Source organism: Chanodichthys erythropterus, chromosome 1 (assembly GCF_024489055.1).
Source record: "Chanodichthys erythropterus isolate Z2021 chromosome 1, ASM2448905v1, whole genome shotgun sequence".
Classification (NCBI taxonomy): Eukaryota; Metazoa; Chordata; class Actinopteri; order Cypriniformes; family Xenocyprididae; genus Chanodichthys; species Chanodichthys erythropterus.
This window is the reverse complement of record NC_090221.1, coordinates 35376552-35437499: the sequence shown is the minus strand read 5'-3', so window position 1 is coordinate 35437499 and position 60948 is coordinate 35376552. Positions and strand designations below refer to the sequence as shown.

General features: G+C 36.6%; 2 protein-coding genes across 7 annotated transcripts; one reads left to right on the top strand and one right to left on the bottom strand.

Annotated features, from left to right (window-relative positions):
* Positions 1 to 2055: 2055 nt before the first annotated feature.
* On the top strand, positions 2056 to 53246 carry kcnip1a (Kv channel interacting protein 1 a). Of its 6 annotated transcripts, XM_067383334.1 has the most exons (9): positions 30902 to 31041; positions 38961 to 38987; positions 42850 to 42974; positions 43069 to 43138; positions 45038 to 45108; positions 45248 to 45355; positions 48120 to 48224; positions 50414 to 50476; positions 51736 to 53246. In XM_067383334.1, the coding sequence occupies exons 1-9, from the start codon at positions 30984 to 30986 to the stop codon at positions 51781 to 51783; spliced, it is 675 nt and encodes a 224-aa protein (XP_067239435.1). In that variant the 5' UTR covers positions 30902 to 30983; the 3' UTR covers positions 51784 to 53246. The 6 variants fall into 6 exon arrangements, with proteins under 6 accessions (XP_067239443.1, XP_067239427.1, XP_067239451.1 ...); XM_067383342.1 differs by lacking the exons at positions 30902 to 31041; positions 38961 to 38987 and adding an exon at positions 2056 to 2543 and having other exon boundaries at positions 48123 to 48224; XM_067383326.1 differs by lacking the exons at positions 30902 to 31041; positions 38961 to 38987 and adding an exon at positions 2056 to 2543.
* A 1352-nt stretch (positions 53247 to 54598) lies between these two features.
* LOC137018623 (T-cell leukemia homeobox protein 3) lies at positions 54599 to 57720 on the bottom strand. The gene is made up of 3 exons (XM_067383314.1): positions 57321 to 57720; positions 55980 to 56214; positions 54599 to 54815 (listed from the first exon to the last, which is right to left on the bottom strand). Exons 1-3 carry the CDS (start codon positions 57718 to 57720, stop codon positions 54599 to 54601), a joined length of 852 nt encoding a protein of 283 aa, XP_067239415.1.
* Between the last annotated feature and the right edge of the window lie 3228 nt (positions 57721 to 60948).

Sequence of the window (60948 nt, the reverse complement as noted above, 5' to 3'; positions counted from 1 at the left end):
ACTAACCCAGTTCTTGCCAACCCCCCGAAAAGCCAAGCTAATGTTGATTCTTGTTTTATTACGAGCTCTGTCACATTCTCTTTTTGCAGGTAGAAACTCTTCTGTTTGTTGTTTTTTTTAAACAGGTAATTCCCGGAGGTTGGAGATTTAGCTGCTCATAGTGACAACTAACCTACTCCCACACCAGACACACGTCAAAGCAGCCAGAGGACGAGTGACGTATGTACGCAATTTGATGGGAAAAGCATCCTGCTCGGTCTAAAATATAAAAACTTACCATAAGACAACAACACATTTTTAGAAGAAGGATTGATGATATGTAGTTTTTTTTAATTTTGAACAAAAAATGACTAAAAATGCATCAAAATAAAAATTTGATGTATATTTTATTTGTTAGCTATTCTATTTTTTTTCACTAGGATCACTAGACCTCAAATGCTCCGTAAACAGTGATAGTCTTAGGAGCCACGGAGATGTAAAAAAAACTTTCAGATCATTATAAAATTGTTTCCGGGTTGTTTTGCACAGAAAGCTGTGAAATCTGAGCGTGGATGAGGTGTTTACTTTTTAATTATTCTGTCTATTTGCACCAGTTCGATTAATTCAGTCAGATTTGATGGGCGGGATTTATTGCGTAGACACAGTAATAGGCCAATCACAGTGCGACAGAGGCGTTATCTCCTATCACGTGACTTTTAAGAATTATGCTGCGTTCACACCGAACGTGTCTGGGGCGTCAAATTCACGCCGGACGTGTCTAGTTGGACGCTTGAACATTTTGAAGTCAGACGCTTCAGACACGCGTAAAATTCGCTCAATTCGCGCGTCAAGTCACAGATCCTCTGAATAAACACATAATCTCGTCAGTTGGAAACCTGTAGCGGCAATTTAACTCTGTTATGCCGGCCAACTTTTGCTAGCTAGAAGGTGGGCTAGTATCAATGGCTAAAATCATGCAAAAAGTTTTACAACTAACCAGATTGTCCGATTTCTTCGCTTATTCTCTTCCAGGCAAGGTCCTTTTTTTTCCTGTCTTGATAAAAATATAATGACACATCATAGAGCTCAGGGTGGCTACACACAGCGACATCTTTGTTCTGGTCTCCACCACTGATCACATCATAAACACGTTACTACCAAAGCAGATTCCCTGAGATTTTTCAACTCAGGCGTCAGACGCTCAATTTGCGCGTCAGCCGCGTGAACGCTCAATTCGTGCCGCGTCGTTCGTGCGTCAACGGCCGATTCGCACCGCGCTAGACACTTTATTCGCGCCGCAGGACACCTAGACACGTGTTTACATTGACTTAACATGTAAATTAGACGCCTCAGACGCGTTCGGTGTGAACGCAGCATTAGAATGAGCTTTAAAGCTGCATTAAGTGATTTCTGAGAAATCAGCAGTGAGGGGCGTGTCCACTCATGATGGGGGAGGTGCCTGTGTCTCAAATATCAACAGAGTTTCTCAGAAATTGCTTACTGTGCCTTTAATGGCAAGTATGTTTAAACAGACAAGGAAGTACACACACACACACACACACACACACACACATTATATATATATATAGCTTGAACAATAATGTTTTGATAATTGTCATTTTAGTGAATTTGGGATTTTGAAGGATGACTCAAAATTGCATTCAGTAATTGAGATTAAATTGCACTGAACCAATCATCACATATTTATTTATTTAGCTTCCTCTTACAATACAGGGCAATACATAATTTCAGTGTTTCTCATCACTAACCACAGTAATGTCCTCCATGCATGCAAAACCTTCTTCAAGAAAGAAAAGAAAAGAGAAGGGCAGAGCATGTAAGAGAGAGGGAGGAGATACAGTATAGAGAAAAAGCATGCAGGCACATCCGTAATATTGAACCATCTTGCCTCGGAGGGAATCGTCCACATACAGTGCTGGAAGTGAAACGGTGCTCTGCAGCAGAGAGAGAGAGAGAGGGAGAGAGAGGGTGGGAATAAAAGCAGATGGAACCGAGCTGTGCGTCAGTTTGCAGCTGATCATCACTCTTCATCAGAGGGACTCTGACATTCTTTAATTATTCATTCATTGATTATTCATTCTTCTGTCCTTTCTCATTTTTTTTTTTCTTTGGTGAAGAGAGGACACAAAGTTGAAAGTTGGACTTTATATGGAGTTTATTTTTTTTTATTCATGGTGCTTCATTGATTCGTCCGTTCATTGATTTTTGTGCATCCTTCATCTGAGCGGAAACTGGAGAAAGAACAGTGAAGAGGTGAAGGATTTCACACTGTAGAAGACAATCAAACACTTTTCAGTAGAGTTGGTGTGGATTTAACTTTTGTTTGCCTGCAGTTGATTCTCTGAGCTCCTTCCTGATGGTTCTGTTTTACTCTGTTGGCTGTCCGATCTCATCTTAAGCTGAATATTGAACTAGTTTTGGATTTAACTAGCTCTCACCCCAAGACATTCTGAGGATGCCCGGCTGTGCCAGACGCTGCAAACACGGGTTAGTGAAGTTTGCTCTGTCAGTGAGCAGACTGGTGACTGGAACACTCATTAAAGGTATGAAAATGTGTGCATAATTCATTTAAAGGGTACATAACTCAAATATGGATGATCTACACTCTGAAAATTTTTTTTTGGAAGTTGTAAATGAACCAAAGATTATTGGAGTGCGTTTTTCAAGAAAATACTATCCCAGTCTTTTTTTTACTTCAAAAATTAATGTTTAATGCGTTACTTGCCATTTCTTTGTAATTATTTGTAAAGTTTACTAGCGATTTAGTGTAGGCATATGTATTTAAATCAGAGAATCCGCATTAATTGAAGCAAGTTTTGTGTTTGGTAGTAGTGAGAGCATCACGGTACGGAAACATCAGTGTCAAAGGTTTCAGAGGCACTGTTTGTTCTTCAGATCCTCACACAGCTGGTTTCTTCCGGAGAACCTCTGGACATCTTTAATAAAGGACAGACAGCTGAAGAACATACAAAATGAATCAGTTATTTCAATACACTAGAAATATAATCTGAAGTTCTTTGAGTACACACTAGGATATGCGAGGCCTCTTCACAAGGTGTCTAGAGATTCTCCAGGGCATCGAGGAACCCCGTGTCATTTCCTTTCATATTTACAGTATATTGACTGCTGGGTGGAACAACAGTGATGACTATATTTTATGTGTGAGTCGTGCACGGTGAGCGTCATGTGGGAGAAATAGAGGTAATGGTGTTGTTTACAAGAGGAGACTGTGTGTTTTATGTGTGAGCAAAGACCTATGGGAGTGATCACACATTGGATGTAATCTTGCGTGTGTGTGTGTGTGTGATTGGTTTACTGCTTTGATTTACCATCTGATTTTACTGCCACTTCAAATAGAACTAAAGAAACACACACACACGCACACACACACACACGCACACACACACACACACACACACACACACACACACACACACACACACACACACACACACACTGGGTTTCCATATTTTTGTGGACATTCCATAGTCATAATGATTTTTATACTATACAAACTGTATATTCAATCCCTCTACAATAACCCTACCCCAAACCTACTCATCACAGAAAACTACTGTAAAAACATCACGTAGTATGATTTATAAGCTGTTTTCCTCATGGGGACCAAAAATGTCCCCACAATGTCCCCATCTTGGCAGGGACATTTTGTTCCCATAACATATGGAGCTAGTTAGATAGGCCTACTATAACCCTAGGCTTATAGCATAATGATTTCCGCATTTTTACAATTAAATTTATACTTTTTTTTTTTTTTTTTTTACAAATATAAACATGCCCAAAAGGAGGTTTTGGTAGATTTTGTCAGGTTAAGTTAACTTCTGGATACAAATTTGTCCCCAAAAATGGTTAGGTACACACATGGGTTAAAAAGGAGAGAAAAAAAGAAAAGAAATAAAAAGCATCAAACATTACAAAAATGCCACCGGTTTAAACTAAATAACAGATGTACAGGTTTACAAATACACTAATAAACTATTATTGCTCAGTGTTTGCTCTTTCATAACACATTGAAGCATCAGCTTAAGATGTTTCTCCTAAGATTCCTTCTGAGATAAAATAGATGCAAATAAGTCAATAGTTGTCATACAGTAAGAGTAAGGCTATAAAATGAATGTGGATAGCAGCTTAGATCACTTGATGTTGACTTTTTCTTGGCAAATCTGAGCACAGTTTGAAACACTGTTGAGATCTCTTCTGAAACTCAGGAGACACGTGTGAGATTACCTGGAGAAACATCTGAGGAGCAGAAGACTCATTTAATATCATTCACTTTTAAAATAAAGGTTCTTTATTGGCATCTATGGTAAAAACATTATCATCCCTAGAGGCTTTCCATTATACAAAAGATTCTTTGGCAAAATTTTCTTTAGGCTATTAAAATGTTCTTCACACTAAGAAAAAAATGGTTCTTAGTTTGGTGACAGGATCCTGACACATTTCCGTGTTTGTCTCGTGTTTATGTGAGTGTATTGTGGGCATGGTGTCTGGATCCTGACACAAGACTTTCTAGTCTTGGTTCAGTTTCGGTGTCGGGGTCCTGACATCCATCCTCTGTGCAATTCTGTCTGTCTTGTGTCTTGTTTTCTGTTTGGGCAGATGGTGGATGGGCGTGTTTGTCTGCCATGTGCTCTTCTGTCCTTTGGGTTTGTGTGAGCACATGGCTTCTATCATGTTGTTTTGCCATTTGCATTTTGCACATGACTTTTTGTTTGTTTCTGTGTGCCATGTGCTCTTCTGTCAGTCTTTAGTATCGGCCTCGCCCTCTTGTTACCTGTTTATTGGTTTATTTGCCCCACCTGCTCTTTGTTTTTACCCTCCTGATTTACTTCCCTGTTAATTCTCCTTTTGTTCTCTATCCTGTGCTAGATCTTCATCTATGCCTTGTCTGTTAGTCATGCCTTGCTCCTGTCATGCTATCCTAGACTGTGTTTCCCCCCATTGGTGATGTTTAAGTTGTGTTTTTTTATATATTTTGATAAAATAAAGCCCTTCAATACTTTCTGCACCTGAGTCCTCTCAATTCTTGACAAAGAACTGTTCACTGAAATATTCTTTGTGAAACCAAAAATGGTTCTTCAATGGCATTGCTGCAAAAATCCATTTTTGGAACCTTTATTTTTAAGATTGTTGGTGAGACAACTGAGATGAAAGAGATCTCACGTGATTTTCCTTTACTGTGGATTCTAATACGTATGGGAAAAACAACATATGCATGTGAAAATCTGAAAATGTAAGGATTCCTTTTAATGCTAAAGCTGTTTCTCTCTCTCTCTCTCTCTCACACACACACACACACACACACACACACACACACACACACACACACACACACACACACACACACACACACACACACAAAATATCACTGTGTGTTGCTGTAAACCTGCAGGCAAAGACTTCTGCATCTAAAAGAGACATGTGACCATGTACTGTACATGCACATATTGTATATTGTATATGTTTGTGTGACTTCAGGCCATAAGTGCTGCATTGAACACACACACACACACACACACACACACACACACATACATACACACTTACACTCGATGACTCTAAAGTAATGTGATTTCATCAGATTCAGATGGTACACAGAGCTCCCTGTGGACCCTTGAGCTGAAACAGAGACACAGTCCAGTCCAGTGTGTGTGTGTGTATGTGTTTTATGCCCATCCCCACAGGGAACGCACATCACGCCTCTGGCTTTAACAGCATATGTGTCTGTGTTTGTTGTGTGATTTCACTTCCTGGCATTGAAAATGTGTGAAGTTGTATTTGCATTGTTTCCTTTTAAGTGCAGTAACCTCAGGAGATATTCTGGCATGGCCAGATATCATCCCGACCCAGCCAACACTAAGACTGACAGCTCTGTGTGTGTGTGTCCTATATTTATAGAAAGCAGACATATTGATGTAGATTTACCATGACAAAGGTCGCAGCCACATAAAACACAAAGCTGGTTCACTGCCATTTTCTGTATGTACTGCAATAATTGTACGTGCATGCATGCAATTGTGATAGTAAATACCATGACACTTTTTTTGTGAGTGTCAGTATCTTGAAATCTTTTAAAATATTGTTTTACTAAACTCAATATGACTGGAAGATGAAGAAACATTCACCATTTTCCTCATTTTTTTCTCAACTCTGTCGTTGAATTCAGTTCTCCTGCTGGTTTTAATGACTCTCGAGTCACCATGTTCCTTCCCTGCAGCATGAAGAAACTCATCATCTTCAGCTGCTGCAGGTGAACGTTCTCTTCAGACAGCTACTGTAAACCTCACTGCGGAAACCATTCACTTCTAACACTTGTACTTTTCAATTTCAGCCTCTCTGATGCATGGAATTCATTTTCCACGGTTTTGCACGTATTTTATGTTTGATAAAGTGCTCTGGGCTCTGTCATGAGCAGGTTTAGTAGAACTGATCTGCTTTAAATGTGTGTGTTCAAGCAGTCACTGGGAATGCATGTAATCACACATTACTTCATTACTTCCACTCTATTATCTTACCTTTAAACTCGTAGCTTGAACTCACTTTGGGAGCCTGTAAACGCAGCAGGGGGCTGATTTCTAGTTTATACTGCCACCTACTGGATGCATAGACCAATCATATATATATATATATATATATATATATATATATATATATATATATATATATATATATATATATATATATATATATATATATATATATGCAAATTTCGTATGAGACCATTAATTTATCTGTTGGGTTATCAAGATAGATAGCATTATTTATTTATTTATTTACTTATTTTTAAAAAAGTAGCAGTGATGTATGGCATTGTGTTGTTTAGCGAATGATTTTATAAAAATGAATCTGTAATCACAAGCGACAGTGATTGATGAATTCTGACCAACGCTGAGAAAAGTGTCAGGTATCATGTGACAACGCCGTCTATGTGCTGCCTCGTGAGTGATCTCTGGACAATACATTACACCTGAATAGCAACACCTAGACATTTGACTAGAACTGTAGCCTAACGAAACAATATGAGAATTATTATTTAGGCTCATTAGTGCACCAGCTCCTCCTATGATACTTCAGAGATGAACTATTAGCACATGAGTCAAGGAGACAAGGCCAAAATAAAGATTCCACACTGACTGGGCTACGATATAAATTCACATTTGTATACTGAATCCATCGTGTCTTCCGTAAGTAAATGCTTTATATGTTTTATTGTCAGGTCTGATGATAAGCATGACCAAGAGGACGCCATAGTGCTTGAAAAATGCATTTTTTTTTTTTTTTTTTTTTTTTTTGCAAATGAAAGTTTCATTTGATTGTTGGTAAGGTCTTCTGTAACTGAGATTTACATACAAAGTGCGATTGGATATGCTGTTGTCTAAATGTGTGTTGATTAAAATTCGCTGTTGTCTTGTGTTCTGGCTTTGATATTGCAGCCTGTAATTCCTGAGTCTGCCGCTGGGTGGCAGCTGTGTATTTTGTTCAGCTCTCTGTGTGGTTGACTGTGATGTTCTTTTTTAAACACTAGAGGGCAGAAAGTGCGTCTTTATTTTCAATGACAGGCCAATTAAACCTGACATCTGTTTGACAAGACATGTTAATTAAAAGTGTCTTTTGACATTGCTGTCATCTGTACACCTATCTGGGTATTGGTGGATAGTGCTGTTAAAACAATGCAATTTTTTCATAACAATTCATTAATTTAAGACTTGACACTGAGGTCTCATCGACTAGATTAGAAAAATCATCCAGCAATCATGAACGACTGGAAAAAAATCACAGATATTAATTTGTCATACAACCATAGAGCTGCTTTTGAGTTGGTTAGGATGCAGATTCTGTCAGCTACACTTTCACTGAGATTCTCAATTAAATATTAACACTATTTTTTAATCATTGTTCAAAGGCATTTTTCTGATGAGACAGGAGGATATTTGTATTCACTGAGTCAGATGTACTTTGTTAGGCTATATCTCTGCCTGCAGGGAGTGCTTGTCTTTGAAATTGAAATGGTAATTTGTCATCATTAATGTGATTAATTCAAGTTTGCTGTCAGGGAGGGGTCACATTTTTCTCTCAAGGGATCTAGATCTGTGAGCCATCAAAACACTTCACAGCGGTACTTCCCGTGTGCGTATGTTTTCAATTGAACTTACTCTTTAAAAAACTGACAACCATATTTACATTATGGTCGCTAAATATGTTTCACAAAATAATGATAACTTGCAGTTCAGTAAGTAAGTCGGAATGAGAATGAACCTCATTGGTTCTTGCTGAAGCTCAAACGTGCTGCGTAACGCGAGAATGAACCTCATTGGTTCTTGTTGAAGCTCAAACCTGCTGCGTAACGCGAGAATGAACCTCATTGGTTCTTGTTGAAGCTCAAACCTGCTGCGTAACGTAAGAATGAACCTCATTGGTTCTTGTTGAAGCTCAAACCTGCTGCGTAACGTAAGAATGAACCTCATTGGTTCTTGTTGAAGCTCAAACGTGCTGCGTAACGCGAGAATGAACCTCATTGGTTCTTGTTGAAGCTCAAACGTGCTGCGTAACACACGAGAATGAACCTCATTGGTTCTTGTTGAAGCTCAAACCTGCTGCGTAACGCGAGAATGAACCTCATTGGTTCTTGTTGAAGCTCAAACGTGCTGCGTAACGCGAGAATGAACCTCATTGGTTCTTGTTGAAGCTCAAACGTGCTGCGTAACGCGAGAATGAACCTCATTGGTTCTTGTTGAAGCTCAAACGTGCTGCGTAACGCGAGAATGAACCTCATTGGTTCTTGTTGAAGCTCAAACGTGCTGCATAACACGAGAATGAACCTCATTGGTTCTTGCTGAAGCTCAAACGTGCTGCATAACACAAGAATGAACCTCATTGGTTCTTGTTGAAGCTCAAACGTGCTGCGTAACACACGAGAATGAACCTCATTGGTTCTTGTTGAAGCTCAAACCTGCTGCGTAACGTAAGAATGAACCTCATTGGTTCTTGTTGAAGCTCAAACGTGCTGCGTAACGCGAGAATGAACCTCATTGGTTCTTGTTGAAGCTCAAACGTGCTGCGTAACACACGAGAATGAACCTCATTGGTTCTTGTTGAAGCTCAAACCTGCTGCGTAACGCGAGAATGAACCTCATTGGTTCTTGTTGAAGCTCAAACCTGCTGCGTAACACGAGAATGAACCTCATTGGTTCTTGTTGAAGCTCAAACGTGCTGCGTAACGCGAGAATGAACCTCATTGGTTCTTGTTGAAGCTCAAACGTGCTGCATAACACGAGAATGAACCTCATTGGTTCTTGTTGAAGCTCAAACGTGCTGCGTAACACGAGAATGAACCTCATTGGTTCTTGTTGAAGCTCAAACGTGCTGCGTAACACACGAGAATGAACCTCATTGGTTCTTGTTGAAGCTCAAACCTGCTGCGTAACGTAAGAATGAACCTCATTGGTTCTTGTTGAAGCTCAAACGTGCTGCGTAACGCGAGAATGAACCTCATTGGTTCTTGTTGAAGCTCAAACGTGCTGCGTAACACACGAGAATGAACCTCATTGGTTCTTGTTGAAGCTCAAACCTGCTGCGTAACGCGAGAATGAACCTCATTGGTTCTTGTTGAAGCTCAAACCTGCTGCGTAACGCGAGAATGAACCTCATTGGTTCTTGTTGAAGCTCAAACGTGCTGCGTAACGCGAGAATGAACCTCATTGGTTCTTGTTGAAGCTCAAACGTGCTGCATAACACGAGAATGAACCTCATTGGTTCTTGTTGAAGCTCAAACCTGCTGCGTAACACGAGAATGAACCTCATTGGCTCTTGCTGAAGCTCAAACGTGCTGCGTAACGCGAGAATGAACCTCATTGGTTCTTGCTGAAGCTCAAACCTGCTGCGTAACACGAGAATGAACCTCATTGGTTCTTGTTGAAGCTCAAACGTGCTGCGTAACACACGCGAGGATGAACCTCATTGGTTCTTGTTGAAGCTCAAACGTGCTGCGTAACACACGCGAGGATGAACCTTACTGGTTTTCACACATCAGACGAACATGCTTGAGCTTGTGTTTACCATGATGTGTGCGTTGATGAATGTTTATATGTGAATAAAAGCCTAAATTCAATTTGTTCATCATATAAGGTGAAAATTTGGACTAGATTCACATGGATTAGTCTCGTTGTGAACAGTTTGAAGTGTCATAGTGGTAATTGCATAGATTGTCAATGGGACAGAAATCTCTCAGATTTCATTAAAAATATCTTTGTTTGTGTTCTGAAGATGAATGAAAGTCTTACAGGTTTGGAAAAACATGAAGGTGTGTAAATTGATGACAGAATTTTCATTTTTGGGTAAACTAACCCTTTTAGTATTCATTAAAATAACCAGTTCATAAGAGTAAACTGTTAGGGAATCATGCTGGACTGGTCATGCTAATGCTTTCACTAAGAAGAACCGACTCAAGACTCATTTCTTTGAGTCAGACTACTCTGACCATGCAGTCCACTGCACTGATCACACTGCATGTTTTCCATTCACTAAAAAGAGCTCCTTGTAAAAGTCAAATTTGTTTGTTGAAATGATGCCAACAGAAATATTAAATGTGGTTCATATATCATGCCATTTCTATACATAGCCAATCTGTGCGTGAACAGAACAGGATTTGGCACTGAATTTAGCCTCTGTCTTGTATAGTGCCCTGATTCTCTGTATTCATGTGTATTTCTGTCTTCGCAAACTCATTTGTAGGTGCATTTTGCGTGAGAATGTGTTAGAATGTGAGACATTGTGATGTACATTCATAGCCCATGCAGTGTGACACAAAACCCACATGCAACCCAACAGCCCTCCGGACAAACTGTGTCCCTCTGAAACATTCATTTCTAAAATATCAATATTTCATTTTGAATCAAATATATATTATAGGGTATAAAATAAAGCTCATATCTGCCTCAGTCCAGAAGATGTTTAAAGCATGTGTCCGACAGCTGATCTAGAGTTATAGAGCTTCTCCTCTTCTCTCCTCATTTAAAACTTCTTTGTGTTGTAATGAATTTCAAATGAATATATTGTTTGTGTGTGTTTTTCACTGTACACCTTCATAATAATAGTGCAAGTGTTGAACCTTTAGCTTTACTGGGCCAGCACTCTCAAAGGTAGGCTACACCTTTGTATGTTATCTACCCCTAAAGGGTGCATATTAGTAGTAGTACACTAAAGGTATGAGAAGTTTTTTGAGGGTGCTACTCCAGCGACTCAAGCTGTTGTACCGCTAAAGCACGGCTCTACACAAATATATAATTTTTTAGGGGCACCTTCTGATCAATTAACTTTCCAATTACGAGGAAAATTTTGCCCCCTTAAATTGAATCTTTTGAAAGGGCTTTTTTTTTTTTTTAACCTTATGCTTGTTTGTTTAACCTTACGCTTGTTAAGTTGTGACATAAGGAACGCCGTTTCTGGGTCCAAGCCTTGACTCGTTTTATTTGAGAATGCCGTCTCGATTAGGATTAGGGCCAAGTAATAATAAAAAATTAAAACCATCTCGAGATTAAAGTTGTTAAATTTCGAGAAAAAAATCATTACATTTCGAGAAAAAAGTCTAAATAAAATGTTGAGAATAAAGTCATAATTTAATTACTTTATTCTCAACATTTTATCTCGACTTTGTTCTCGAAATTTCACAAGTTTATTCCCAACATTTTATCTTGACTTTTTTCTCGAAATTTAACGAGTTTTTTTCTCATAATTTAACAAGTTTATTCTCAACATTTTATCTCGACTTTTTTCTCAAAATTTAACGAGTTTTTTCTCGTAATTTATTGAGTTTATTCTCAACATTTTATTTCGACTATTTCTCAAAATTTAACGAGTTTTTTCTCGAAATTTAACAACTTTAATCTTGAGATGGTTTTATTTTTTTTTATTATTGCTTGGCCCTAATCCTCTTCCGTACGTTTATGAGGGCTATTTATTCACATTAAACATTTTAAAAAGTTAAACTTTTAAAATACTTATACTCTACACGACCGTCTCCGTGCTCACAGCGTCACAGACATTAATATTTTAAAGATTTATAAAAGATGAATCACTGTCTGGCCATCTGGGATTTTGGGTTATGATTATAATTTTGTTGTAGTATTACACCACATCGTGTGTGTATATTAGCACCGTTTGTTGTTGTCTTGTGGTATGAGTTAGAGCGTTTGGACCCGGAAGCGCTGCCGCGTGACATCAGACTTAACAACCAAATTAAGTGTAATTTATGTCAAATTCTTAAATTTAAATGTATAAACTTGTTAATGTATAAACAGTTTTTTAAAATGTATTAATTTATTCAACCTGTTTGTTTGAAAACAACTGATTCATTCAGGAACTCAAGTTAAGAAGCAAGTCTTAATGAATGATTCATTGAATCACTGACTCACCTGGTTTGCTGTGTTTTGCTCGATGATCTATTAGGTAATGATGATGCAAGCATGTGTGTGACAGGCATTTGTGTGTCGAATTAACACATTTATTTAGCATTCACAGAGCAGTATATGTTTAGAAATGTTTAAGAATGTGCTTCCATTACATACGGCTCACTGCATGTGCACTACTGCACTACATTTTTACTTTTTCTGTAGACAATCTGAGGGGTGTTTGCAATCTAAAACTCCTCCATGATGTTAGCAGGGTTGCCATGGTGTTACTGTGTGGTTGCTAAGGTGTTCTAATTGTTTTTAGGTTGTTGCTAGGGCATTTGGGATGGTTATTTGCTGATTCGGGTCAAAAGTTTCTGTGTAAGCTTTTGCAGTGTATTTTCTGTAAATTTAAAAAAAAAATTCATCTAGAGGTCATCATTAACATTACATTTTATTTTATTTTAATTAATGAAAACAATTAGGTATGCACAATATATCGGCCACCATATCGGTATCGGATGATATATGTTCATTTTTAATGTTATCATTATCGGCCTGATAAGAAAATCTGGCCGATATATTAAAGCCGATAAAAAATTGATTATTTCCTTCAGCTGAGACACATCAGATGTGAAATGGTCTGCCATTATGGTTTTGAATTGCTTGAAATATGGTTGAAATCACTTCAAAATGGAAAATAAAGTGTAGCATGTGCAGTGCAAGTCTGTCATATAGGCTACATAAAATTATAATGAGATCATCATGATCGTGTTTGGGACATGGCTTTTAATTGTGAAACTTTTGTTTTTGTAATCAGGCTCTTGAAATTTATATAAAAATTTTGATTTAGATTTATCGGCCAATATATCGGTTATCGGCTTTCAAATATAAAGAATTATCGGTTGTCTGTATCGCCCAAAATTGTAATATCGGCACATCTCAAAAAACAATTTTTTAGTAGTTTAGCTTGCAATAAAAACACTGTTACTGTTACAGGTTCTCTCACTATATTTCTGGTGCAGCTTTTTAAGAGTAAGTTCATGCAAATGACATCTCATCTCAGAGTTTTCATCTTCTCAAACCGCATTTTTGTGATTTTTAAAGTGGCTTACGATATTATTCTGGTCCGTTGTAAGTCTGTGGCATTACCTGTCAGGTGGAAATTATTCAATCCCTTAGAAAAGTAATAGCACATCTCCTCTCAAGGCACATGAGGTACATGCTGAAGTTTAATACTTGAAGTTATGGGTTGGTTCAAATCACCATCCTTGCATATAAGCAATAGTTATAGTGATGCTTGACTTCTTAAAGACCACTAATTATAGTCTAAAGGATATACAGAGAACAGAGTTGTGCAAAGCAGAAAAGCTGTTCTTAAGTGTATAATTTAATTTTCATTCATTTCAAACTATTCTTTCACCCGGTTTCATCCACAGTGTCTTTCTTTGGTCTGTGTTAGGGTTTGCTCTAAACAAAACTGAGATCAATGTAAAACCAAAACAACAAACTCAGTGACAAAGTGATATTTGAGTTTTCAAAAAACAATCAAACACAGTCTTTGCTTTCCTGCTTTGCTCATATAGTTTTGTCAGATCATGCACATATTGCTTGATGCATATTGCACAAAATAGCCTTCATCTCGACAGCTACAAATGGCATTTTTGATGAACAAAAAACAGTCGCTGGAACAGAAGTTTGAGAGGTTTTGGTTTTGTTTTCATTTCTGTGAAATAATCTTATTACTTTTGAATCTCTACATATTTTTTTCTTTTCACTTCTAAGTTTTTTGGGTGTTTTTGTTTAATCAATTCATGTTTATTTATATAGTTTTCATGTTAATTTATATAGCTTTATACAATATGCTTTAAAGCAGCTTTACAGTAATAAACAGAAAAAACAATTGTTGTTATGGTTTACTTAAACTATTAAAAAAGGTATTGTTAATTGTAATAAAGCTGAAATAAAATAAAATTATAAATATTAGATGAGAAATTTGAACAAAAAATAGAAATGTTGCTGTCAACTAACTGCAATAAAATGTATTGTCTTGAAATACTGATATTACTAAAACTGAAATAAAAAGTTATAATATATATATATATATATATATATATATATATATATATATATATATATATAATAGTATATATAACACATATAACACTTTAAATAACTTGCTGCCTTAAATTTTTAAGTATGTACAATCAACTTGGCTGTATAAGTCAAGACTTAAATTATATAAAACTGACTAAAAATGAGTTGAATCTTATTTAACTTTTCTAAATAAGTTGAGCAATTTTCAAATTTACTTGAGTTAAAGTAAACATCTGTTGTCATGACTTATTGACCATATTTTTCAGTCACAAAGACTTTTAATTTCAGGAATCAGTCATTTCAATTATAACTACAACTTAAATTTCAACTGTAAAGTGACAGAAAATAATAGTGTCATTAAGTTCAATTAATCAACGACCTCATTCAAGTACAGCTAAATCAATCAATTCTACTGGATGTTTATTTGTGTGCGCAACATTTGTAAAACCAAATATTTTTTGACACGTTTTCAGTTTTCTGACATTTAAAGGCACAATATGTAATTTTCGCCACTAGAGGTTGCTTATTCCAAACAAAGGCGTTTGTTTTGAAAAAGCAACAAAAGACAAAAAAAAATGTTCTGGAAATGTATGCAAATGAGTGCATATTTAATTAGATAATGCATCATTTGCATATTTAAACATACCATTTCAGAAACTAATGCAAAACAGCAGTCGTAATAACTGCTTAATGATTAATGAACTGAGGAAGTATGTTGAAATCTATGTTTTAAATTGTTATATTCACCTTCTGTGTCTTGCCTTAAACCACAGGAGAAGCTGTGGAGCACTGTGAAATGAGCAAATAATAAAAGATGGATTTTCTGAAGTGTTTTTACTTTGGTCTGAAAGGTTGGGTTGTCGTTTCTGCTTTAGGATGACGACACACACGCTGAAACGCACACCAGAATCACTCGTTCACTTCCTCTGTTCTCTATTCCTCTGCCAGAGAGTTTCTGTCTCCCTGAGGTTTTACTCATTCCCTGTTTGTCTTCCTCTTCCTTTTTGGCATTAACTCTCTCTCGCACTCTTTGTCTTTGTCTCCAGGGTGGGAGGAAGAGAGAGAGAGAGAGAGAGAGAGAGAGAGAGAGAGAGAGAGAGATTTGGATGGACAGAAAGAGAGAAAGATTAATATGCATTGATGGAGGTGGATAAAGAAAGGAGGAGTGTGTGTGTGTGTGTGTGTGTGTGAGAGAGAGAGAGAGGGGGGAAGGATCTATGATATGAGAGCAGACACACACACACACACACAAGCTGAACTACCATCAACGAACACACGTTTCGGTCTCCTCTGAGCGAGTTGCTGTCTCATGCTACAGGTGTGTAGCTGCAGATTCAGTTATGGGTCCCGTCATGGGAACGTACTCGATGCAGAGCAAACAGGTGAACTATCACACAGGTAAGCGGACCATGCGTGTTTGTGCGGACAAATAAATTTAAAACTATGCTTTCTAGATTTTCTGAAGAAAATGTGAGGGTTTTTATTTATTTATTTTTTTCCCACATGGAAAACTTGCTGCCATGATGCTATAGGGCTTTGTTTTAGGGTTGCTAAGGAGTTTTTTAGTATGTTGCTATGTGGTTGTTCACTGTCTGCAGTGAAAAGCGTCTCTGTGATCTTCTGGTCTGTATAGATGACTGGTCTGTGTCGGATTTTTTTTTTTTTTACCTCTTTTATAAGTCCAGCTGTTTTTGTTTATAATACGTGAAGTGCATTAACCTTTGAAAACAAACGTGAATGAGAGAGATGCTTTTGTGCTCTTGCTTAGTAGGAGTTTCTTTGTGTGTCTTCAGGGTAAAACAATGGTTATTCATTCATAGACTTCTCTCTCGTGCGCGCGCGCGTACACTGACTGTCTCTATGGGCGATGTTCCCGGACGAGACGTTGTGTAAATACACAATGAGCTGGTGGACTATAAAAGGTTATGGTATTCACTCTAGCATTTAATCATCTGTTCTCTGTGTGTGTGTCTTTATAAAAATCAGAAAATATAAAGACCTTATGTGACAGAAAAACAAGCGCGCCGCCATCTTTAGAAGTTTATCTTTTAACTTCCTTTTTTTGCGGTAACTTAGCTGTCGAAGAGTAATTAATGGATTTACTTATTGAAGAGTTAACGCGAGCATTGTAATGTTTAAAGGGGAGGTCATAACAAAAGTTAGTTAGACCAGGAAGATTTTAAAACGAGAAGTTCATTCATAAATCTGTAATATCTTACCTTCATGCGGTGGAAATACAAACCGGAAGGCAGAAAACATCGAGCGCAGCGCTGAAAAGGGGCGGGGCTATGCATATTATGTGAGGGCCGGATTAAAATAAAAAGTGTATATACATTAAAATAATGTATATTAAACATTAAACATAAAAAAAAGGCTTACTACTATAATGATTATTTTAATGGCTTTGAATGCAAGAATAATACAAATATGTAAATATTCTGAAATGATTCTGTCCACATGTTGTTATAAGTCTGGCTTACAATGTGGCATAATTTTATACACATGGCTCCCTGTCTGTGTTAATCTGAAAAATGCAGGGATAGAAAATAAGTGTAAATATATATAATCATATTAGAAAAATTAATATAATTTATAATAATAATTTTAATGTATAAAAACAACAATCTCATGATGGAAAACCATACCGGTGTGTAAGAGAGTGAACACTGTGTGTGTATGAGTATATGTGTGTGTGTAAATAATGGAACCAAAAAGGTAAAGAAATCATTTTACAAAGGTTAAATGTAATGTTTGTCTTGAAACCTTTATATACAGTAATAGCTTATAGGTTGCACTCACAGTCAGAGATTGAGATTGAAAACTGTAATTAACTGTGACCTTTTAACTGACCAGAGTGGATTGAATGATGTCGGTATGAACAGGTAAATAAAGTCAGCCTTCATCTCTAACTCAGTATTGAATGTAACCATAGCAACAGATTTCCAAAAGAGAATGTTACTGGCATTTTCTTTTGTGAAACCTTTTGCACTGATGCTAGGGTATTCATTTTTTTTTTTTTTTTTGTTTTTTTTTTTGCTGGGGCATTGCTATGTGGTTGTCAGGGTGATGCTATGTGGTTGCTAAGGTGTTCTGGGTAGTTGTTAGGTCATTGCTATGTGGTTTCTATGGTGGTCTGGGTTTTTGCCAGGGTGTTGCTATGTGGTTGCTATAGAGTGCAACAGTGCGCTCTTACAGCCGTGCTGGTTCCGGAATTGTTTATTCTTCTTTTATTTATTCATTTACAAATTATGTATATAAACAATATATTTTATGTTTATTGCAAAACATGTATATATAAAATATACAAACATTTCAGTATTTTTAGAGCGTAGGGAGATTAAGTCATTTGCAGTGCTTCATGGTGGAGCTAAAGAGCTATTTTGCTGCTTTTTTTCTGACTCTCTGATTGCTGTAATTTTCTGTACAGCATCATGGGTAATGTAGTTTTTCACCAGGAATTCCACTGTTAAACATGATTATTTTAAAGGGGTGGTTGATTATGATTACAGTTTTTTAACGTTAGTTAGTGTGTAATGTTGCTGTTTGAGCATAAACAACATCTGCAGAGTTATGATGCTCAAAGTTCAATGCAAAGGAAGATATTTTCTTTTTCTTTTTTTTTATTTTCTTTTGCAGAGTTCGCTGTTTAAGGACTACAACAAATGGCTGGTAGAGACTACAACAAGCTTCTTCCTGGGTTGGTGACATCACAAAACCCCAAATTTACATAAACCCCTCCCCCTTTGTTGTGTGTGTTCTCGGGGGCGGGGTTTATGTTGAGCTGCTTTAGAGAAGAGGAAGAGTTGTTGTAGTAGAGTGTTGTTACCGTCATTTTACACCGGACTGCTTCACAAACGAGGGTCAGTTCAACACTGGATTTGCACAAAAGATGAACATGACGGCACATGCTAGTGGATAAATTGAATCAACTCCACAGCAACTACATCAATTTATCCACTAACCATTCAGAAACGTCCAGTTTCATTCTAAAAGTTGTAACTTCTTCCTGAGTCTCTCCATCAGTGTCGACTCCGGTTTGAACAATGTAAGGCTGAACACCAACACTGACAATCCTCATTTTGGCTGCGTGAGATTCTCCAGCTTTGTTGTTGTTGAGCTGTTAAAGCTCCGCCCTCTTCTGGAAAGGGGGATGGGAGCAGAAGCTCATTTGCATTTAAAGGGACACACACAAAAACTGTGTTTTTAATCACACCCAAATAAAGGGGCAAATATGACAAGCTATAATAAATGATCTGTGGGGGATTTTGAGCTGAAACTTCACAGACACATTCTGGGACACCAGAGACTTATATTACATCTTGTAAAAGGGGCATTATAGGTTCCCTTTAAAAATAAGATGAAATAATTCTTCAACAGAAGCAAATACCAGGGATTAACAAACTCGTACCTCACATTAGATCTGTCTTTAAAGGTTTAAGTTATTGTTCAAAATCAGTATCCTTATGGAGAAAATGGAGTTTTTACTTCCAGAACTGACTGTTGCACTCTATCATGTTCTGGGTGGTTGCTTTTTGGCCCAAGTCGAAAGAGCCCCACCCACTCTCTTTTGACCAGCTCACACTTATACGTCCTGAAAGTTTCAGTCTTTGGTTATAGATTGTGACTGTTGGTCATTGTGTACATTAACTGCCGTCAGATCTGAGAATGTGGGCTGCATTAGCATTCAGATCACTAGCTGCACTGCTTTTGTATTGGTATCCAGACATACAGAGGTCTGTGTTGTAGGATTACAGGTATCCTCCGCTAATAACTAATGGCTGGAATAAATAAATTCTAGATTACTATCTGTCTGTATAAGTCATACTAATGAAGCACTTTTGGCCCAGGGGTCTGTGCTGTGGAAAATTGGCTCCATTTGTTCAGATTCTTTTAAATGAAGCGGAAGCATTTCACTGAGCTGATGTGTGTGTGTGTGTGTGTGTGTGTGTGTGTGTGTGTGTGTGTGTGTGTGTGTGTGTGTGTGTGTGTGTGTGTGTGTATGCGTGTGTATGAGTGTATGCTTGTGCATATGCGCGCATGTGTGTGTGCTGCATCAATTCGCAAAAAGCCACTTAGTTGCTGTTGATTTAACAGTGATGCATCTATAATTAAACCACAAAGGAATATAATATCTTATAATATTTCATTTTACTTGAATAAAAAGAATATAATGCATGCCAATATAGTTTTTTGTTTTTGTTTTGATTTTTTGCAAAGTGATGAATTTTAAGTTATACATCTGTCCATTGCAATAGAAAATAAAGTTAATATTGCAATATTGCACAGGTTGTTCAGGCATCTTGAATTTATGTTGTTGTAAATAAAAACACACAATGGAGGACAGTCGGGTCAGATATCATCATGTGTGGTGATTTGGATGTAACATCATGGCATAAATGGCTAAAATTGGTTAAAGTGGACATGCATCAGGTATTGAAACTGTAGCACATGTTTTTGTATGATTTTTGTCTTGACTTATTAATATTATCTGTGTATTTTCCCTCCCGCTGGAGCTAAACACCTGCTCTGAAAGCCTAATTTCAATATATCAGCAGACTGGTGTGTGAAACTGATGCCCAGAACCCAATATAAACACTTGCCAAATGCTAAATTAAGGTAAAATTAGTTTTGGCAGGTAAATAGAACAGCTGAGAACTTTATTAGAAATGGTGACAATAGATGTTTTAAACCAAACTATGATTGTTTGATCCTCGCTTATGTAGGTGATGTGAGCAATTAGAATTTAACCATCTACTAAAGAAAATCAATTTTTTTTTCTATTTCGTAGAACATATTTGGCCACCAAAATTAAAATATGAGGAACATTAAAATAACATTGTGTTCAGTTTTTGCAACAGGTCACATTGTCATACAGACAAAAAAAAAAAAAAAAAATCAATAAAAATAATGCATTAGCAAAATTTATGGATGTTAACTTTTGTGTATCTCTTCTGAAAATACCATACTTGAGGCAAAATTAAGTTTTTAATAATTATTAAAATCAGCTTGTCATGTCTTCTTTTTGTCCTCGGCCCCGAACACTCCCTTGTCTTCCATTGCCAAGACAAACAGTTAGTCCTGCCTCGTGATTTTGTGGACTCAGCCTACAAATGGCTCAGTTGTAGCTTGTAGATTAAGTGAAGTTAGGAGGGAGTATTTTAACACCTTTAAGAAAACCTGATGGTGTGGAAAGCAGTTTCTGTTCTAGATGTTTCTGTCCAGAGAGAAGGAGAATGAGTGTGTTTATGTGAAAACACACATAAGGTGTGTTTATTACACGACTGTTTTATGGACTGTTGAACAAACAGGTTGTGGGCAGATTAAATGTCTCTGAATTCTCTCAATGTCTCTCTCTTTCTCCGTCTTCCAGCTGTATGAGTTTAACGGCCCTGAAATGGCAGACATTACAGATGATTCATTCATTACATAAAGACGTGTGGCTCTTCACTGAGACCTCCACAGAGAGAGAGAGAGGAAAATCAGGTCATGATACCAAGAAAAAATCAAAGGCAATGAATGAAAAGTGTGGGTGAAGAGACAGAAGTATGCATCCGCTTTCTTTGTCGTGCATTTTCATTTCTCTGCCTCGCAACAATACAAATGTCACTTTTTTCAGCATAAATACTGGCGCATCAAGTAAAACATGACAAACATGGATGGTTTTAGCCTAGAGCGTGTCTGAAAACCATGGTACATATTCTTGGTGATACCACGGTACATTTGATACTTTCTTTTGTATGCAAATGCAAATTTCAGAGCTCTTAAAATGCATTAAGATTTAAGCTGTTATCCGGAGCTGCTTTATTCCCACTGGAGGAAATGAACATAAGAGAGAAGCTGTGAAGCAGAAGGAGCTGCACCCGTGAGATGTTGGCAGCAGTCAGTGCTGTGTGACTTCAGCTGTGGAAAATGAACATTACGGGCTAATTGTTATGTGTAATATGTCAGTATGAGCAGAGCGAGACGCCAAGCAGATCAGATTAGTTAGATTGCCCTTGCCCTTAGTTGGTGCTCTATTTATTAGAGTCATGGAAGAAATCCAGAAGTTCTTTGAAGACGCTCTGAAGGGAGGGTGGGATCTCATGCTTTCAAAGCTATTGCTAGCCTCTCTGAAACTGCCTACTCTACCTTTAAAGACCGGCACTTTTTAATCATTTACAGTCAGTGCTGTAGTGAAGTATTTCTACACATGAGTGTTTTATGCTCAAAAAAATGCCTTAACACATTATATGAACCTGCACCTGTGGTAATCATGATGTAGATGGAAAAACTTTATGTTTATGTGTGCTCGAGGAGCCATAGGTGTACTGTAATTTTCAATAATTTATCAGTGCTTCATCAGTTATTCCTTTCAGTACATACCTCGAAATCCACGTATGCACTGGAACCGCCTGACCGCAGCACTGAAGGACCTTGTCAATTATTCAGTCAAAAAAAATACCATTGCAAGAACTGTAGTACTTTTTGCAGAAATTATAGTTACCATGGTACATTTTTTGTAAGGAATGCATGATTTATGAATCACGTGAAAGTTTCACCCTTGAGAGCTGGCTGACATGTTCAAACCATAAATACAATGTAAAAACTTGTTCAGATAACATTGTGATAAACAGCAGTATTTGACTTTAATATTTATTTAGTACAAATAGATGATGTAAAATGTTTGCAGGGTTTGCTGGGAACATCACAATCACGTTGTTTGGTGGAATTAATCTATTACGTTATGTTATATAAGATTTGCTTCTGAGATCTGATCAGTTAGCCTGTAATGTTCATTTAATCATATTTCCATTTTCCACCCAACAAATAGATTGTTAGTCGAGCTGACGTGTACACGTTTGGTGTTTGTGTGTGATTGTTTGTTGAATTAATATGTGTGCTTTTAAGAATGACATTTGATTTATGTTGCTGTACGCACAGTAATTACTGAGGCCTGTTGCATAACACAGCCCTGTCAGATATACTTTGTAATTGTAAGTGTGTGTGTGTGTGTGTGTGATGCTTTACTTACCCTGAATATAGCTAAATCTGACAAAACCTCCCTTTGAGGACATCCAGAAACATGCTTAATTGGAAAACTGTTCATAAATGAATTGAATAAAAGTTTTAGAGTTAATGATTGTTATAATTAGCTTTATATAAAACAATAGAGGTCTAAGGTATATGCTCATTTATACTGTAAAACTCAATAAGTTCAGAATACTCAAAACATTTAAGGAAACTAATTCATTTTTTTAAGTTAGTAGAATTTAAAGTTTTTGGTGTAACAAAACTAGCAGAAGTTGAACCACCTTTAAATCCCAACATAATACAACATTAAACACTAATGTCTGTTAATCTTGAGCAAAAACATACAAAATAACATTTAATTTCAACATTTATTTTCCTTTCAGTCTGACGCAAAGCTTGCTGGGAATTAGAAATCTGCTGTAAGTTGCAACTCAATCATATTAAGTTCAGCTTACTACAATTACATTTTGAGTTCACGCAACTTTTTTCTATTAAGTACAATGAACTTTCATTATTATTTGAGTGAAATGTACTCATTTAATGAATTGCACTGTTTGGTTTTACAGACTTCTTTTAGATGAGTTTGTGTGTGAAAGAGAAAAATACTTTGATTCAGTTTAATTTTTTCGGCCAAGGCTACAATTCATTTCCATAGTTTTTATATGACATTTTTTTCAGGTCCTGTAAGAAAGTGATTTGTGCTGAAATTAACAGTTTTGTTGTTCACTTCTGGTCAGTGTGATCAGATCATGACATTTGACTTTTGGGTCTGACGATTTACAGCATATTTGACAAAATAGTGACTAGCTAATACATTAGGGTCCTTGGGGTCCAGCTGACCCCACTGGCATTTTCCTTCATTTTTTAAGAGTGTTCCCTTCATCTCAGGGGCATGAAACTCTGGGACTTTTCCTAAATAATCTATCTAAAATGCACAAAAAAATCTGGGCTTGATTTGGTTGTTCTAAAGGTGCGTAAACAAAAAATCACCGATTTAGTCCCTCGGGGTCAGATTGACCCCACATTGAAAATGAATAGGAAAATGAAAAAAATTATTTTTTTTTCAAATAATTTGTCAAAAAAATAAATCCAGAATAAATCTGAAATGTTCTACATTTCCATAAAGGTCTGGTCCTAGACTATAAACACGAAGTGGAACGAACTTTCTATCTCATACACACACACACATACAGACACACAGACACACACATGTGTGTGTATGCAACAAAGAGCATTTTTATAGAAATTGTCAAATAAAATCAACAAAATTGGCCTAAATCTGAAAAACTTTACATGTAAATAAAGGTCTGGTCCTTGACTATAAACACAAAGTGGAACGAACATTCTATCTCATACACACACACACACACACACACACACATACTTGTTTTTGCTACATTGTGGGGACTCATGAGTAGGAGGTTACATGTGGGGACAGCAATTTCTAAATACATACACACACATAAACAAACACACACACGCACAGACACATAGACACACACGCGTGTGTGGCTGCAACAGAGGGCATTTTTGTGGAAATTGGCAAATAAAATCAGCAAAACTGGCCTAAATATGAAAAATTTTACATGAAAATAAAGGTCTGGTCCTTGGCCATAATCACAAAGTCGAATGAACTTTCTAACTCATACACACACACACATACACACACTCAAACACACACAAGCGTGTGACTGCAACAGAGAGCATTTTCTAGAAATTGGCAAATAAAATCAACAAAACTGGCCTAAATATGAAAAGATTTTACATGAAATTAAAGGTCTGGTTCTTGACTATAAACACAAAGTGGAAAGAACTTTCTATCTCATACACACACACACACACACACACACATATACACACATAAACACAAACACACACAGTCAATATTGAGCCTCTATTGACCTCTATTGGAAAGTTTTGGCCATTGCACCATAATTATTTAACTATAACCCATGAACTTTTTCCACAAACCTCTAGATGGTAGTATTCTATCCCTACCACATGGAGCAATGTCCAAATGCAATTTAGATTTAATTAAGTTCATCATTAAAGGTTTTTTTTTATTAAAAATCCATTTTTCATAAGCCAATTTATGACATGGTTAAGTAATTGTTCAGTAAATAGGTAAAAAAATACAAAATATCCACAAAAACACAGCATAAATGCATAGATGAGAAGTAAATTAAAAAAATGATATATAGTTTATCATATAAAAAATTTATATTTCCTTATGTAATCGCTTTGTAAACGTTTGGGGTCAATCTGACCCCAAGGGACTAAATCGTCGGTACAACAAAAGGGACCATTTTAAAATACTACAGCACAACGCCAAAGATGTCGCATAGTTTTGAGGGAGCGTGCAGTTGGCATGCTGAATGTCCACCAGAGCTGTTGTCCGTGAATTGAATGTTAATTTCTCTACCATAAGCCGTCTCCAAAGGTGTTTCAGAGAATTTGGCAGTACATCCAACTGGCCTCACAACAGCAGACCACGTGTAACCACACCAGCATCCAGCATCTTCACCTCCAAGATCGTCTGAGACCAGCCACCTGGACAGCTGCTGCAACAATCGGATTGCATAACCAAAGAATTTCTGCACAAACTGTCAGAAACCGTCTCAGAGGAAGCTCATCTGCATGCTCGTCATCCTCATCGGGGTCTCGACCTGACTGCAGTTCGTCGTCGTAACCGACTTGGGCAAATGCTCACATTCAGTGGCGTCTGGCACTTTGGAGAGGTGGCAGATGGCAGACAGCGTGTATGGCGTCGTGTGGGTGAGCGGTTTGCTGATGTCAGCGTTGTGATCGAGTGGCCCATGGTGGCAGTGGGTTTATGGTATGGGCCGGCGTATGTTATGAACACAGGTGCATTTTATTGATGGCATTTTGAATGCACAGAGATACCGTGATGAGATCCTGAGGCCCATTATTGTGCCCTTCATCCACGACATCACCTCATGTTGCAGCATGATAATGCACGGCCCCATGTTGCAAGGATCTGTACACAATTCCTGGAAACTGAAAACATCCCAGCATACTCACCGGACAGGTCACCCATTTAGCATGTTTGGGATGCTCTGGATCAGCGTATACGACAGCGAGTTCCAGTTCCTGCCAATATCCAGTAACTTCGCTCACATAGCCATTGAAGAGGAGTGGACCAGCGTTCCACAGGCCACAATCAACAACCTGATCAACTCTATGTGAAGGAGATGTGTTGCACTGTGTGAGGCAAACGGTGGTCACACCAGATACTGACTGGTCCCCCCCCTCATATCAATAAAACTGCACATTTGCCTTTTATTGTGGCCAGCCTAAGGCACACCTGTGCAATAATCATGCTGTCTAATCAGCATCTTGATATGCCACACCTGTGAGGTGGATGGATTATCTAGGCAAAGGAGAAGTGCTCACTAACACAGATTTAGACAGATTTGTGAACAATATTTGATTAAATGATTAAATAATACCAGATTTTTCATTTTTATGTGAACAGTCCCTTTAAGTCATATCAGAGCAAAAACATAGATCAACAGAAGGCTGCAGATATATTGCCCAGCTTTTCTTGACACATACATGAATGAGCAACATTTATATTCATGTTTTTTGGCACGCAGTCTTTTCCTTCACTGACATCATTGTGTAGAAACAGACGGCAACAATCTTCGATCAAAACATGTCCTGCCTTTTTTTATCCCTTCTGCCAGCAACGTTCTAATATAACCCTATAGCCAATTCCCCTTCCACAGGCACGGCAGTATGTTATTGAGGCCGTCTGTCTCTCTCTCTCTCTCTCTCTCTCACCTCCCATTTCCATTTCCATCTCAGTTTCAGTCTTTATTAAACCGCTGCTGGGTGTAAAACATCAAAGAACTCATACCATGTCTGGAGAAAAACACATTTCTTTCTGCTGCATGTAAGAGGAAGAGAGAAAGCGCAGACAGACAGGGGAGATGGACGTCTCACAGCCCTCATATCTGAGCGTTATTCTGTCTCTGATGGAATGTCCTGATGCAGTGCACTATTTTTTTTAAATCTAAATTTGAAGTTCTGTCCCTTGAAAAGGATCCACCTTTTCATTTAGTTTCATCTCTCAGTTGGTGGAGGAACACATTACATGAAACCTTGTGTACATCCATCCCTTGAAAATCCATCTCAGTTATTACAATTCTTACAATTATGAGCTTTAATTGCTTTAAGATGTTTTAAATATTTAAATAAGCTTATTGCCTTTTATTCCTGGCAACAGATTTTGCTATACTAGTTACATATTTTCTTTTTTTCACATAAAATAATTTAGACTCAATATTTATTCATTTAAATTAATATTAATATTAATGTTAACAATTAATCAATTTTAATTTATTTAATACGTTTTATTTTATTTACTTTAATGAATTGTAATATTTATTTTAATTTAATAAATTAATACATTTATTGGTTTTTATTTATTTACATTTTATTTATTTAATTTTTAGCAAGTATGTAGTAAAGCTTGCACAAATAAACATTTTGACCAATCTAGGGTTGTCAAAGGTACCGGATCGGTACTAAGTCACTACTGAAATTTTAAAAATGTGATGATACCAGCATTTCCCCTAGCATTTTGAGCGCTGTTGAGCAGATTCTGACTAACTTAAACACTTCTGATTGGCCATTGTGTTCAACGCTTCAAAAACATGTTGTTCAACAAGCTCACTGGAGCATTTGACACTGATGTATCTCATGAGTGCATGAACACAACGGCCAATCAGAGGTTTAAGTTGTTCAGAATCTGCTCAACAGCGCTCAAAATGATACAAATACCAAAGTACTGGTACTTTTGAGAACCCCAGACCAATCATCTAGAAATGTAGTTGTCTAAAGTGCCTTTTGCACTGGAGGAACGTTTTCATAGTTCCTATAACTATTGGCGGAAGTACTGGGAACGATTTTATTTATAGAAATGCTTTAGGGGACTAAATTAGCTCCTACTTCAGAGTAGGGTTTGACCCCACACAATAGGAACTACCAGTTATGTAAGTGTACGTTGAATCACCGAACACATGCCATAAGAAACATCGGCACCCGCCATTTTTAAAAAGCTGTGTAAACACACAGTTTACATATACTTATTCCATGAACATGGAAAACAGAGATAGATGAACCATCCAGGCACTTCTCAACTTTTACGCTATGGAGGAAATCCAACACGATGGGAACAGGGCTGTAACGGTTTGAGATTTTCACTGTATGATAAATTAAATATCATGGATTCACAGTATACGGTATTAAACAATCAGTTAAAATTACCATTTAATGAATGAAAACAGGCTTTTTGGTTGAACAAATGCTTTATTATATCAAACTTTATTTTATTTAAATTTCAATAATCGAAAACAAGTCTAATCAATTAAATTTAACTGATTATGGATTAGATTAACAACTTATTTTAAACATTAATAATTTATTACAACTTTCAAGAATAATAGTCCTATAAAATGAATTTTGCTTTTTAAGATTCAATACAAATGTATTATCAAAAATGGTGGTTATCAAATGAATGCATAAAACTAACAATTTCATTACTATTTTAAAATGTAATCAAATTAAAATAACTTTTATTCTTTTAGTTTTTTGGCAAAGTGCTGCACAACACAGATTTACTAATTAAATCATGGATAAAAAAATTCTGATAATTATTCCTGAAATAATTATTAAATAAATTGTTTTATTACTATTGTTATTATTATTATGAGAAGCACACTCTATTGTACAATAGTAATATATTTCTTGAAATTAAACGGCATACTCGTATTTAAAGGGGACCTATTATGCAAAATTCACTTTTGCCTGGTGTTTGGACATAAATGTGTGTTGGCAGTGTGTGTACACAACCACCCTATAATGATAAAAATCCACTCACTCCTTTTTTCTTAATCCCCATAAATCATAAGCGGTGTCTCAGAACAAGCCGTTTCCAGATCCCTGACAGTGTGACGTCACAAAAGCCACAGGCCCCGCCCACATTGTTGACTGACACTTAAGTTTGAACATAGAACCGCCCTGAGCGCGTTGTTTACAACGAGTCCGCCATGGCTGCACTGACGAGAATGTATCCCAAGCGTTTTAGGTGTTCTGTAGCTGGATGGATTAATCCACATAAATCTCTTAATTTACTACTTAAATCTGAGCTGCTGAAAAGGTGGTGGATTAACTTGGTTTTCCAGGAAAATGCTCCCTCAGTTCTGTCGAAATGAGTTTATGTCTGCGCAAATCATTTCACTCAGTGAACGAATTTCAATACAAAGGAACAATACAAAACAGAGACTGTGCTAAAATGTGCTACTCAAGGATATACAAGAAAAACTGTTTGTGATCCAGCTTACAGCCTCCAGAGTGATACTATACGGCAGTAATGAAGGTGAGAGCACTTTATTACAGTTCATCTGAGTTTATTTACGGGTATAAAGTTTATTAAGCACCACTCGAAAGGCATAAGTTCATTATATATTTGTTTACTGTTAGTTGTAACGAGTGTTTCTGTGTACTTCGCAATGTTTGTTGGTGATAATACACGGATAAGAGAGAGAGTTTATGGATAATATTTTAATACACACTTGCAGTGTTTTACTAAGCTCTTACAGAGATTTTCTAGAGTGAAAACAGATGCTTTATCTTTTGTGTGAAGTACAATAAACGATAAAAAACAATAAAATCTGTATAGTTTTGGCCATCATTCGGACGGTACAGCAGCCTTCTTAGGCCGAGCGCAGCAGCTCATTTGCATTTAAAGGGCCCGCACTGAAACGGCTCGTTTTTGCTCAACCACTAAATTAGCAATTTTAACATGCTACAAAAAAATGATCTGTGTGGTATTTTGATCTAAAACTTCGCATACACACTCTGGGAACGTCAGAGACTAATTTTACATCTTGTTGTACAATAGGGCATAATAGGTCCCCTTTAATAACAGTATTTGAAACAGTATGCACTGATTGACGGTAGTATTTTGAACACATCCACATCACCCTGCTCGAGTTCAGACCTTTTATCTTAAGCAGACGTTACAAGTAATACATTTATAATCTCCATTAGTCCTGTGGTTTCACCTCATTATGATTCAAGAACAGGTTTGGGTAATTATGACTGTTCGTTAATAATTAATGATGGTGTAATTTAAACTTCTTGGAATGCTTATGAATCAGCAGGAGGGTGTCATAATTTAGACACTTTTACATTGACGTTCTTGGCAGATATTTCCTCACGATTGATGAGATGAGACGCACTTTATCTCTTTAAGCTTTATCTGTGTATGTTAGTAGTAACTGATCTGGAACGCAGGCAGCAACAGGACTATTTTTGGCTATACTATTTGTTATTGAATGAAATGTAAACTTTGAAATTAAATTTCTCTCAGGTTGTTACCATCTTGTGTGAATCTTTTCATTAATGTTGCAGTGCATTCTGGGATGGCTTATTAAGGATTTATGCAATGCTGTCTTCGATTTTTGGCGTAAAGAATGAATCAAGGCAGCATGTCATTGTTGTCAACCTTTTAAAACGGCCTTCACAGACATTTTCTATATCTGCCCCCATAGCATCAACTGGATATGGATATTGGTCTGAAATATTTGCGACAATGTCTCAAGTAGTTGGTACAGCAATTAAACCTGTGCCGGTTGTTTGATATTTTGTAATTTGTGGAAAATCCTATAAATAAAGTGATGAATAAAAAAATAAAACAGCATTCAAAGTGCAAGTTGGTAAATCTCACAAACTCAAGCAAAAAAAAAAAAAAAAATCTTAATGGGCCAAAAAATGCTTATTTTTTACGCAGTTCTTTAAGATTTTTTTTGCATTGACTTTTACATTTTTTTTTTTTGTTGTAATTTTCAATATTGATTCACATTATTGTAATTCATGAGTTTAAGTCATCGGAAATTTCTAACATTATGTATAAATTACAAAATTACAATAAAAATATTGAATTATTTTTAAACTTAGAAATATAATTATAACGTGTATTTGCATTTATATTTATTTACTCATTTTAAAGCTTAGGGCGAGGTGCTTAATTGTCATTAAAATGTCAAAAATATATATAAAATATTTTATATTTATAAAAATATATATAAAAAATATACGTTTTAAAAAAAATGTATATATATATATATATATATATATATATATATATATATATATATATATATATATATTAATTTGTGTGTGTGTGTGTGTGTGTGTATATATAATATGACCTAGACATGTTTTCGTGAGATGGAGTGAGTAAAGATGAACATGTGTGTATGTGTGAGAAAGAGAGAGAGAGAGAGTTTGTGGAGGGAGGGGTAAATCGAGGCAGAAAGGGAGCAGTTGGAATCAGAGCGCGTTAGATTCAGAGAAGACGGAATGATGGTTGGACAGAGAAAGAGCGCGAGCAACTGAAAAACAAACACACACACACAGACACACGCTTGTTACGGTGACAACATGGGGGCGGTTGTTGGCACATTGACCTTGCAGACGAGACAGCGACGACCATCAAGAGGTAAGACGTGAGCTCAGTCTACCTGTCTGTGTGCGTCAGAGAGACAGGCAGACTGAGAACTTCACATATAAACTGCGTGCATGAGTGTGTGCATCCTTGAAAACATGAATGCCTGAATGTGTGTGTCTGTGTGTGCATGCATGCATGCGTTTTCAGTGATTAGATGACTCACACACATCCTCGCTGATCTGTGCAACAAGTGCAGTTTGACTGACGCCTGTGTCGCAGCTGCGTGTTTCTGCCCTGTAATAAAGTCAACGCTCAAACACGTGACTCATGAAGCTGCGGATTATTTTAATGTGAAGTGAGTTAGCTTGCAGAAGGGAAGAGAGCGTGCCTGATGCGTGTGTGTGTGTTGTCGGGTCATGTATGCAGCATGTGTGTTTGAAACATGCTCATGTTGTTTATTACTCTACTCACACACTCGCGCAGTTCCCGCCTGTTACCTTGGAAGCACTGTTGTCATGGTAACGCGGGGATGGAGTGTATTTGTGTGCACGTCTAAAGGGTCCCGACCCATCACTCACGTCCGAGAAGCTGAAAGACGACTGCGAGAGAGAGAGAGAGAGAGAGAGAGAGATCAGCAGCACCTGTTGATTTGGCTGTCTTCAGTGTTCACGTGATCCGTAGTGAGGAAGCTACGCATGAAGCTTTTCCAAAGGTTTTTGGAAATCGTTTCAATATAATATCCTTGAAAAGGTTTTTAATAATGCTGATCCATATTTAGTTTTAGATCTTTTAGGACAAATGGGTTTTGAAAATATTTTTTGTTTATATTTAAAATGTTTAATTTTTATTTTTTATATTTAAATATACTGAAAAAGAGAGGTAAACAGTCAGCAATAACATAACAACAAGTATAAGTACAAACAATAGGACAAAAAACTACAATAGAACAGACACAAATGAAATAGAAAAACTTCAAGCCCTAGAAATAAGAAATCTTACATAAATTGTATAAAGTAATCATACACTGATCAGACATAACATTGTGACACTGACAGGTGAAGTGAATAACACTGATTATCTCTTTATCACGGCACCTGTTAGTGGGTGGATATGTTAGGCAGCAAGTGAACATTTTGTCCTCAAAGTTGATGTGTTAGAAGCAGGAAAAATGGGCAAGCGTAAGGATTTGAGCGAGTTTAACAAGGACCTTGGGTCATCTCCAAAACTGGTCTGCAGTGGTCAATTTCTATCAAAAGTGCTCCAAGCAAGGAACAGTGGTGAACCGGTGACAGGGTCATGGGCGGCCGAGGCTCATTGATGCACGTGGAGAGCGAAGGCTGACCCGTGTGTAGGAGCTACTGTAGCTCAAACTGTTCAAGAAGTTAATGCTGGTTCTGATAGAAAGGTGTCAGAATACACAGTGCATCACAGTTTGTTGCGTATGGAGCTGCATAGCTGCAGACCAGTCAGGGTGTCCACTGCCGAAAGAGACAACAGTGACACGTGAGCATCAGAACTGGACCCCGGAGCAATGGAAGAAGGTGGCCAGCCAATGTTCTGCTGGGAAACCTTGGGTCCATGTGAATGTTATTCGGACACGTACCACCTACCTGAGCATTGTTGTAGACCATGTACGCCCTTTCATGGAAACGGTATTCCCTGGTGTCTGTGGCCTCTTTCGGCAGGATAATGCTCTTGCCACAAAGCGAAAATGGTTCAGGAATGGTTTGAGGAGCACAACAACGAGTTTGAGGTGTTGACTTGACCTCCAAATTCCCCAGATCTCAATCCAATGGAGCATCTGTGGGATGTGCTGAACAAACAAGTCCGATCCATGGAGGCTCCTTCTCACAGCTTACAGGACTTAAAGGATCTGCTGCTAACATCTTGGTGCAGATACCACAGCACACCTTCAGGGGTCTAGAGGAGTCTGACGGGTCAGGGCTGTTTTTGCAGCAAAAGGGGGACCAACACAATATTAGCTGCATAGTCTTCACATGTTATGAAAAATATTAGGCTGCTGTCACTTTAAGAGCAAATGCACGGATCAGATATACTGTTACACATGCGTTTTCTTTCTCAACTATTTACGTTCACTTGCTTAAAACCTTATGTGAACGATAAGATTATGTGACACATTTCTACTGGTTAATCGTGTCTACTGGTATATTGCCCACCCCATTTTTTACAGAAAAAAATTAAAAAACAAGAAAAGAAAGTGGGCATTAGACATGAAAAAGTTACCAGGAAATAAAAATTAGTACTAATATTTTCAATTTATTTCAGTAAATTAAATAAAATTGTTCACATTTCTGACCTTTCAAGACCCAAGCTTTTATCAGCGAGTAAAGATATTGCAGGAAGTAATACAATAAAATAAAATGTCCAAAGAAGCTGGCATGGTGTTAAAAAGCACACAAACAAATCCAAATCTAATCCTTTACATGTCCGAGCTAAAGTCACACATTAATTTTTAAAATTTTATTTAAAATGTATTTTTCATATTAACTCAAGTATAGTTTTCCCCTTAAAAATAGCAAAAGAAGTTGGCATAGCATTAAAAAACAAACAAACAAATAAAAAATGTATCGTTTGAATGTCCAAGAGCTGAAGTCACACATTAATTTCGTTTAAAATTATTATTATTTTTTTTACATTTTATTTAAAATTTCTTTTTTAAATGAACTCTAGTATAGTTTTCCCCATGAAAATAGCTGAAGAAGCTGAGATGGCTTTAAAAAACAAACAAACAAACAAATGAACAAATCCAAATCTGATCATTCACATGTTTTAGAGCTGAAGCCGCTCATTAATTTTGTTAACAATATGCAGCTTCAGTGCATTTCAAATTAGCAATATGGGGCAAAGCATGCAGAATATGAAATCATCTGTACAGCGATCCATAAATTAAACTCGATACGCTCTATTAAGTTCTCGCTCTCACTCTCGCTCTCTTGTTCTTGTTCATGTGTGTGAAATCCTCAGTCTAGACCTGTAAATGAATGAGTCTGGGATCTTTGTTCTAGCGCTTCCGTTTACCAATTAAGAAAGCTTGTGATGTCACTTCCTGTTTAGTTCCACACCAACAGAACTGGTAATGGACCATCTGATTTCTATCTCAGACAGAAATGAGAGGATATGTTTCCAGAATTATCTGGCTAAACTATAGATGATCCACGAGTTGCAGAGTTGTGAAGAAGCGTATCAGTTTGAAACATAGCGGAAAGCAATTTTGTTGTGAATGGTAATGAATGAATTTGCAAAATGATTTTTTTCACGCTGCATTTCAATAATTTTAAAGGCGCCGTTAAACAGCTTATAGACGATCAGTGTGAAATTAATCACTCACCTTTTATTGTTTGCTTTATGAAAGCTAATTACTTTTGTTAGATACCATGAATAATTGATAGCAATGAATCATTTTCATCATTCTGAATTCAGATGTAGCTTGTAGATTAAATTCAAGACGGGAAAAGATTAAACCGAAGCAACACGAGAGTATGGACAGAATTTAAATGGCAGATTATTTTTTACATGCATCATCAGTGATTGATGTGAGCCGTCATCGGCTCAGACGGCCAGCAGAGAGTGAGATATTGATCTGACAGAAGCTTCTTCAGAATAGCTGATCACTTTTGATTGAATATGTATAAACTGATAAACACAGCAAGATCATTTAACCCTGGTGCTGCTTGAGTGGCGGTCAAAAATTACCTTTTTTATTATTTCAATGAAATTAATGTGCTATATTTTAGTTTGATGATGTTTTTTATTTAATAGTTTTTATTTTATGCTACTAAATTATATTTCTAATCCTTTTATTCACTTCTTGAGCATAGTCCTGAAAACAAAATGTCCAACTTAAACGGTCATAAAACTTGAATGCTTTAGAGCACAGACTGAAGTTTGGTCTCTTTTGAAACACGACACTTGGCAGATTATTGCTGGAAATAAAAGGTTAACTTAAAAAAAGTTATAGAATTTTACATTTATTTATGAAAAATTCACAAAAAACTATTTTTATATGAAATATATATTTTCCAAAACACATTTCTAAAATCATGAGAAAATCAAAGCCATAAACAAATTGTTTCTCCAAATTTGAGGTTGAGATCTCAAAAAAATTAGCTTTCAGTAAGTTTGTTTGGGCGCAGTACCACACATTTCCACTAGATGAAATTCGTGTCCCTTTCGTTTTCCAATGTGCTTTTTTTGTGTACACATAGCAAGTACCAAAACCTTTACCAAGTTTTTTTTACCATTCTGACTACATAAAAAATTAAACAAACAAGCAAACCAAAACATTTTGCAAAATCCTAGATATACAAAATGTGGATTACCATTAAGGCAATATGAGGGTATGAAAATATTTAGTAAAAATATGTAATATATAGTTTTAGAGTTTATTCAGGATGTTTTGTGGGTTTGCTCTGAGTGTGTTATAAACCTGCGGCTGTAGGTTTTTCTCTAGTGAATATTTCAGATGTCTTGAATTGCACACCCACACTGACTGCAGTTACGTCTTACCCCCCCCCCCCCCCCCCCATCCCCCCCCCACCTCTACCCAACAAACACACACACACACACACACACACACACACACACACACACACACACACACCATTCATTCACTCTCTCCAAGTTGCTGCTTGTTTGTTAAATCACCATTCTGGAACATTCTCTGTGTGTTGCAAACATTGTAAGAATGTGTTTGCATATATCAGACGGGCTGATTAATTCTGCTTGCACTTGGATCATTTGAGATTATCAGCATCATCTATTTCCACTTGATCCTCAAGGCCTGTAAGTGGATCATTTTGGTAAAATCTTGAGTAAATATTGTGTATAGTAAACGTACATCATTCTTGTGCACATCTCGTTTACTGGCCACCGTACTCTCTGGATATCGACGTCTGGTCGACCGCTCGTATTTTTGCGTTATTTTCTCTTCTCTTTCCCTGCCTGCACTGGTGTGTGTGGTTTGGACACTGATGGAGAACTGCAGCAGAGCTCTTTCTGTGTTGTTGAGAGTAGAGAGTTATTTATACACTTGATGTGTCTGGATGCGCATCTAGTTTAAATTACAAAGCCAGCTTTATTGTCATTTTTAGCACATCACATGGCAATGAATAAAAATGAAACGTTCAATCAGGAAACAACAATAACAAGTAGTAGATGGCCACGAGGACTAAAACAATAAATATCACACACACACATTCACACAGTTAATACTAAAAGAATATATAATATATACATTGCATGTTTTCCAAACCGCTGGTCCAATGTGGGTACAGCATAATCACAAACATGAATAACATTAATTGGTTATTAATTTGTTTAATTAAAGGGGACCTATAATGCCCCTTTTCACAAGATGTAATATAAGTCTCTGGTGTCCCAGAATGTGTGTGAAGTTTCAGCTCAAAATCCCCCACAGATCATTTATTATAGCTTGTCAAATTTGCCCCTATTTGGGTGTGATTAAAAACACAGTTTTTGTGTGTGTCCCTTTAAATGCAAATGAGCTGCTGCTCCAGAAGAGGGCGGAGCTTTAACAGCTCAACAACAACAAAGCTGGAGAATCTCACGCAGCCAAAATGAGGATTGTCAGTAACGGTGTTCAGCCTTACATTGTTCAAACCGGAGTCGACACTGATGGAGAGACTCAGGAAGAAGTTACAACTTTTAGACGTTTCTGAATGGTTAGTGGATAAATTGATGTAGTTGCTGTGGAGTTGAAAATGAAAATGACGGCATGACAACAACACTCTACTACAACAACTCTTCCTCTTCTCTAAAGCAGCCCAACGTGGCCCCGCCCCCTTTGTTGTGTGTTCTCGGGGGCGGGGTTTATGTAAATTTTGGGGTTTGTGATGTCACCGACCCAGGAAGAAGCTCGTTGTTGTCCCTACCAGCCATTTGTTGTAGTCCTTAAAAAGCAATTTCTGTAAAAAAAAAAAATCTCTCTTTGCATTGAACTTTGAGCGTCATAACTTTGCAGCTGTTGTTTATGCTCAAACAGCAACATTACACAATAACTAAATTACACACAAACTATGCAAAAGTCACTTGTTTTAACTCACTCCTTCAAGTGAACTATATTAGGAATAGTGAATGAGGGTATGGGGGGTGATTTCAGACACGGCCCTTGGTAGCCACATTTGACCAGCGGTTTGGAAAATGGATGGAAGGATGATTCAGCTGCAAGCACCATCTTCTGGTCAGATGCGGGAATTCATTCTGTGTACGACTCACAGTGCATTATGGGTATTCTCTAGCCATTGAGCTTACATCTGTAGTACACTCATATTGTGGTGCATTGTGGGATTGAATGAGTGCACTTGATAACGTCCACTATGGTTTCAGCCACCACTACAAATGGCTGTCCCCTTAAATAGTTCTCTATTTAAGGGTATGGGGGGCGATTTCGGACACAGCCCTTGTCTTTTTACGATCCGATCAGAGAAAATGCTTAAAGTGACCAAGTGTGAACAGGCCCAATCAGTCTGCAAATCAGCCTAAATAGGTCAGTCTTGGGGGTAATGGACAGAGTAGTTATCAAGTAAACAACTCGTCCACTCAAATGTCAGCAGGTTTGATTTCAGTAACATCAATAAAATGCAACTTGGAGTGAGTGAATTGTTTTTAGTGACCTTTCGTCTGAGTCAGATTTAATCTTTATTCCCTTGTCTGCGGTCATCATGACACCTGCGCTCTTTTTTTGAAGCAGTGTAAAAAACAATGCTTGCTGCTCAAACTTGCACAAAATGTTATAATTAATACAAGAATGAAAAATATATTAATATTGGTTGCTTGTTCTTGATAGTGTAAGTAAATGATTTGTCATTAACATGTACAAAATCACAGAAAATGTCCTCTTTGTGTCATTATAAGATGAATATAGCTTCAGGAAGATGGCTGAAGTGGAACAGAATGTAATGGGTTTTTACATGGCTGGAGTGATGAGAAGTGTGTGATTAACGTTTGTCTTAATTAGTGATGCGTCAAGCCTTGATTTGCGCAGTGTAATTTCTCACTACTGTCGACCACAACTGTGTGTGTGTGTTTGAGAGAGGTGTGTGTATTTCTCTGGATATCTCTTGCTCTCAAAAAATGGAGCTCTTCTCCTTTTCTATGTTAGTACAAAGATTATGCTAATTCAGATTATGCAAACTAGTTAAACCGAGGATTACAGGGAAGTGAGAGTGTGTGTGTGTGTCATGACACTGAAAACGAGTCCTGCGGATTTAGAACAGCCGCCATATAATGGGTGTATGAAATGTTGTAGTAAAAGTGTTGTGATGTAGTATTTCCTTTTGTATTTATTTATTTATGAATACATGAATTTGAATGCTAAAGCTGCAGGTGATGCTGTTTGGTTTTGTGGATGTTTGTCTCCATCTAGTGGCCGTTTTAACCTCCAATGGAATAATGATTAAATAACAGAGAATTTTTTTCTTCATAAAAAAATCTTATTATTTTATTATTTATATATATTATTTAACTAAAATTAAAAAGCAGAAAATATTTATTTATTTATTACTATCATATATTTCTCTTTACTCTTCACTGTAGCGAGTGTCGGGCATCAGAAGGTTAACATTGTAGATACACAAATAAACCAAAGGCAGTAGAAACATGCAGTTTCATGAATTAAAGGTGCTCTACTTTATGATTGTATGAAATAAATATTAATCACTTACAGCACCATTAATGAATTAATTCATATTTTGGTATATTTGGATCTGGATTAATATATCTTTTGTTGTCTCTGTGTGTCGTACATGAACTTCGCCATCTAAACGAGGCTCGTTAATCAAACCAGCAGCGCTCCTTGTGTGTGTGTGCATGTGTGTGTGCGTGTGTGTGTGTGCATGTGTTGACTTGTTCTTCCTCATAACAGTTACTTTTCTTTAGGAGGACATTGTGATGTAATTCTGATGTGATGTTTATTGTGAATTGTTTTATAGCAACAATGTTCGGATCTACAAACCATGGTATTTAATTTTCATTCTTCTCTCTCTCTCACACACACACACACACACACTCAATGAGTTGACATTGTTCTTAATGTCCTACCTGAGGGCAGGACTCACCTGGGGCTGCAGTCTCACCTGAGAGTGTGAAGGACACACACACACACACACACACTCCGCTCAAGCTTCTGCGTCATACAGAATCCATAATGCATGAATGTGAATTATTTTGAATTTGCATTTAAGGTAATTAAAATGGAATTATATTAATAGAGCCGCATTTTTTTCAGTGTGAATTGCTGGTAACACTTAGGTCTTCCAATAAGGTCTCATTTGTTAACATTATTAATGCTTTCACTAACGTTAACTAATAATGAGCAATACAGTACATTTATTACAGTATTTATTCATCTTTGTTAATGTAGTCAATAATTGTATCCCTTAAAACTCATCTTTGAACACCAAAATGACACATTTAAGCGTTTTTTCGTGAAAAAAATTCTTCATTCCTTAAAATAGCTTGAATGAAATTCGACACCCTTGCTTAATTTAGTATGTGCTGATCTATGAATATGCTAATTAGCCCCGCCTCCACTCGCTCGCATGAGCTCAGAGATCCACTCGGTCAACTTACTGAGGTAAACGCTGCACAATGGCATTACCCTTTACACCATCGGACACATAACAGTAATTAATATGATTAGTATGTTATCAAACAGCTAATAATGTGTTGCTAATGTTACACAAACCGTGTTCTCGTTCGCCATTTCAAGAATCAGACAGCTGCCTTCTAAAAATCATCCTTAAAAACGCTTTGAACAACTCGGAACGTCAGTGGAGAAGGGCTTATAGTTCATCATAACATCGTAATATACATCATACACCCGCTCTATTGATAATTTGAAAACAGTTTGATGGACATTTTATAGTGCTGTATTGCAAAATGAAAAAATATGTTTGACAATATCTCAATAGATTTTTTAAAATCATATGAAAATTATTCATTCGGTCATTCAGGCCAGCCGTCCGTCCATCCATCTGTTAATCCATTCGTCCGTCCATCCATCCATCCATATCTTTTTCATATTTATAAACATATATTTTTGTGTTAATTGTTTTGATACTGAGTTTAGAATATTTTTAGAATATATTTTATTATTACTCAAAATATCAGGGAATGGTGTTAACAGTGAAAATTAATGTGTAATTATTTGTGTTGTACTACTTTTGTGTGATTTCTTTGAATTGTAATTCTGTAAATTCCTTTAACATTTTGTCTGATGTTCAATTCACATTCATACTCATGTTTTGAAAAGGGGCAAATTCGGTATTTTGCTCAACTCTGATTGACCAGCACAATGAATATTTGATAAATAGCACAGTGAATATTTCTGAAACACAAACAAACAGAGAGAGAGAGAGAGAGAGAGAGGACAAACTGGGAAACAAAGAATCAGATGTCAGAGAGGTGAGAGAGATAGAGAGAGAGCTGTATATAAAGATGGATGCTCAGCAAGTACAGAAAGAGACAGCGATGAAAGCAAGAGGAGAATAAGAATATTACGGCTAGTAAAGGGAATCAGGAGTGATGGAGAAAGGAGAGGGAGAAGGACTGCAAACTTTAGCTATAGTGCTGCTGTTGTGTGGAGCTCTGAAACTTCTGCACACGCTCGGACTCATCAGCACTGACGGTGAGTCTCGCACACATAGTGACATTGAGTCTTATTGTGAGTTTCAACAGAGAGATGAACAGTTTGGATGGATGAAGTTTTTGATGTTTTATCAGACGGTTGTGTGGGTTTAGCAGAATTAAAACCTGACTGCGATTCAAACAGACGTTGGATAATGAATTTGTGCCACGTTTGGTATTCGCTGTATCAGATTTAACCTCTGCCAGAGAGTCACATTTTTCACACTGTAATTCTTCTGTGGAAAAATGAATTTCACAAGCTGCGGAATAAGATCAAAAGAGAGAAATGTTCATCATGATCGTGTTTATAGCAAACAGGGAAAATGTTTTAGACTTAATTGTTGCAGGATTTGTTTTATTTTCAGACTATGTAAATTATAATTATATATATATATTTTTGGACTTCCATATATGTAGTAAATTTCACAAATAATTACAAAGAAATGGCAAGTAATGCATTGAATTAAACATGAATTTCAAAGTAGAAAGGCATACTCCAATAAGTGTTCTTGCAGATTTGTGTATTTGTGCAAGTGTGTGTGTGTGTGTGTGTGTGTTGGTGAGAGTGCAGTGCTGGAAAGGACATTGGGCAGCAGTGAGAGCCTCAGGCACATGACCTTTGACCTCACCTGTGTGTGTCCTTCAGTGCTCTAACACACACACACACACACACACCGTCCGTCCTTATGTATGATGATTAACATGCAAAAAAGATCCTAGCCATGTGTCACCTTCACATTTCAAACTGTATGTCTGTTTGTTTGAGCTTTATGTGGTTTATATACAGAGTTATTGAGAAACTATTATAGTTTTTATTAATTGTTTGCATTTTTATATTTTCTGTTTTAATTTTAGTAAGTTTGTTGTGTATGTTCGTCATTTTTTTTAAATTTTAGTTTTTGTTTTATTTCAGTTTTAATTCAAATGAGCAATGTTGGCTTGGCAACTAGCTGAAACAAGTTTTAAACTTTTATTTAATCATTTTAATTTATTTAATAATCCTGTTATTAAAAATGCATATGTAAACACACTTAAAGATATTTTGAAAGGTCAAATAGCTTGTGACGTCTCTCATTGTTGTTATTTTAGATAAACGCGCATCTGTTAAATGAATAAATGTAAATGAACAAGTGATCCGATGCTGTGAATGTCAAACGTGTTTTCCTGCGGCGTGGCGGTGCTGTCGTCATCTTCAACACACATGGGACTTCCTCTGTACTTGTTCCTTTCTGAAGCCAGTGATTCAGTGCTTCAAATCCAGGACAGCAGCTCTCTCTGTGTTATTTTGGAGACAGTGCATCTCATGCAGACTTTTAGATCTACATTAGCCTTCAGAAGTTTGGGGTTGGTAAGATTTTCTAATGTTTTTGAAAGAAGTCTCTTCTGCTCAGTAAGGCTGCATTTCTTGATCAAAAATACAGTAAAATCAGTAATGTGAAATATTACAATTTTTTTTTTTACTTGAATAAATTGTAAAATGTAATTTATTCCTGTGATCAAAGCTGAATTTCAGCATCATTACTCCCGTCTTCAGTTCAGTGTCACATGATCCTTCAGAAATCATTCTGATATGCTGATTTGCTTTGCTTTGATTATTATTAATAAATAAACCATATTTTTTCTGGATTCTTTGATGAATGGACAAGTTGAAAAGAACAGCATTTATTTAAAATATAAATCTTTTGTAATATTATAAATGTTTTTATTGTCACTTTTGATCATTTGAATGTGTCCTTGCAGAATAAAAGTAAATACTTCTTACTGACCCCAAACTTATGATCAGTAGTGTATGTCAATCAAAATACTGAACAATAAGGTCCAGAGATGAAATAGATGTATTCTGGGATGATTATCTATTTTTGTATGTTTGCTATTTGTATATTTCATGGATCTGTAAAGACATTAAATGTAAATTAATTTACATGCCTGTTTTTTTTTTTAGTTTTTTTTTTTTTAAATGTTACACTTCATATTGCATTTTTTTAACATCATTATATGTAAAAGAGCACATTATTATTATTATTTTAAAATGTAATGTACTCTGCCTCTGAAATGATACATTTTTTTTTTACCATGTAATTAATTTATTTCAGTTTTTTTATTGAATATATATTAAATGCATCATATATTAATGAAATACTATGGATTGCACATGTTTTATTGTAAATGTTTTTAATCTCTGTGTGTGTGTAGATAGGGTGGATGATGATCTGGAGCTGTCTGTAGTATGCCACCGTCCGGAGGGATTGGAGCAGCTGGAGGCTCTAACGAAATTCAACAAGAAAGAGCTGCAAGTGCTGTATAGAGGCTTTAAAAACGTATGCAGGCTCACACACATGTAGACATGATTTCCTGCTGTAAAAATCAAACTCACACACACATGCACTTGTGTGTTTTCTCATTGATTCTCAGGAATGTCCCAGTGGTGTGGTCAACGAGGAGACTTTCAAACAGATCTACTCGCAGTTCTTTCCTCACGGGGGTCAGTGTGTGTTTGTAGTTTATCTATCCATTTCTCTCTCACAGCACTGACATTGCTTGATTATGGAGTTACAAAGTTTTCATCATTAGTTATCTTGCTTACTACAAGAAAAGCAAGTTTCACTTGAAACGAGCCTCGCGATAGAAGGGGCCACACGTGTAGGAAGTTAACCATCAAAATGAATATAAATGCCCCCAGAATTTAAGATATGTCTCTGTGTGAGTTCTTGTTTTTAATATTTATAAAAGATAAAGCTAGTTAAGCAATATCAGAAGAGTGCGGTTTTCCCGAATATCAGCACAATTGCAAATGTGATATCAGTTTTAGACAACAGTTCAATAAATAAGAAGTTAATATTAGGTAACTTACATTTTAGTCTCAGAATATTGTCTGTTTTTGCTCTAAAACAAATCCACAGTAGAGTACGAAGACCCGCACATGACATGCAGGAAAAAAAAGTAAATCGTGCGCATACTCGCACAGTTGTTCCCTCTATTTACTAAATGGTGTGCATTAGGAACGAATTAGTATGTCGTGCCCACAGTTTATTAATCGAGGGAACAACTTAGTAAAGTGTGCGCATGACTTAGTAAATTGAGCGGACGAACATGTAAATCGTATGCACGTAAATCGTGCCCACAAAAAGTTTAAAGGTGCCCTAGATTCAAAAATTTAATTTACCTCAGCATAGTCATATAACAAGAGTTCAGAACATGAAAAAGACATACAGTAAGTCTCAAACTCCATTGTTTCCTCCTTCTTATATAAATCTCATTTGTTTAAAAGACCTCCAAAGAACAGGCGAATCTCAACATAACACTGTTACGTAACAGTCGGGGTGTACGCCCCCAATATTTGCATATGCCAGCCCATGTTCCCAACATTATAAAAGGCATTACACAAGGGCAGCCAGTATTAACATCTGGATCAGCACAGCTGAATCATCAGACTAGGTAAGCAAGTAAGAACAATAGCGAAAAATGGCAGATGGAGCAATAATAACTGACATGATCCATGATATCATGATATTTTTAGTGATATTTGTGAATTGTCTGTATAAATGTTTCGTTAGCATGTTGCTAATGTACTGTTAAATGAGGTTAAAGTTACCATCGTTTCTTACTGTATTCACAAAGACAAGAGCCGTCGCTATTTTCATTTTTAAACACTTGCAGTCTGTATAATTCATAAACACAACTTCATTCTTTATAAATCTCTCCAACAGTGTAGCATTAGCCGTTAGCCACGGAGCATTATCAAATTCATTCAGAATCAAACATAAACAATATAACGGTATACAATACTCACATAATCCGACGCATGCATGACGAACACTTTGTAAAGATCCATTTGAGGGTTATATTAGCTGTGTGAACTTTGTTTATGCACTGTTCAAGGCAAGCGCGAGCTCCATGGGCGTGGAGCACGAGAATTAAAGGGGCAGTAGCCCTGAATCGGCCCATATTTAATGATGCCTCAAAATAGGCAGTTAAAAAAATGAATAAAAAAAAATCTATGGAGTATTTTGAGCTGAAACTTCACAGACACATTCAGGGGACACCTTAGACTTATATTACATCTTTTTTTAAAAAAGTTCTAGGGCACCTTTAATTAAAATTTCAAGAGGTCTTATTTTTAAGGACGGAAAACAGGAATATATACTGCACGATCGTTTATAATGTTGAATCTTCCTTTTTCTTAAATGGTTTAAAGGCTGAAATGTGAGGTTTATTATTTTGTTTTTTGAACTGTAATGTTTAAATCAGTCATTTTACTGTTACTGTGTTACTATAGGCATTGCCCTAACACCCCCATACAGTAGTCCCCATAAAGGTCTCAAAAAGTCTTACATTTGTTTTAAAAACCCTGTCGACACCCTCTCTCTCTCTCTCTCTGCAGACGCAAGCACATATGCACATTACCTGTTCAACGCCTTCGACTCTACCCAAAGCGGATCAATCAAATTTGAGGTGACATTTCTCTCCATTCACTCATTGTTCTTCACCCACTTTGTTATTCTATTGGTATTTTCATTTCTGTGTGTGTTTGATTGCATCATTAATGATAAATCACTCCTCTTGGCCCATTGTTTCTCTTTCTCTCTGTCAGGACTTTGTAACGGCTCTGTCCATCTTGTTGAGAGGAACAACAACAGAGAAGTTACAGTGGACCTTCAACCTGTACGACATTAACAGAGACGGTCTCATTAATAAAGAGGTGTGTTTGATCGTATACTTCTACTGTATTCTACTTATATTCCAGAGCCACTTACAGTATATAATGCAAATAACATCAGGCACACAAAACATGCTCAAAGCAAACTCTTTTGGATTTGTGTTGAATGAGAGATGTTTGTGAGTCCAAGTTCATTTGTACAGTGCATTCTGATAGTTTCGCTTCAAATAATTTCATTCAGGATTTTGGTGTTTATAATAAATGTTGTCTATAATTTGCTTATATTTTTAATTCCTGTTCTGTTTTGATTACTGTTAAAGTCTGACATTTGAAATTATAATCAGAAAAACCTGTTTACACTACCTTAAGACAAAAAGCAAAAAGTTTGCATATGTGTTTTTGTTGAGTATCATATTTGAAACATCAAATTTTTATGGCTCTTATGATATAGTGTGAATATGGAGCTCAAACTCAAGGAGGAAAAAAAAAGTTTTGTTCAGAAGCCCAAACTGAGCAAAAATATGCAATTTAGTGCAGATGCTGATATTCATACGGATAAAAAGTAAGATTAAATTCTGATAGCTTGTAATGTAAATGTAAATCAATGATCAATCGATGTCATTTTGTCTTGTTGGAGAGGTTGCACAGCTGGCTGGGTCTCTCCAGGATGGTACTCAATTGGTTTAGATTTTACTTAACTAATCGTTTGTTATTCTGGGAAATCATATGATACCGTACCAGCTTGACAGGGAGTTCCTCAGGGTTCAGTGTTGGGCCCAACTTAATTAACACTCAAATTTACATCAACTCTTGCCCAGATGTCTGCTGCACATTAGCTGTTTTGAGTGAGTGACTAGAGGAAAATAAAGATTTTCTGCAAAGTTTTAATCATGTTGATCATTTAGAGATCTTACAAAATATGTGTATGAAATATGATACACTGTAAAAATAATCCCAGTAAAATTTGGGGTAAAAAAACCGGCAGCTGTGGTTGCCAGAACTTTACCGTATAAAATACAGTAGCAACGTAAAAAAAAATTGTTAAATCTGTCCAACCTAATGAAGTAGTAATATCTGTTTTGTATAGGGATGGGTGGATCGATCCTAAAGTATCGATACTTTCGATACTGGCGTGGTATCAAAAAGATCGATTCTCAAATGGAAGTATCGATCCTATCTGTTTTTTGTTTGTTTTTTTTGTGGGGGGGGGATATTTTAATAATAGCAGTACGCCGTATATTATTTACAATTTACTTAAATAGGAACGGCAGTGGGAACTACATCTTCTTCCGCTGTATCTCCGCTTGTCGAGACAGTGTTCGCTCACTCTGTCAAAGACAAGCAAGAACGCACAGCGCAGGATTTTAAAGGGAGTCGAGTGCGTGGCTGCGGTCATGACTGAAAGAAAAAGAAGCATAATCTGGAGTTATTACACTCCAGTTAAGAATGATGAAGCTTCGTGTGACGTTTGTCAAAAAACAATACGCCACACTTTTTTCAAAAGCAAGAGATTTTGATCAGTCAAAGAAAAACAGGCTGAAGAGGAGAAAGTCAACATTCACTTTGTTTCATCTCAAAAACCTATAAAGGAAAGAAATGTAGAAACGTGACAATTATTGAGAAAAGGTTTGTGAGACATGTTACATTTTTTTGTTATATTTTGTTTTTAGCCTACAGTGATATCTTTGTTCATTTAATTAATAATTTTCAGTATTTTTTAATAAATGTAAAAAAAGAATCATGTCAATTGCAGTTTATTTAATATTAATAATGATGGCTATCAAAAAACAATATAAAATCACTCACATGAAAATATTTAATTGGAGTATCGGTATTGGTATCGATATCGTCGATACTCGTCTTGAAAGTACTTGGTATCGGATCGGAAAGAAAATGATTGGTATCGCCCACCCCTATACACTGACAGTCACCAAACACAGTGGTGATGAGAGTCACATGATGAATCAAAGTTCATCACAAGCAGATTTTCCACAAGCTGAGAAGGACAACACTAACATATAGAAGGCGCACACAGTGTCATTCACACACACACTAAACACCATCATGGTAACATGCATGAAATTTTAAAAATGCAATAAACATTCATTTAACAACATTAGATGTAACATAAAACCCTAATGTACATAACTGATTAGAAAAAAATTAGAAAAACTAAGAAGAAACAGAGTTATTTCAAAGAAAATATATCAAATGTGAAGTGTCACGCAGGGAATTGTGGGAATGTCAATTTATGGTTTTTCACTGTAAATTTTACAATGAATTGTTATTTTTCACTTCCAAAAACTGAATTTAATGGTATTTTACAGCAAAATGTACCGTTAGATCTATTACAGTTATTTGTCGTATATTGTACGGAAACTTTCTGTAAACCAATTGACAGTTTTTCACCTCAGCATTTTTACAGTCTTTTACTGTTAAAATCACGGTCATTTTTAAAGTGTACAGTCGGCTTTATAGGGTTTATAGGGCAAAAAGTTTGTTGTTGAGTGACAGAAACTAAAATGCATGTTTACAGTGTTTGTAAACTTTTTTATTTACCAGTGTTTTACATTACTTCTGAATGTAATTATAAAATGTGACTTATCTGTGTTTTTTTTCCTCTCAAGAATGCATTTTTTACAAAATGTGCCTTATTTTATGTTAAATACCGTAGTGAATTAATTCTTTATGGTGACTGTTTTCCACATTTTAGCATAATAGTACTATAATTTAAACACATCTGAATTATGTAGTAATCATGTTTTTTTAATAATAATATTGTATAAATGTGTATGTTTTGTTCCAGGAGATGACCGATATAGTGAAAGCCATATATGACATGATGGGCCGCTTCACGTATCCTGCTCTGAAGACAGACACCACCAAACAGCACGTGGATGCTTTCTTTCAGGTCAGACTCTGATAGTACAGCTTGAATATTATCACATATATTACTTTATATTATCACATTATACTACGGGGCTGTTAAATGCTTGAATCTGATTGGTTGACAAACATTCTAAGGTGTGCAATTATTTTCAGGGAAACGCACGGCTAAAGTAGTTCTGGCAGGTTTTGACCGCATTACAGTTCCATATCACTTCGCCAAATGATTTAGTTATTTCAAAGGTCCTTACAGACTACAACAGCAAAAGAACCAAAACCCACAATGACACTGACCAAGCAAATTAATATAGTAAACAATACCATAAAAACAACAAATTTGTACCACAAAATGACATTTTATTATGTACGGAAAGCACATACTCTTTCTCTCACTCAAACGCACACACTACAGTACGAACACACACTTGCACAGAAACGTTGTCAGAGCTGATCTGATGATTTGATCAGTAATATAGTTTATCAACTTAAAAGCTACAAGATATTCCTCACTAGTGCAGTGGCGGAGCCAGGATTTTTTCATGGGGGGCCAGGCGGGGGCCAGCAACCAGTCTGGGGTGGCACAGAAATCTTCATTTTTTCAACATAAAAATTAGTCTGACTATAAAGTACTGAACTGTGCCTACAACGCAACTAATACAGTTCATTTGTACTTAATTAATTGAGATGAGTGAATGTGACCTTTTTATTTATTTATTTATTAATTTATTTATTTATTTTTGCGTTCCTCACTTGCAGGCATATTAGTAAAGTGGCTCACACTATAGCTAAATTTGAACTTGTTCAGTCAGCTTGTTCTAGTTCTCAAAACCCCCAATAACTTGTTCTCCATTGTTGCATATCTATGGATGAGACATGCAGATAACTACATACTGTAGTTTCAAAAATTAACCAAAAAAGTAAACACTAAATTTTAAACTTTCTATATAGTCAAATAAATAATTGCAACAGTTCTATCATACCTAAATTAAACTCAGTACAAAGAAAAAAAAGTGTTCTCTTTTGAATTCCCATTTACTGATGCAGAAGTCAACAGCACATAAATGCCAGAATGTAAAATTAATTATTTTAAGCATTTAAATGTTATAACTTTTGTTTGTACTTTATAAATGATTGCAAAATTAGCATCTTCTAATACAAATGCACAGTTCTTACATTTATTTATGCATTAAAAAAATTACATATCCGTTTGTGCCTTAGGCCTATATTGTGATCTGACATAGCAGAATATTTTAGTCCAGAAACATGTGACGCATAAATCTAAAATAGGCCTACATACATGCATGCACAGTTTTAATGCAGCTTTAATCGCTTTTTTTGTCATTTCATAACTTAATAGACGACAGAACTTCGACTTTGCATGCTCGTAGTTTCTTTTACGCTTTATTTATTGTGAGTAAGCTAGTATACTGCGTGCCGTATTTGCGCGTGATTGAAAACTGCGCGTCTTGCAACCCACCAGTTGAGAAACATTTACGTAAGCTATATAATGTTCGCCGTTCACTGTTGTTAATTCTGATGAAGCTCATTCGGCACCTGTATCATTTCCGCGCGCGTTTGACTTGAGCCTGGCGCTGAGGCGAAGTTGGAGTGCGCGTCTGAAAAGTCTCCCGTTTTTTTGTGGTCTTAAAGAGACGGTTCTGCGTTTAAATAAACGCAGTTCGTGTCAACAAAAAAATTTATTCTGAAACAGCGGTTGTGAGCGGGGTGGCCAAAGGGGTGGCCAAGCTTAGGCCAAGGGTGGCCACGGCCACCCCTGGCCACCCCCTGGCTCCGCCCCTGCACTAGTGAGATAATAACAGTGCTGTTCTTGAAACAGATAAACTTACAGTTTCGCTATTAGTAGAGACGCTGCTGTCGAACACTGTTTGATGCACAGACTCGGGTAATTCACAAACACGTCATGCAAATAACTGCATTAGTCTGCTATAAATGGCTCAAGCCTCTGTTACTAGCTCTAAAATGACGTTTTGGAATTAGCAACGGAGGCGTGGGATGAGATACGTAAGAGTTTTAAGGAGAAAACCTGACAAATGTCTTGAAATACAACATCTGAACAATGTCTTGAGGTGTGGTAACTGTAGTATGTGCATCATAATGTGCATCAATTAGTTTCTAATAATTCAATTATTCCTTACTTATTACATTATAAATCACTATTTGTATAAAGACAGATGACTGTGTTTCCCTTTGCAGAAAATGGACAAGAACAGAGATGGATTTGTCACTCTTGATGAGTTTATCCTCTCCTGTCAAGAGGTACCTGTTTAAAATACCATACAAAATTAGTATGCATGGAATAACTGAATGACCTAGACCTTTTGCAAAAATGTGCAGAATATAAGCAGAGTACAGTGCATTAACAATGCAACCCACGCCTTCCAAGTTCAGTGTGATTAAGTGTACTGGAAGTATTATAAACTGTTGTTTTTAACACCTTTTTCTTAACTTGTTAGATCAGAATATTGAAAGTGAAGACAAGCAAAAATAAACATTTATTTGTAAAAGTATAAAAAATAAACAAATTGTGACAATGATGTAGACTTTCTGATTGCATACAGCTTCACATATGATTTCTTTAAAAATAATAAAGTATATACTGTGCAGTGTGGCGTAAGCAGAACGCTAGTATTCCATTCTAAGCATGTCACTTTCTTTCTCTCTTAAATGTAAGCAGTGCCCTCTAGTGTCAGAGAGTCGGCACTGTAGCATTGATTAAACAGCAGTTAAATTCTATATTAAAGCAGCAACAAAAAATAACTTCTCTACATGTTGTGAGTGAAAACAAATAACAGACTCCTCAGTTTGCTTATTTGGAACATAATTCTATGTTACTTCATCTTGAGTAATGATTATTTAATATCAGTCCTGGCCACTTAGCCATGCAAATTTATGTATGTACTGTATGTATTAATTTAATTTATGTTTTATTTATTTTACTTTTATTTTATTTTATTATCTTTTATTTTATTTATTTATTTATTTATTTTTGTACTATTTAATTAATTAATTAATTTTATTTTATTGAACAATTTTAAATGTTAAAAATATATTAATAAAATAAAAATTATAAATAAATAATCCATCCATACCATCCAGTCCTATTTGAATGTATAAAATCTTTTAGGGCAGGGTTATTATAGTTTTGAAAATGTTACTTTTTTATTTTTTAATGTTAGTTTTGTTGAATATTAGGCCACTCCAGAATAAGTTTTTTGTTAAAGTGAAGATTCTCCTTTATGTGCTTTATGCCAGACGTCCACATTTTCCCCTCATTTTTTATCTTTCAAAAACGAATTTTTAGTTTTGTATTATTTTGGTACTTTTCATTTTTTACAAGTGTTTTTTTTTTGTACTAGAATACACAGACTTTCTCCGCTTTTGCCTTTGTAATAGTCTTTAAGAATAATTAGCTTGTTTGTGTTCTTTCTTTCTGTCTCTTCCTCGTGTTTCTTTAGCCGTCTCTCATTAAATCTTTCCTTCTTTCTCTTTCTTCTGTTCATATTTTGTCTCTTCAGGATGAAAACATCATGCGATCACTGCAGCTCTTTGAGAATGTGATATAGAGCCACAGCAAGAGGAGGATGAAGGGAGAAAAAGGGAAATTAGTGAGAGAAACAAACCACTGAACTGTTGAATCTGACCAGTGTTCTGTTAACTTTTACCCCATCACCACCATGATAACTCTGGAAGTTTGACAGATGTCAAACAGCGGCTCTGTGCTTCACATGCCGGGAAAACGACATGTCCTTTAAACCCTGTTGTTCTGTTGCAGATGTGAGAATTGTGTGTCTATAACCAAAAAAAGCAACTAGTTAAGAGAACATGTGAGTAATTGTTTGTCAAAGCCGTGTTTACAAAAGCCCAGCGGGTTTCCATGAGGTCCTGTAGAAGCCAGCTGAACTCTTTCCACAGGACCGACTGAATTTACTGTGAGGGATTTAAAATTATGCATATGAAAATATGCATCAAACATCATGTCCTGACGTTTGATGCATCCGAGCAGTTGAGTTGTCCATGGTGGATTTTGTGTGTGTAACATCCGATGCACTCGACCTGTGATATTTCTCAAAAAGATGTGCGGAATATTGTAGCACATTATTGATGTGCCGTCATTTAGGTAGAAATGTTCTGATCCAGTAGTATAAACTGCGTCTCGGTGGTTCTCTTATGAACGACCAGTCATTTAACTGGCTTTCTGCAGAAGTTGCTGAATCTGCGGTGAACCGTGAGCCAGTGTTACGCTGTGCTTCTGTTTCTGACAGTATTTGTGCATCTCATCATCCGTCTCTGATCATCACTGCTCGCTGTTGATCTGATGTGTGTTTGTGTCCATCACTAGCGCTAGTCTCGTCACTCGTACCCGTCTCTGTTGGCTTGTGATCGCTCTTAGCTCTGCCCACTCGAATATCTGCCTTCTGATTGGTCTGTTTGTCTGTCAGAATCATGGGGTCTGTTTGTGGGTGAATCTCATGACATCACATCCAGGTCACATTTCACCCCGTAAAATGTCCTCATAAATGAAATGCAGTGATTTATTGAAATATGCATAAATGAATGGCAGCAAGTTTCTTATTTTTTTGATTTTGGGGTGAAATATGACTAATTGGTTTTGAGTTTCACTCTTGTGCAGATGGAGACTCTCCTTGTGAAAATGGATTTTGATTGACAGGTGCCGTAGCAAACTTTAGCAGTCGCTATATTTGTGTGTTTCACTAATATTTATATAAATACATTTTATTTTTACCGTGTGAAAGCTGTGAATTGCCAAAAATTAGTACTGTTTTATACAGCCATAATGCCACCTTACTGTGATGTAATTTGTGAAGAGAGAGCAAGAAAAAGAATAATAATAGTGAAATTAATTTAAAGGCAGCAAATAAAATGAATATAAATGTGTTGGATTAGTTTTGACAAGCATGAACTCAACATGGAGAGCATTCACAATACATTTTACTTCATAATCTGACATAAATATTAAAAACATGTAAGGTGGCGCCCAATTTGTATTGAATTGATTAGATCAAGAAAGTAGGCATTTTATATATATATATATATATATATATATATATATATATATATATATATATATATATATATATATATATATATATATATATAAGAGAGAAAGTAAATATGGTTAATTTAAATTTCATTTTGACTTTATTAAACGATTAATTGCATCCAAAATAAAAGTTTGTGTTTACATATGTGTGTAGTATGTATATTTATCATGTGTATATATAAACACACACATACATGTTTATATTTTGCAATAACATATATTATTTATATGTATTTTATATATATATTTACACGTATACATTCATGTGTGTGTATTTATATATACATAATAAATATGCACACATATATTATGTAAACACAAACTTTTATTTTGGATGCGATTAATGGTTTGACAGCACTACATTAAAGTAGCTATTGAAAAGCTCCTAAAAATGTGAACAAGTACTGTTGTGCCAGGAAACTGAAGCCATCATGGTAAAATGTGTGTTCATCACGGCCACAAACAGTCCTGGCAGACGATAATATGCTCCGATAACCTTAGTGTTGCTTTTTTATTATTATTATAGTTTCTGATCATTTTTAGATCATATTATGATGCGTTTTTGAGCAATCACTGTGCCGGTACAGCGTGATGACTTTAAGTATACCGTAGCCTATGATATTTGATTTATTACACACATTGCATATTTTATACTCTGCAAAGTTGGCCTGAATGATCCGATTAGTAGCAGCAGTATCTATATAACACTGAATAAGCTTTATAGAGCACAGGTGCAGATTATTTTTCATGATAAAAGAGGAGGCAAACCTGGTCTGAGGTGACAGAGAGACAGACGGTCAATCAGACAGACAGACTGAGGAGACGGGAAGCTTAAATATCCTCTTGTTGAAATGATGTATAAACTATTTAACAATAAAATTTTCAATGCATAATGCTGATTGTTCAGTGTTGTATTTTACACACCATTGCTTTTCCAGTTGAAAGCACGTCAACAACGACAGACATTAGGCGGTAATGTATCGTCACCATAATAGCACAAAATAATTACAATTTTTTTCATGACCAGTACGATATTTTGTAGACTTTCTCACAGACATCATTTGAACAGTTAATATATTTACAGAGCTGTGATTCAGATTGATTGATTCCAAAAGGCAGCATTACGTTTTTTGTCCGTAACAAACACAGAGACATCATTAGATCACTTTTCCTACAAAAGTGCTTAGATGGTTTGAGATTTACAAATGCGCCTCGCATATAAAATAACTGGCCTGATTCATTTCAGATAAAGTGGTTTTATCATCTTAGTTCAATCTGTCCATTCGTAGTGAGTCTAAAGCTCCACGGGAGTGATTTTAAGCCAGTGTTGTGGAAGTTGGGGCCATTTTACCAGGTCTCTCTTGGGCCCAAGGCTGGAGGTTCTGGAGGGCGTAGAGGGAGGAGTTATGCACACATAGAGGATCCGACGACACCGATTCGCTCATGGACTTCTGGAGGGCGTCGGCCTGGAGCTGAAGCAGCATTCGATTGGCTTGCTGACGTCCCGCCTCTCTTTCCTCAGCTGTTTGCCTTCTAGAGGTTTTGAAGATGCAAAAAAACCCCAACAATTATAAATCTAAAACAATTAGCCATTTAGGAGTCACACTCATATTCCTCTCAGCCAAAAGTGTCAGAACACCTCAATGTAACTTTTTTCCCAGTAAAATCAATGCAATATATTTTTGTTCAATACAATTTTTTAATATTTTGTATATTTTTAGTGACTTTAGGGTACTAAGTACACTGCAAAAATGCTGGGTTAAAAGCTACACAAGTTGGGTTAAATATGGACAAACCCAGCGGTTGGGTTAAATGTTTGCCCCAACCTGCTGGGCAGTTTTATTATTGTTTAAAAACGACTGTATTGCTTGCTTAAAATGAACTCAAAGTATGTTGGAAATGAACATTTATTAATAAGTTTAATAAATAATAATTAAACAATAAACATTTATTAAATTGCTTATTAATAAATGTTCACCTTTTGATTACTATTGTTGCCTCTAGTAATGATGTGTCTGATTTTTAATTTCCAACCTATTTTGGGTTCATTTTAAGCCATAGTCATTTTTAAACAATAGTTGAGTTAAATAAAACTAGCAAGCAGATTGGTCAAACCTTTAACCCAACAGCTGGTTTAAAACAACCCACTTGCTGGGTTTTCAACCCATCTTGGGTTGTTTTTAACCCACCATTTTGTAGAGTGTAATATTTATGCAATATTTTTTTTCTGTATCATGGCTGATTTGTAGTTTGAATCCCCCCAAAATTCTCTTTATTTTTGTAATTTTTTTCCCCCCATTCATTTCTATATGGTGGACTATATTTTAGGACCATCAATCATATCCATGATTTTTTTTTTCACATAGCACGTGCTAAAGTCAAAAGTGACCAAAGAGCACAAAAAATGTGAATGCTCCTTTAATATTTCAATTAAATATGTATATTTAATAATAATCGAATACTAATAAAATAATTCAAGTTAAAAATAAATGATTAAATGAAAAAGTGTAATATCTTAATTCTAAATGCGTCTAAATTGTTGCACTTTGTGGATTCCTGCATTTTCCAGCAGGGACTTAAACAACTAAAAAAATCATGTTAATAAGGTTGTAGCGTTAATGGCATTATAAGAAGCGTCTTGCATGCTGTTTTGAACTCCTTCATCACGTCTGTGCTGTTGGGTCACACCGGTCTCACCTCCACTTGGTCCGTCGGTTCTGGAACCAGGTCTTGACCTGCGCGTCCGTCATCTTTAGACTCTTGGCGAGGGCCGCGCGCTCCGCACTGGCCAGATACTTCTGCCGGTGGAAGCGTTTCTCCAGCTCGCAGATCTGCACGCGAGAGAACGACGTGCGGGGCTTTTTCCGTTTGGGGGGAGTTCGGTTCTGATACGGGTGACCAATCCGCCGGGTCACGGTGAACGGAATGAGAGCTGCGGAACAGCGGGAAAAGTGACATTAAGGATGTTATTTTCCTTTAGATTTTTGCTAAAAACAAACTCTGATAATGAAAGTGTTAATGTAGGCTACTAAATTGGTTTATTAAACCCAGTGCTCTCTGAAATGATCTGGTTGACTTATGAACTATTTGTTCGTGATGGCCTACAGAGATAGTTAACGAAAAAATATCGAGAAAGCTGATTTGTGTGCATCTTTGAAGAATGATGTTGGTACAGAGGCTAAAGGCACACTTCATTTTTCAACATGCACGACAACTATCACTTATGTTTGAAACAAAACACCTGTTTATAATTTTTAGGGTTATTAAAAATTATTAAATCAATATTTTATTCCCACGGGAACGTGAACAAAAAATGGTGCACCCATTTCTGAAGTGCGTATCGTTTCCTTAATGTGTAATTAATTGAAAGACAACATCGTGCATCTCAAAAGTGCACTAGTGCACATATCGTTTTTTTTTTTAAATGCTCATATTATTCAGTTCCAGAATCAAGCACGTTTTCCTTAAAATAGCCTTTATCCCCTGTCGTGCTCTACTGATAAACTGTGAAAACTTCATTCAGCTTATTGTTTTTAAGCGTGTATATTTCACCTTAAATATTTCAATTTCGATTTATTGACCATTTTGATAGAGCCTAAACGTAGTTTCGGGCCTAATCATTTAATTAATATTTGAATTAACAAACCTATTTTTGCGCTATGAATTTGAATGTTTTATTTGTCTTTATTTTGTTGCATGTGTGCGTTTAAGAAGATGAATTAATCTGCATTTGATAGCATGTAAATAATTGTATGCTAATTTGTTTATTTTAATTATCGTTGTCATTGACATTTGATTTATTGTATAACAGTTAATATAATTATGAGTATTACAAAAACAGTGTGGTTATTATTGAAATCAAGGTCATGTATTTTTCAGTGTGATTTCATAGTGATAAGGTTAATGCATATTTTTGGAGGGGAAAGCTTTTTTGATTTTTTTTTCCCCCTGAAATATTTTCCTGAAACCAACTGCGCAGGTCCAGCAGCCAGAGAGATCTGTGAACCGTGTGGATCATCAGAGATATTTATCTTTTACCTGGCAGTCTGTCTTTTGGAAACCTGCGGTTATTGTCCATCCAGGGGAAGCACAGCGCCGGTGCCGCGCTCAACATTGCCGGCGGCACCGCGGCAGCTAGAGGTCTGTGCGCCGGGACCCGAATCACTCCGCTCGGCACCAGAGTGCCGCTCACCCCGTACACCCGTCCGGAGTCCTCGAGCGAGCCCGTGACTCCGGAAAGAGAGACGGGTAAGGAGACATGAGGCGCAACGCTCGCCCTGGTTGGGCTTCCCAAGCGGCTGTTATCCACAGTGTTTCCGCCGTGCGCACGGCTGCTCTCCGGGTCCAGAGAGCCCAGAATCTGGTCGATCCCAAATCGTATGGGTTCCTGATTAGCTTTGGATGGCGCCTTTGGCTCGTTGAGCTCCGCGCGCTCCATACTTCCCAGTTGCGCGGCAGATTATGGCGGATTGAAACAAACGAAATCACGTTAAGTGCGGCGAAAATAATTCTAATTTAGTTTTAGTCTTGTCCATGGTCTCAGATGACGATCCTCTTTTCTCTGTTTCCTCGTTTGAACTCTGACAAGTCTCGCCACTGATGAGCCGCGCGTCAAACTGTCGAGTTTCCGCTCTGTGGCGCCTGCCAAACTCTTCAGCTCAAGTTTTCATTGGTCGACTGGACCGAGCCGTCATTATCTCTGTCTATTGGTTGACATTTAGGAACGGGGAAAAAGTGAACTAGAGCCTCATCATGCTATTCAATAATGTCATCACACTCATTTCTGAAATGCGCTTTTATTGGGGCTGAAAGATGCTAAGCTAATTTATTTACAGAGGTCTCTCATTATGTTGAATTACATTAGCACATTTTTACGCACAAACTTTGAGTTTACTTTGCAGTGATGCATTCAAAATGAATAAACTAGTTTTGTCAGAAGCAAATAACAGTGCTTGCAAGAAATAGCATGTTTAGTTTAAAGGGTTAGTTCACCCAAAAATGAAATTTCTGTCATTTATTTCTCACCCTCATGTCGTTCCACACTCTTAAGGCCTTCATTCATCTTCGGAACACAAATTAAGAAATTTTAGTGAAATACAAGAGCTTTTTTATCCCCCCTAGAAAGCAACATAATTCCCACATTCAAGATCCCGAAAAGTAGTAAAGACATTGTTAAAATAGTCCATGTGACTACAGTGGTTCAACCTTAATGTAATAAAGCAACTAGGATAATTTTTGCGTGCAAAAACAACAAAAATAACGACTTTATTCAACAATTTCATCTCTCCCCTGTCCATTTCCTATGTTGTTTACACTGCTTACACAGTGCAGGCTCCCATATGTCAGAAAGCCAGCTTATTATTGGCCGACGCTGTTCACATGGGATGCTGACGCAGAAGCCAAATAATAAGCCGACGTTCTGACATAGAATCCGGAAGCTATGCAGCGTAAACAGCGTAGGAGACTGACAGGGAGAGACGAAATTGTTGAATAAAGTCGTTTTTTTGTTGTTGTTGTTGTTGTTGTTGTGCACAAAAAGTATTCTTGTCAGTTCATAACATTAAGGTTGAACCACTGCAGTCACGTTGATATTTTAACAATGTCTTTACCACTTTTCTGGACCTTGAATGCGGTAATTATATTGCTTTCTATATCAAAAATATCTTAATTTGTTTTCCGAAGATGAACGAAAGTCTTATTGATGTGGAACGACATGAGGGTGAGGAATTAATGACAGAAATCTCATTTTTGAGAAAACTTTAAAGTTTTAGTTTTACAGGTTTAAAATGTTTTTTAACATATATTTGAGGATTCTCAAAACAACAAATCTTATATTCTTTTTATGAAAACATAATATTGCATTCTCTTTTCTTGTCCTGTCAGTTAAAAGTGTCTGCTTTTCCACAGGGGTTCACTGAGATAAACGTGAAGGATTCATTGTGTTATCGATCGTTCGGCAGAAATCGGAGAATGTCTCTGTTAAACACGAGCCCGGTGTTCGTCATCACTAAATACAGTCCTGCTCTCAGATGTACAGCATTGATTTGTGCCATGCCTTGATTAATGCTCGAAGCCCACATGCCAAATGCTCTCAGTTGCGCGTAATTTCATTCAGTAAAACTATCCCGCAGCATTTCGCAACAGACCAATTAGATTTTATAACATAAATGTCACCCAAACAATATCCATCAAATTATGAGAAGTTCTGTGCCGGACCGTCGCGCACTGCGCTCTGCTGTATGTTTGTGAGCGCGCAAAGCCTTTTAAATTGACGGCCAAATTCGTGTCCTCACACCGGGAAATGGAGTGTTTGCCTTGGGACACGCGCAATGAAAGAGCCGTGAAGATTGAGTCAGTAATGCAGTTTAGAAGCGTCTGCGCAGGTGAAATGGACATAATCGGACCCCTCCACACTGTCTCTTACCATCGATAACAAATGACAAAGACTTACTTTCTTTTTTACTGGTGATTTTTAAATTATGGGTGAATGTTGTTTACTTTGTAATTATTTAAATGCATTGCTGAATGCATGCATGGATAGATTTATAAGGAAACGCAATCCAATTTAGTTGTCGCAAAATGTCCACTCCTATCACAATCTCTTTATATGGACATCTGTTTGTGTTCATAAAGGTTATGTGAAGTTCTGTTGCATTCGACGTGCATTTCAGTCGCTTTAGGCACATGCAAATAATGTTTAATAGTTCTAAAGTTTAGCATCCAGTGTAGTTGTTCTGTAATAAAATCATTCTTATCATTAATAACCCCCCCAAATCAACAAGTATATGGAGTCTGTGACCTGAGGTGCAGCAGCAACATCATTTGCTCTCCCAGACTATTAGTGTGGCAGTTTTAAGCTTCAGTCTCTGCAGTGAAATGGACACGGTGTCTAAAAATGTGACACCGCCACTGAGCTTTTGACGGCTGTTAGTTTATCGTTGACACATGAATGATTTTTTAAAAACCACCCCGTGAATGTATTCAGACATTTCTGGCAGAAACGCTTGACTCCCCTTAACGTGCTTCTGGCGCGTTTCCGTGCCATATGTGCACGCGGCGACAAATTTGGCCTGTTTACTGTTTGACGCGTGATAATAGCATATAATTATGTGACATTTGCTTCTCCTTCAGTTTGCTTTTTGTGAACCATTTACTGATACTGTACAGCACTTATTTGCTGTGCATCTTTGGCCATACAGTCAAATTTAATTATTATTCTGACCAGTAATGGACCCCCGCTCTCTCTCTCTTGATTGATTGAGGAAGCTCTGAGCTCTTCGCTATGGTGTAATCGGTTCCTGAGCGAATCGGTCCCGTTACTCAATGTGTCCCGTGAGGTTTGATCCATCAGATGAGCGCGTGAGGATACTGTTTTTCTAATTGCTCCAACATTGTAATTAACTCCATCTCGAAGTATAAGTTCAGGGAAAAATTCATTATTATTATTATTAAAGTTGATATATTTACTTGGTTTTAATCTGTTCTTAATCTGTGCTGATCTAATTATAAAAATATTTGAAATGGTCAAAATGTGAAATTATGCCCAAATAGCCTACAGAAATATTATTATATCAGTCAACAAAGTCGCAAATAAGGATGTCTGAGGTGATAAAAAGGTAAAATCTAGTTTAAAAACACGTGCCAAGTTTTTAGTATTTTTTTTTTA

Coding starts and splice junctions, on each gene's coding strand:
- kcnip1a (XM_067383367.1), top strand. CDS start 40,555: ATGGAGAAAGGAGAGGGAGAAGGACTGCAAACTTTAGCTATAGTGCTG. Junction 45,109..45,247: donor GCGGATCAATCAAATTTGAG/GTGACATTTCTC, acceptor TCTCTCTGTCAG/GACTTTGTAACGGCTCTGTC. Junction 50,477..51,735: donor TTATCCTCTCCTGTCAAGAG/GTACCTGTTTAA, acceptor TTGTCTCTTCAG/GATGAAAACATCATGCGATC.
- LOC137018623 (XM_067383314.1), bottom strand. CDS start 57,720: ATGGAGCGCGCGGAGCTCAACGAGCCAAAGGCGCCATCCAAAGCTAAT. Junction 56,215..57,320: donor TCCAAAAGACAGACTGCCAG/GTAAAAGATAAA, acceptor GCTGTTCCGCAG/CTCTCATTCCGTTCACCGTG. Junction 54,816..55,979: donor AACCGACGGACCAAGTGGAG/GTGAGACCGGTG, acceptor CAAAACCTCTAG/AAGGCAAACAGCTGAGGAAA.